Source organism: Tinamus guttatus, unplaced genomic scaffold (genome assembly GCF_059628265.1).
Source record: "Tinamus guttatus ecotype Peru unplaced genomic scaffold, ASM5962826v1 Tinamus_guttatus_pri_ptg000247l, whole genome shotgun sequence".
NCBI lineage: Eukaryota > Metazoa > Chordata > Aves > Tinamiformes > Tinamidae > Tinamus > Tinamus guttatus.
Window position 1 is genome coordinate 7,862,665 of NW_028288781.1, and position 60,948 is coordinate 7,923,612.

At 68.2% G+C, this 60,948-nt stretch overlaps 8 protein-coding genes across 10 annotated transcripts; 3 read left to right on the forward strand and 5 right to left on the reverse strand.

The window, feature by feature from the left end:
* Nucleotides 1–10,494: 10,494 nt before the first annotated feature.
* Nucleotides 10,495–26,830, reverse strand: LOC104575924 (transcription factor COE1). Of its 3 annotated transcripts, none has more exons than XM_088526610.1 (17): nt 26,576–26,830; nt 25,839–25,954; nt 20,847–21,003; nt 20,638–20,701; nt 20,493–20,548; nt 19,907–19,980; nt 19,609–19,677; nt 15,178–15,259; nt 13,826–13,943; nt 13,543–13,676; nt 13,338–13,464; nt 12,551–12,639; nt 12,410–12,475; nt 11,708–11,882; nt 11,442–11,624; nt 10,671–10,865; nt 10,495–10,599 (listed from the first exon to the last, which is right to left on the reverse strand). In XM_088526610.1, exons 1-17 carry the CDS (start codon nt 26,828–26,830, stop codon nt 10,529–10,531), a joined length of 2,031 nt encoding a protein of 676 aa, XP_088382736.1. In that variant the 3' UTR covers nt 10,495–10,528. The 3 variants fall into 3 exon arrangements, with proteins under 3 accessions (XP_088382736.1, XP_088382737.1, XP_088382738.1); XM_088526611.1 differs by having other exon boundaries at nt 25,839–25,951; nt 26,576–26,596; XM_088526612.1 differs by lacking the exon at nt 26,576–26,830 and having other exon boundaries at nt 13,543–13,673; nt 25,839–25,969.
* Nucleotides 26,831–30,720: 3,890 nt separating this feature from the next.
* LOC148594427 (RING finger protein 145-like) lies at nt 30,721–35,523 on the reverse strand. Its single transcript, XM_088526503.1, has 10 exons — nt 35,358–35,523; nt 34,848–34,956; nt 34,666–34,757; nt 34,306–34,541; nt 33,606–33,781; nt 33,294–33,434; nt 32,605–32,787; nt 31,999–32,146; nt 31,360–31,716; nt 30,721–31,170 (listed from the first exon to the last, which is right to left on the reverse strand). The coding sequence occupies exons 1-10, from the start codon at nt 35,521–35,523 to the stop codon at nt 30,721–30,723; spliced, it is 2,058 nt and encodes a 685-aa protein (XP_088382629.1).
* Nucleotides 35,524–41,154: 5,631 nt separating this feature from the next.
* LOC104575925 (C-type lectin domain family 4 member F-like) lies at nt 41,155–43,130 on the forward strand. Its single transcript, XM_088526629.1, has 6 exons — nt 41,155–41,356; nt 41,540–41,650; nt 41,755–41,844; nt 42,291–42,442; nt 42,725–42,837; nt 42,968–43,130. Exons 1-6 carry the CDS (start codon nt 41,239–41,241, stop codon nt 43,128–43,130), a joined length of 747 nt encoding a protein of 248 aa, XP_088382755.1. The 5' UTR covers nt 41,155–41,238.
* A 957-nt stretch (nt 43,131–44,087) lies between these two features.
* On the forward strand, nt 44,088–46,255 carry LOC148594428 (uncharacterized). Its single transcript, XM_088526504.1, has 7 exons — nt 44,088–44,145; nt 44,224–44,418; nt 44,523–44,612; nt 45,063–45,119; nt 45,526–45,677; nt 45,850–45,962; nt 46,099–46,255. Exons 1-7 carry the CDS (start codon nt 44,088–44,090, stop codon nt 46,253–46,255), a joined length of 822 nt encoding a protein of 273 aa, XP_088382630.1.
* A 785-nt stretch (nt 46,256–47,040) lies between these two features.
* LOC148594429 (C-type lectin domain family 4 member F-like) lies at nt 47,041–47,795 on the forward strand. Its single transcript, XM_088526505.1, has 3 exons — nt 47,041–47,211; nt 47,383–47,495; nt 47,633–47,795. Exons 1-3 carry the CDS (start codon nt 47,041–47,043, stop codon nt 47,793–47,795), a joined length of 447 nt encoding a protein of 148 aa, XP_088382631.1.
* Nucleotides 47,796–49,504: 1,709 nt separating this feature from the next.
* Nucleotides 49,505–51,672, reverse strand: LOC148594430 (hepatic lectin-like). Its single transcript, XM_088526507.1, has 7 exons — nt 51,574–51,672; nt 51,295–51,430; nt 51,101–51,190; nt 50,594–50,650; nt 50,036–50,187; nt 49,769–49,881; nt 49,505–49,667 (listed from the first exon to the last, which is right to left on the reverse strand). The coding sequence occupies exons 1-7, from the start codon at nt 51,670–51,672 to the stop codon at nt 49,505–49,507; spliced, it is 810 nt and encodes a 269-aa protein (XP_088382633.1).
* Nucleotides 51,673–52,568: 896 nt separating this feature from the next.
* On the reverse strand, nt 52,569–54,012 carry AP5S1 (adaptor related protein complex 5 subunit sigma 1). Its single transcript, XM_088526508.1, has 3 exons — nt 53,936–54,012; nt 53,789–53,857; nt 52,569–52,983 (listed from the first exon to the last, which is right to left on the reverse strand). Exons 1-3 carry the CDS (start codon nt 54,010–54,012, stop codon nt 52,569–52,571), a joined length of 561 nt encoding a protein of 186 aa, XP_088382634.1.
* A 940-nt stretch (nt 54,013–54,952) lies between these two features.
* On the reverse strand, nt 54,953–60,322 carry CDC25B (cell division cycle 25B). The gene is made up of 15 exons (XM_088526509.1): nt 60,297–60,322; nt 60,087–60,211; nt 59,694–59,745; nt 58,693–58,734; nt 58,547–58,583; nt 56,997–57,266; nt 56,796–56,918; nt 56,423–56,497; nt 56,142–56,318; nt 55,968–56,063; nt 55,811–55,873; nt 55,634–55,732; nt 55,421–55,554; nt 55,178–55,289; nt 54,953–55,110 (listed from the first exon to the last, which is right to left on the reverse strand). Exons 1-15 carry the CDS (start codon nt 60,320–60,322, stop codon nt 54,970–54,972), a joined length of 1,572 nt encoding a protein of 523 aa, XP_088382635.1. The 3' UTR covers nt 54,953–54,969.
* Nucleotides 60,323–60,948: the final 626 nt, after the last annotated feature.

Consider the following 60,948-nt stretch of genomic DNA (forward strand, 5'->3'; position numbering starts at 1 on the left):
GTGCAGACCCCGCCGCCACCGCTGCCCCCAGCCCCACCATGGTCCGCTACATCCGCTACCTGACCCCGGCCTGCCGCGTGCGGCCGCGGCGGCGCCGCCAGCCCTGCGCCTGCCGCCGCAGCCGCCCCCGGCCCCGCAGGCGCCGCCACTGCCCCCGAGGTGAGACCAGGGACACGGGGACGCGGGCGCTGCAAGGCCGTGTGCGGCCCTGCCCCGTGCCCGCTGCCCGCGGGCTCACGTGCAGCCTCTCTCCTAGACCGGCGCTGCTACTACTATCGCCGCAGCGTCATCTTCTAGCGTGGAGCCACCAAGCCAGTGCCGAGGGCCGCACACCTGGACCAATAAACCTGTCTGCACTGCGCGCCGGCTGCTCTCGCTGCGATGATGGGGACGGGGACAGGGGTGAGGGAGACGGAGGCACAGAGCAAGATTGGGCGGTGTTTAATGGACGAGCATGTGGCACCCGGCGGGTCTCCGAGCAGCAGTGCGACCGGGCGCCGCCACGTCACTTTTTTCGCCGGTAGTAGTAGACGGTGCGGACGCGGAAAGCTGCGGGCAGAGAGGAGACAGTGAGGACCCGCGCCCGGCACACGCTGCCCGTCCGTGCCCACCCCTCCCTGCTCCCGTCCCCGTCCGTCCCCGCTGTCACCTCTCCTGGGCGAGCTGCTGCAGCTGGGCTGGCGGCGGCGGCGGCGCCGGCAGGGGCAGTGGGCGCAGCTGCGGTTCCTGCGCGTGGGCGGCAGCTGGCAGGGACGGCGGCTCATGGTGGCGGCGCTGCGGGGCCGCCGTCTGCCGCGGATGGGGACGGGGTGGCCCGGGCTCAGTGTGCCCCCAGCCCAGTGTCACCGCGTAGCCATGGGGACGCCGCGGCGCTCTGTGAGGTCAGACGGGCCCCGCCGGTCGCCCCGCTCCCGCCTTGGTGCCCGCTTCCCCGGGGACCGGGCGATCCCTCCCCAGCCTGGGCAGCAGTGGAGACCTGGTGTTTCCAGGGCTTGGAAATGCTCCTGGGGGAGTTCTGTGGCACTTGGTGACACTTTAGTACATGTGGTTGCCCCACTGTCCTGGGATCCTGGCCATGGTTGTACAGCTTGCATAGTCTCTGCAGCCTGCACAGCTGATGCATCCCAAAAATCCTGTGCACCCTGCAGGGATCCTGCACCCCACATGAATCCTGCATCCCGCATGGACCCTGCACCCCACACAGGCCCTGCATCCCCAATGGATCCTGCACCCACATGAAACATGCATCCCACAGAGTCCCTGTATCCCACATGGACTCTGCATTCTGCACTGCTCAAGCATCCCAACTGGCACAGCTTAGAAAGGAGGTGGCAAACACGTGAGGGTGCAGGGACACAGTCGGGACATGATGGGGACACACTGGGGACACGGCAGAGACCAGCAGGGACACGGTGGTGCAGACCGGGGTGGGTGATGCCCAGCAGTGACCTACGCATGAGCTGTGCCCGCTCCAGCAGCACTTCCCTAGGGAAAAACACTTGGGAAGGGGGCCGCTCATACTGGAGTGAGCCTGGAGAGAGGCCAAAGCGACGCAGGGCAGCCTGCAGCAGGGGACATTGGACAGGGGACACACGTGGCCAGGACCGGGAGAGCCCACGGGTGAAGGGACCAGATTGGGCACAAATAAAGTGGCGCATTCACAACGCGTGCGACTTTGTGTTTGGAAACGGGAATTCCTGGCTCCTGGGAACCGCGGAATGGCGGGGGGTCCCCCCCTGTGGCGTCACAAAGGGCCCCACCCGCGGGCCCCCATAAAGGCGCCGCGGCGGCAGCGGCGGCAGCGACCGCCCCGGCAGGACAGCAGCCACCGCGGCCGCCCCGCGCCACCCGCTCGCCCGGCCCAGCATGGCCCGCGCCCGCCGCAGCCGCACGCGCAGCCGCAGCCGCCGCCGCCGCCACCACCGGCGAGGACACGGCCATCGGCACCGCCGGCACCGCCGGCACGGGCGCAGCCACCACCGCCGCCACCACCGCCACCACCACCACCACCACTCGCGGCGCCGGCGCGGCAGGCGCAGCCGCCACTGAGCCGCCCGTCCCGCCGGCGCCCGCCCGGAGCCGCCGCGACGCCCGCGCCACCAGCACCGCCTGCCAATAAAGCTGGAAACGTCCCAGTGTCTGCGTGTGGCTCCTGGGGCTGCGGGGCGGCGTGGGGACGGGGTGGGACAGCATGGGATGGGATGGAGATGGGATGGAGATGGGATGGGGAGGGGAATGGGGTGTGAATTGGATTGGGATGGCACGGGGATGTGGATGGGATTGTGCTGGGTGTCCTGGGATGGAGATGGGTGTCCTGGGATGGGGCTGGGTGTCCTGGGACACGGCTGCTTGTCCAGGGATGGGGCTGTGGCTGCACATCCAGTCTCAGGGCTGCCAGTTCAGGGATGGAGCCCCTGCCCAGGGATGTCCCTCTAGGCCTTGGCACTCGTGTCCAGGTCTCCCTGTGCCAGGACAGGGATGCCCCTCTAGGCCTGGGTCCATGTACAAGTCTCCGTGTTGGAGCCTCCATGTCCGAGTCTCCCTGTGCTGGGACAGGGTTCCTGCTCCCTTGGGGTCCCTCCCAGCCTTGCCCTGTGGCAGCCTCTGTCCCAGGGCCCCTCCGGGCTCCGTGGGCTCCATCCCCCAGCGCTGTGTGGGTGGTGGTGACAGAGACATCCCCGCTGGCCCTGTGCCTAGCGCGTCTCCGCGGCGGCACCACCGGGGCTGCCAGGCGGGAGTTCCGCACGTGTTGTCCCCATAGCACCACCTGGCAACCCCCGGTGTCCCCTCCCTGGCACTTCTGTGACATCACCGCGGTGGCAACGGTGACCAGGGGCAGGCACCCCCCCCGCCCTCAGCCTGGCTGGGGGGGCCATGGGGCTGCAGGGCTGAGCCGAGCACCGGGATGCCGGCGGCACCGGCGGGGGTGAGCGGAGCCCTGTCACCGTGGGGCCCAGCCGGGTCCCCCTCCGCTGCCCCCGGCTGCGGTGAGGCTGCAGCGCCGGTGCCGGCGGCTCCGCACTGTCACTGCGCCCCTCGTGCACCATCAGAGCACCATCGCGGCACCATGCCCGACACCGCGCCTGCCACCGCGCCTGCCACCGCGCCTGCCACCGTGCCTGCCACCGCGCCTGCCACCGTGCCCGCCACCGAGCCCGCCTTGTCCCAACGGCTGCTGCACAGTGCCCGCTGGCTGCTGTCCTTCCTCGCACTGCTGATCCACCTCACCCTCCTCACCCTCGCCGCCTACTACCTGCTGCTGCTGCTCGCCGTGCCCGCCGTGACCTTCACCGAGCTGCTGCTGCCGGCCCTGGCGCTCTTCGTGCGCGCCTTGCGCCCGGCTGCGCACGTCTTCCTGCACGAGGTGCTTTGGGCGCTGGGTGCCTTCCTGGGCACCCTGCTCCTGCCCGGCGCCCTCTACGCTGCCCTGCGCCTGCTGCTGCTGCCCCTGTACCATGAGTTGATCAGACAGGTCTTCTGAGCAGCGCCGGACGCCTGGGCCCACCCTGCATGCCGGTCCAGGTAGGGATCCAGCGGTCTCCAAGGGGCTCTTCCCGGGCAGACGGGCCTGGCTCCAGCAGCAGCTCCGAGCCTGGAGATCCAGTCCTGCTCCATCCCCATTCCCAGCCCTGCTCCATCCCCAGCCCATCTCTATTCCCAGCCCTCCTCTGTCCGCAGCCCATTTCTATTCCTAGTCCAGCACCATTCCCAGCCCATCTCCATGCCTGTGTCCCAGGCCAGAGCGGGATCCATGGGCAGCACTGCGCTGTGCTCGTGCCCATTTCCCCATGACTCTTCTGCACTTTTATTCACATTTCAGGTGGAGGTTTTTGCAGTGCCAGTGGCGGAGGCAGCTCCCGTGGCCAGACCCAGCTGCGGCTCCGGGCTCTGTGACTTCACAGGGGCCGTGTGGGCCGTGCGGCGGCCGCAGCAGCGAGGAGCCGGCCCGTCCGCAGCTGCGCCCGCGGCCGTGCACCGTGCCCGGTGCGCGCGGGCACGGGCGCCGCAGCATGCACGTCTCCCTGCGGCGCTCCCTGCGGGCGCTCGGCAAGCTCCTCTCCTTCGTGCTCACGCTCATCTTCTGCGACCTGCTCTTCCGCCTCCTCTTCCTCCTCCTCTTCTTCCTGCTGCTGCCGCTGTTCGTGGCCTACGACCACCTGCTGCCGGCCCTGCTGGACTTGGTGCTCTCCGCGGTGCCCCTGGCTGACAGTTTCTTCAACAAGCTGCTGCCGGCCGTGGCTGCCTTCCTGCTCGCCCTCTTCCTGCCCTTCCTCCTCTTCCTCGGCGTGACGCAGCTGCTGCTGCCGCTGGGGCGATACCTCCTGGTGCTCGCGTGGTGACGGCCCCCGAGCCTCAATACAGCTGCCAGGCACAACCTGCGTCCGCCTCTGCGTGTGCTGCGTGCGGATCCTGTCCTTCCCATCCTGAACCCCATCCCCATCTCCATCCTCGTCCTTCCATCTCCATCCCTATCTCCATCACCGTCCTGGGACTTGTCCTTCCTGTGAGCAGCTCTGCAAACTCCTTGCAGCCTCTCTAGCCCCAGGTTCCCATTTGCATCCCAGCACTGTGGGGCTGGTGCCACGAGGCTGCCCTGGCTGGTGCATCCCAGCCCTGCTCGGGGACAAGCCAGGTCCCTGGCCAGTGTGTCCCAGCCCTGCTCCAGCATGAGGATGGTGCCTGGCTAGTGCATCCTGGCCCTGCTCAAGGACTAGGCAGGTCCCAGGCCACTGCATCCCAGTCCTGCTCCAGGATGAGGATGGTCCCTGTCTGGTGCATCCCAGCCCTGCTCTGAGGCAGAGGGACACACACAGCCCCAGGTGCCAGAAGCACCGGCCATGCTGTCCCCCTCACCATCACCGTGCCGGGTCACAATGCCACCGTCACCCTCCGCCGTCACCGCTCCGGGGCGCCGGGGCTGCGTGGCAGCGCGGGGCCGAGGGGATGTGCGCGCCGGTGGCAGCCCCCACGGGGCAGGGCGCTCCGGCGGTGCCGGCGCTGGCGAGCAGCGGCGCCACGTGGGACCTGGTCATCGTGCCCCCCACGCACTGGGACACCGCGGGCAGCGCCACCGCCCCCCCGCCACCGGCCTGGCACCCGCCCCGCACCACGCGACGACCATGGGCCGCAGGGCAGGAGCGTCCCGGGATGGCCTCGGCACCTGTCCGCGACGCGTCCCGGCCGCGCTGCCCCGCAGACACCCCCGTGTCCACCAGCATCCACCTCTTGCTGAGCCTGTCCCTGTTCTTCTGCCTGGCCCCCGTTGCTCTTGTCCTGCTGCAGCTGCTGCCGCCTGTGCTGGCCTTCGTGCGCCTCATCCTGCTGCCCGACCCTGACGCACTGCGCGTGGTCGCGCTGGCTGCCTGCCTCTACTTCTACGTGCGCATGTGCCTCACACTCTCCAGCATCCTCCTGGACTGCCTGTGACCACGCCGCAGCTCCGCACACAGTGCACGGGATTCACCAGCTCCGTGAGCAACGCATGGGATTCACTAGCTCTGCGTGCAATACATGGGATTCACCAGCTCCGTGTGCAGTGCACGGGATTCACCAGCTCTGTGTGCAATGCATGGGATTCACACGCCAGTGTCATGGCTCTACTGCACAGGGGCAAGGGGTGGCCTGGCCACGGGGACCAGGGCAAAGTCACCGTGGGATGTGCTCGGTGCCAGGGACCGCAGGGACGTCCCTGTTGGGGTGGGCAGGGATGTGCTCCCAGGGGGATGCATTCAGTGCTGGTGTCGGGGGGATGCTGAGGGCTCCCAGTTGTGCACTGTGGCTCTGGGCTGCAGGGCAGCAGTGCAGGACGTTGCAGGGACACAGGCAGCAAAGGACCCCATAGGGACAAGTGGCTGTTGCTAATGGGACGCGAGTGAGAGCTGAGCTTCCAGCACTGCTCTGCATGTGCACACCTGTGCATACATGCTCACCCCCGGAGCATGCACCCACCCGCATGCGTGCATGCACACCTCATGTACGTGCAGATACTCATGCATGCACACACCTGTGCTGCTCCCAGAGGAGCTGGCTCCCATGATCCTGGGGCAGCGCAGGCACTGCTGTCCTGGCACAGCTTGTCAGTGCCCTGCGGGGCTGGAGTGAAGCTGCTCCCCAGGCGGATGCAATACCAGGGCACCTGACGGCTCTCGCTAATTTCAGCAGCTTCATTATGTGGGTGCCGGGCTGCTTTCCCCACACACAGGAGGAGCGCGCAGCCCCCGAGCCGGTTCGGGGCCGCGCGAGCCCAGGAGGAGCAGGGCCGAGCGCGCGCGACGCGGCTGCTCCTGGGGACGGGCCGAGGGCTGCTGTTCACGGGCAGGGGCTCCGCAGCCCGTGCCGAGCTCAGCGCGGTGCCGCTCGCAGCAGGGCCTCGATTAGGAAAGCCGGCGGTGGCAGGTGGGTTAATAACATCCTGGCTCCCCCGCGTGCCCGCCGCTGCACACGGTGATGAACACTTTCCATATGGGCGCCATAAAGGCAGCCAGTGCCACATGCTTCTCCCCTCTGCCCCAGCCATAAGCAAATAAATTAAAGCAATTACTGCCGCAGCTTGTCTGGCTGTTAATGAGCCGCGCGGAGCGGTTGAGAGCGCCTGGCGCATCCCGGCGGCGGGAAATGTCAGCGGCGCTCGGCACAGCGCTGCCAGGCACTGCAGCCTCCGGGCTGTGGGCCAGCTGCCGGGGGGGATCGGGATTGGGATGCTCTGGAGGGAGAGCAGGGCACTCCAGGGAAGCTGAATGGGATGTTCCAGAGGGAGAACAGAGCATCCCGGGGAGGCTGATCAGGATGTTCCAGAGGGGCATAGTGCAGTGCAGGGTGCGGTGCATGAGTGCAGCACCAGGCTGCAGTGCAGGGTACACTGCAGGGGTGCAGTGCATTCATGCAGCACAGAGGTGCAGCAGGGCAGCAGAGCAGGGCAGGCTGGGCACAGTCTGCGGCCAGGGCCTGGTACGGTCTGGGCAACAGGGCAGCAGGGTCTGACAGCCCTCAGCAGTCCCCGCACCACGGAGCCTGGGGCCGCCTCGACAGGGAGCTGCCACGTCCCTGCAGCCCCATGTCCCTGCGTCCTCATGTCCCTGCAGCCTTGTGTTCCTGTAGCCCCATGTCCCCATGTCCCTGCAACCCCACGTCCATGCGTCTCCACAGCCCTGCCGCAGGGCTCGGCTGCTCTCTCCTGGTGCAGGGGCAGGACACAGCTGCAGCCAAGTGTCCCCAGGTTGCTGCCTGTCTGCCCGGCCCGCGGCCACCGCGCCATCCCTGTCACCCGCTGCACCGGGAGCAGAAGCAGGGCGCGGGACCCCCCCCCGAGGGGCACGCTCCTGGACAGACGTGGCTGCGGCATCCCCACGGGTGTCGCGCAGTGCGTGGCCCCGATGCGGGCGCGACGTCCCCACGGGTGTCACCCTGTGCAGGGCCCCCCGCGGCCGGCAGGGGGCGCTGCTCGCTGCCGGAGCCGCCGCTCGACGGGGCGGGAGCGGCGGCACCAACCTGGCGGCCCCGCGACTCGGGGACACGGCGGGTCCCTGGGGTCCCCTCCCTCCCCCCTGCTCCGCCTGGGTCGGAGCCTCCGTGTCCGAGGAGCGGGGCCTGGACACGGAGCCCCTGCCCGCTGCTGCCGCCATCCAGCCCCCCCGCCACGGCAGCCCCGGAGCCTGGGACCGGAGGAGACCCCGTGGTGACAGGGGGACAGGGCTGCAGCACTGCAGGGAGCGCGGCCGACACGAAGGCTGCGGGACACAGGGGTCCTGGAGGGGCTGGGGCACCAGGAGGGGCTGAGGACCCAAAGGGACACAGGTGCTGAGGGGCTGGGGGACACGTAGATGCTGGGAGCCTGGAGGGGGTGTCAGGGCCTGGGGACATGGGGATGTAGTGAGGGATGGGGGTGGTGGCCCCCATGGGACGTGCACAGAGGCTGAGTCCCAGAGCCTAATGGCCCAGGGGGCCAAGCGCCCCAATGCCACACAAGGGACACGTGCCAGGCGCACACTGCTCCAGTGGAACGTGCTGCCCCCGCGCTGCCTCGCTGCCCGTGTGTGGTGAGGGAGACTGAAGAGCGGGGGGTGCCTGCAGCAAGGGATAGTTTGCAGCGGCGGAGGGGGCACTGCTGGAGGGTGCTGGGCACAGCGAGGACCCCTTTGCTGGCTCAGTGTCGGGGAACGGACTGTACTGCATGCTGAACGTGTTGTGCCATGCATGCATGTCATGCCACACGCACATGCCATGCTGTGGATGTTGTGCCATGCATGCATGCTGTGCCGCATGCGTGTGCTGTGCTGCGTGTGCATGCCTTGATGTGAATGCGTGCCATGCTGTGCATGCACGAGTGCCACGATGCACGTGTGAGCTGTGCCATGTGTGCACGGTCACATCAACACAGCCCTCCCCTTGGCCCCGCTGTGGCTGCTGCCCAGGGCGGGCTGCCAGCCCCAGCCTGGCAATGCTGCAGCACTTCCCACCTCCTCTGCATGTTGGCAAAATGCTGCCGGCAAAGTTGGGAAACAGAGCCAGCCCCGCGGGCCCATCTGCTGGCACGTGCAGCTGCTGTGCCAAGTGCGCAGTCAGGCACTAGCTGCTTTGACATGAAGTGCTGCCAGGGCATGCGATGGTGAGTGGTGCCACGGCGCTGGCCCCTCCATGCAGTGGGCTCATCCCCGTCCCTGTGCCACCCAGGCTGCATGCTCGAGGGATGGAGCCACAGCCGCAAGCACCACACACACACACACACACGCGTGTGCACCCCTGCCCGCAGCGCATCACCACATGCACACACGCATGTGCGCCCCTGCCCAGCACACGACCCCGCGCACACATGTGGATCCATTGCACTGGACAGCCACCCCACTCACCAGGCTCCTGCCCGCCGCCCATGCCGCTGCTGCCCTGCTCACGCTGCACACGTGGCTCCTATCTGCAGCTCGGCACGCTTACGTGCACATGTGGCTGGAGAGCGCGGCAGCCCTCCTGCATGGGCAGCCATTGCCAGAGGAAATGGCTTGCAGATTCCCTCTTTCCCCGCTCCATTCCTGGCTGATGGTGCTTTTCCCCAGAAGGTCAGGGTTGGCCGGAGCTGCTGGGAGCCTCCATGGGGCTGTGCTCTGGCCTCCTCACCCCAGTCTCTGCAGCTGTGGCCACCATGGTGGTTCCTGGGTGGTTGCAGGGGGCAACCAGGGGCTGGAGCTGGGACATGCTCTGTGTGAGGGGTGCATGTGTGCCTGCGCACGTGTGTGACTGTGTGAGCATGCTGGTGTGCATGCCTGCACATATATGGGCGCACGCATGCCTGTGCACATGCATGTCTGTGCATGGGCCTGCACACCCGTGCATGTGTTTGCACATGTGTGTGCATATGCGCGTGTGCATGCCCATGCAAGTGTGCACATGTGGGTGACACTGGGGGCATCGTGGGATGCTGCGCTGGGCCCCTGCCTGCCTGGGTGCCCATGTTTGCCATGGGGAGCTCCATGTGGGCCGGGGCTGGAACTGGAGCGGTGCCAGGCGCGGAGGAGGCTGCGTTCCGTCGGGGTCCCCAGAGCCCAGCGTGGGCAGGGACAGTCGCTCCCACCTTTCCGGGCCACCGGCAATGGGAACAAGATGTGGGTCTGGAGCCAGATCCAGAGCGCGGCTGCTGCCCCAGCCGGGGGGGCTGAGCGATTCCAGCTGCGGCTGGGCCGGGGCAGCTCAGCTCCTGGGACATCCTGGGACAGGGAGCACTGCATGGCAATGGGCAGCATGTCCCATCCATGGCGACATCCCCAGGACAGAGAGCATTGGGTGACTCTGGCAGGTCTGTCCCTTCTGTGACGACATCCCCAGGGTGGCCATGGGCTGCGTGTCCCCTTCATGGCAGGTCCCTGTCCCCATGGCGCTCATGGAGGGCACGGAGCCGGCGGCCTTTCTGCAAGTCCCTTTATTCCCCTCCCCAAAGTGCCCAGCTCGGAGCCCCCGGTCCCCCCAGGCTGTCTGCACTGAGCCGAGCGGAGCCGAGCTGGGCACAGGGCAGCCGGGGGGCCTGGCGACCAGGGCGGGCACACACGGGCTCGGAGCCCCCGCTGCGGCTGGGGGGCCGGGGGTGTCGAGGAGGCGGCTCCTGCCCGTGGTCGCCGTTTGCGTTGCGTGTGTCCCCCTTGCACGATGGCACCGCAGCACCGTGGGGGGCAGCCCGCTCGGGGGTGGTTTTTCCCTTTTTCCTTATTTACAAAAGTCGTGGTGCCCCCCCCAGGCTGGAAAGCAATGGAAAGAGAGGCGGGGGCGCCCCCACCGCGTCCCGCTCCTCCCACGCGATGAGGGTGGCCGTGGCGCTGCGGGGGGGCTCCGCGGTCCCCGGCGGCTCCCCCGGCGTGGGAGGGCGGGGGGGCGCGAGCGGGGGGGCTCCACATCTGGAGCGCCACATCTGGGAACGCAGCGCTGCATGGGGGGAGCGGTTCCCCCCCGCCCCCAGCCCCCCATCCCGCTCAGTGGCGGGCGGCGCGGAGGGGCCGGGCCGGGCCGGGGGCCGCGGGGCCGCCCCGGGCCGCGGCCCTCCCTGCGCTTAGGAGTAGGCGAGTCCTTGGAGCGGGCGCGCCGGGGCCGGGAACTTGTCCGGGTCCTCGAAGGGCTGCTCTGGGGGGGGGATGAGGGGCGTGAGGCGGCGGCGGGGGGTCCCGCGGGGCGGGGGGCGCGGGGGCGCTCACCTTGCAGGCTGCCGCCGCTGGGGCAGGCGGGCGGCGGGGAGCCGGGCGGCCGCAGCACGGGCGCGAAGGCGCTTTTCTGCTTCACGGCCGAGAGCACGTGCACGGGCGAGAAGGGGAAGCCGCCCGCGCCGGGCGGGCTGCTGCCCGGCGGCAGCGTGATGGACGAGGCGGCGAGCGGCGGGCTGGAAGGCATAACTGGGGGGGGACGGGTCGGCAGCGCTCTCGCACACCCCCGCGGGAGCGGCGCCGGGACGGGCATCGCCCCGCCACGCTCCGGCATCCGCAACCGGGCACTGCCCCCGTTACCCGCAACCGGGCACTGTCCCCACCGCCCCTCAGCACCTTCAACCGGGCACCGGCATCAGCTCCCCCCCTGAGACACCCATCAGGGCATCACCCCCACTGCCCCCCAGATCCCCAGCCGAGCATCAATCCCGGTTCTCCCTGGAACCCACAGTGGGAGCAGCCCGAGGCTGGGCATTGCTCCCCACTCCCCCCAGGACTCCCAACTGGACACCGCCCCTGCTCCCACCCAGACCCCCCAAAAGGACATTGCCCCTTGATCCACCTGGGACCTCCAGCAGGAGCAGCCCCAGGCTGGCATTGTCCCCAGCATCCCCGGCACATCCAACAGGGCATCACCTCAAGCCCCCTGGGCCCCCAGTGGGAGCAGCCTCGGGCCCTCCTGCCCCACATCACTGCAGCAGCTCTGGGACTCGCATGCACCCAGGATGCCGCCGGAGCCAGAGCCGGAGCCGCGCGGGGACTCACTGGCGTAGGGGGAGTTGGCAGTGGAGCCATTGAGGAAGCTGGGGGAGCCGGGCACCCCCAGGCTGGCCATGCTGCTGCTGCCGTAGCCATTGATGCCGGCGGCGCCGCTGTAGCTGCTCTGCTGTGGCGTGGAGCTGGGCACGTAGCCGCGTGGCGAGGCGCTGCTCGTGGTGCGCGAGTAGCCTGCGGGCGAGAGCAGCGGCCGCGCTGGCCCTGGCGCCGCGGGCAGTGCGAGCCCCGCACATCCCGCTCGCCCGCCGGCCCACCTTGCTCTGTGCCTGGTGCCGCCTCGCCGAGGCCGCCGGCCAGCTGGCCGCCACCGAATGAGTTGGTGCCCATGATGGGCGCATGGCCAGCGGCCAGCGAGGACAGCTGGCCTGGCGCACGGGGAACGCTGTAGAGCGCCTCGGCGATGTCGGCCGCGCGCTTCAGGATGAGGTCCTGGAGGGATAGGGATGGGGACAGGGATGGCATCAGGCAGGGCCACCCACAGTCCCTGGAATGGGGACTGGCTGTCCCGGGGGAGATGGCCAGGGCCAGCTGAGGCTGCTCCAGCTTGCACCACCTCCTGGGACATGCACAGCTTCCACCAGGAACAGGGATGGGAATGGGCTGTGATGGGAAGGGAAAGGGGCAGGGAAGACTGGTCAGACTCATGCCACCTCCTGGGACATGCACCATGCACAGCCCTGAACTGCCCTCAGGAACAGGAATGGGAACAGGCTGTGCTGGGAAGGGAAAGGAAGGGCAGGAACAGCTGAGGTTGCTGCAACTTGTGCCACATCCTGGGACATGCACTATGCACAGTTTCCCCTGGGAGCAGGGCCAGGAATGGGCTGTGCCAGGTGGGAAGGGCCGGGGCAGCGGGGGCTGCTCCTGCTGGATGTCCAGAGCAGGAGCAGAGGGTCCGGGGAGCCGTGCAGCCCTGCGCCGGCGGCTGGCGCGGTGCCCATCACGGCGGGCGGTACCTGGTTGCCGTGCGGCATCCCGTAGAGCGCTTCCACCAGGTCTGCCGCGCGCTTCAGCAGCACCTCCTGCGGGCAGCGGCACCATGGGGGCCGGCCCCCCGAGCACCCCCGGAGCCCACAGTCCCCCGGGCTCGGCCCTACCTTGGGTAGGCGCTCGGGGTCGCCAGGGTGCCGGGGAATGACCTTCTGCAGGCGCTGGAAGCCGTAGTCGATGGTGGGCTCGTTCAGCGCTGGGGGCACGTGGTGAGGGGGGCTGCGCCGGGGCCCCCAGCGCATTGCACGTGTGTGCACAGCCCCCCAGCACATTGCACACGTGTGCGCAGTCTCCCCCACCCCGACATTCCACATGTGTGTGCACGGCCTCTACTCACACTGCACACGTGTGCATGTGCACAGCCCCCGGCACACTGCGCATGTGTGCACAGCTCCTGCTCACACCGCACGCATGTGCATAGCCCCCAGCACATTGCACCCATGTGTATGCCCCCTGTTCACACCACATGTGTGCATGGCCGATGCTTATACTGCACGTGTGCGCCTGGTCTGTGGCATATTGCACGTGTGTGCATGGCCTTTGCTCACATGGCATGCATACGCACACTGCCACACTCACATGGCTTGCTGTATGCTGCTCTGCTCACACTGCATGCACACATGCCACCCTGCTCACCGCCCATGTGTGTGCGTGCTGCCACACTCGCATCACATGCAGGTGCACACTGCCCTGCTCACGCTGCACACATGTGCATGCAGCCATGCTTGCCCCACACACATGTTGCACCCTGGCATGCACACACATCTATGCACACGCATTCGCACACAGCATCTCACATATCCAGACTCCTCGTCACAGGCCCCCAAGTGCCCAGTGTGTCCTGTGCTGGCCGCAGTGCCCACGCATCACGGCGCGCTCCCCGTGCGCTCTCACCGGTGTAGACGAAGCGGCCCGGGGCGCCCTTGCAGAACTGCTTGGACTTGTAGGAGAGCGTCACCTCCACGACGCCGGGGATGTGGCGCGGCGGCGTCTGCACGCGGATGGCGTGCGGCGTGATGAGCTGCAGGGGCGCGCGGCGCTGAGGCAGGCCGGGGCTGGGGGGCCCCTGTCCGCCCCACACCCCCGCGCCATCCCCTACCTCGCTCCACACCAGCATGGTGCCAAAGACAACCTGGAGCCCGTCGAAGAAGTTGTCCCCGATGACGATGACGGTGGCGCCACCCGTGGTCCAGCCCTCGCTGGGGCTGATGGCTTTGATGCAGGGGGTGGCTGCTGCAGGGGACAGGGCAGCGGGTGCTGCACTCACCAGGAGCCACCCATGTGTCACGAGCATCCACACAGGGGCATTCAAGCACACAGCACATGCATATGCCTGCATGTGCACGCGCACACGTGCCCCGGGCCGGGCGGCCGGCACTCACCTTCGGAGGGGTCAAGGCGCCGTGCCCGGCGGCCGTGCTTGGAGTTGTTGTGCACGAACATGTTGTCGGACACGGCCAGGACGTGGCCATCCACGTTCACCGTCGTGGACACCACCACCTGCGGGAGCGCCCGTCAGGGCAGCGGGCACCGCTGCTCCCGGACCTCATTCCCTGGGCACGCACGGTCTGTCCCAACGGAGCCCCCTTGTCCCCAGCACTCCCCCACACCTTGTGACACCCTGGAGTGGCCTTGCCAGGCCCTCTGTGCTTGGACAGGACAGCCTTGGTGGTGGCAGGTGTATGCAAATAGACATTTGTGCATGCATGTGCATGCGGGTGCTTATGTGTGCATATATGGGCACCTGTGTACAGGCATGCATCTGTGCACACTTGTGCACATCGCTGTGTGCGTGTTTATGCATGTGGGTGCAGCCGCGTGCATGCATGCATCTGTGTACGCTCACACACCTGTACGTGGACACATGGGGAGGTGCATGCATGTGTATGTGGGTGCCCGTGTGCACACAAAAACCGCTGTGCGCATGCATGCATCCATGTGCACATCTGCATCTGTGCATGCACATGCCTGCGTGTGAATGCATGTGAAGGTGGGCACTTGTTTGTGTGTGTACATGCACAGTCACCAGTGTAAATGCGTGTATCTGTGCACACATGTATCCATGCATGCACACGTGTGTACGTGTGCACACACAAGCACCTGTATGCATGCATGCGCCCGCTTACGTCTGTGCAAGTTCATGCACACACAACTGCGCGCAACACAGTGCTGCAAGATCCCAGCTTTGCCCGGGACACCGCTGTGGTCACCCGCCTGTCCCCATGCCACCAGGCACACCAGGGGGGACACCCCAAGCCGCCTCCTGTGCCCCCTGCCTCCCCTCCGCCTCTCCCTCCGGCGTGGAGGTGGGTGGACTTGGCTCTTCTCCCGGAGCTGCTTGGTGCTATGCAAATTGGATAGGTCGTTAATCATGTAAAAATGTCACAATTATCATATCTTTACGAGAGGCCCTAATGAAGGCGCCCGTGCTGGGTGGAAGAGACGGGACAGACCCCCCCCCCCATCTCTCCGCTCTGCAAAAGGAAACTCCAGCTGCTGCGAGGAACGCTCGGCTTTGGGATGAGGGGGGGACATAGAGGAAGAGTTTGAAAAGGGGGTGCAAGAAGTTTGCAAATGGGAATTGCAACTGCAAAGAGTTTGAAAAGGGGTCTAGGGTTTGCAAAGGGGAATTCGGGGATCGATTCCCCCCAGACGAAGGGAATTGAGCCCCAAACTCCCCTAGACCCCTTTGGGAAAAATCTCTCTAGGCTCCACTGATAGACACAGAGCTCACCTGGAAGCGCCGCATGTCCCGGGGGTTCCCCGCATTCTTCAGGCAGTTTTGGTTGCATTTGAGGAAGAACTTGAGGAAAAACCTAAGGAATGGAAGGAGAGACCCCAGGGGTCGGCGCTGGCTCCCAGCCATTGCAGCATGTGCTCCTGGGTGCTCATCCCACTATCACATGCATGGTTGGGATCTCGGACACACTCCTGGGACCATGGATATGTTCCTGGGGTCACAGGCATATTTATGGGACCATGGACACGCTCCTGGGGTCATGGACGCGGCCCTGATGTCATGGATATGTTCCTGGGACCACAGGCACAGCCCTCTAGGACCCCAGACACATTCCTGGGACCACAGACACGTTCTGGGTGTCACAGACAGGCTCTGGGCTCCTGGCTCTGCTGGCACAGGGTGCACAAGCTGCACACACACCCTGATGCAGCCGCCCTGTGCACACATGGCCACAGCATGTGCCTGTGACCACAGGCACCTTGCATCCCTGTATGCACGTGCATGCACACATATGCATGTTCATGCACATCTGAGAGGCCTGTGGCTGCCCCTCTGCACACCCAGGACATGTCCCAGATCATGGGAACCGGGCAGCCTTGGTGCCAGGTCACCATGCTGTGCCAGGTCACTGCACCGTGCCAGGTCACCGTGCCATTCCAGCCCTGGTCACTGCGCCATGCCAGGGCTCCATGCTGTGCCAGGCCACTGTGCCATGCCAGGTCACTGCCCCATGCCAAGCCACCACGTCCCTCCCTGCCACCTCCTTCCTCTCTGTCCCCTCCCTGACGCTCCCAGCCTGTGTCCCCTGGACACCCAGGGGGACAGTGGGGGGGTGCAGGTGGGCACCTGGCAGCCCTGGGGACCCCATGCTACTAGACAGAGCCCACGAGGTCCCTGCATGAGGTCCCAAAGGGTGGCCGTGCCCAGAGTGGCAGTGTCCCTGGACAGGGGGCAGTGCCCTGGCTCCGCTCCCCAGGGGATTCCAGCCATGGAATTGCAGCCAGGAGACTGCCCTGCCTGCAGCCGCCCTGGCCCTTTTCCAAATTCTGCTTGTCCTCACTGTCCCGCGCCCAGTCCACAACCCACCTGACATCCAGATCCTGCATCCCAGCTTTACATCCCGCCCAGCATGCCAGCCCAGCATCCTGCCTACATCCTACCCTGGTATCCTGCCCCCACATGCCACGGGAGTGCACCCCACACTGCACACCTGCACCCCATACCTGTGTCCTGCCCAGCATCCCAGCCTGACATCCCACCCTGGTATCCCGCCCCCACATGCCACGGAGCATCTGGTCCCCTGCCCTGCATTGCATCCCATCCCAGCATCCTGCCCCGGTGTCCCACCTCTGCATCCCATCCCAGCATCCTGCCCCAGCGTCCCATAACACATCCCCCTGCAGCATCCTGTGCCAGGATCCCAGCCTGGCATCCTGGCTCCCCATCCCTCCACAACACCCTGGTCCCACATCCCACCCCAGCATCTCATTGCTTCATCCCCCTGCAGCATCCCACTACCGACCTACCCCAGTGCCCCCATTCCCCCCAACTCACCCCCATCCCTCCCTGCATCCCATTCCCCATCCTGCCCCCCGCAACTTCCCATCCCTCCCCTCCAACCCCTCATCCCATCACAGCTCCCGCCGGCTCCGTAGCCGTCCTGCTCAGATCCCCCCGCTCCGCGGCCGCCCCTCCGGCCGCCCCGAGGCCGCGGAGCCCCCGCGGGGCCGGCACTTCCCGGGTGGTAATCAGGAGAAGGAAGGAGCGGGACCGGGGAGGAAACCCCCTCCCCGCGCCCAGATTGGCAGAGCGGCGCGGGGCTGCGGGGCGACCCCCCCGGCCCCCCCGCGCCGCGCGCCGAGAGGGGAAATAATAATAAAAACACGTTGGACTCCTTCAGCTCCTTACGCGGCAGCCGCGCATATGGGCCCGCGAGTTAAAAATACAGACAATGTGCATACATTAGCATCCATAATGCACAAGGCTCCCCATTTAATATGCAAATTCCCGGCAACGCTGCCGAACACCTTCTGTTCCGAGCGCATAAATTTGAATTTGCAATTAGAATAATCTTGTATAATTAATGAAAAGCGTCAATTTTAGCTCCTAAGTAATTTGATTAACATGTTGATAGGGCACTTATCTGGCTCTCTAAACCAGTGGGGCCGGGCGTCGGGCCGGGGAGCGGGCGCCGGGGGGAGGCAGGGAGCAGGGCCGGGGGGAAGGGAGCGGAGCCGGGCTGGGAACGGCCAGAGCCGTGACCTGACGAGGGGAGACCCCGGGGAAGCCCCTGCGTGCTGGGATGGAGGAAGGGCTGGGATGTGGGACAGCACTGGGGTGCACTGGGATTGGGGTGCACTGGGATTGGGGTGCACTGGGGCAGGATGCACTGGGATTGGAGTACACTGGGATTGGGGTGCACTGGGATTGGGGTGCGCTGGAGTAGAACGCACTGGGATTGGGGTGCACTGGGTTCGGGGTGCACTGGGGCAGGATGCACTGGGATTGGGATGCACTGGGATTAGGGTGCAGTGGGACGGGATGCATCAGGACTGGGGTGCACTGGGGCAGGATGCCCTGGGACTGGGGGGTGCACTGGGATTAGGGTGCCCTGGGACTGCGGTGCACCAGCGCTGGGGTGCACCAGATCTAGGGTGCTGTGGGACTGGGATGCACCAGGGCTGGGGCGCACTGGGGACACACGAGCTGGACCCCTGGGGATAAGCAGGGGTGGGAGGGTCCCGGCGGATCCGGGGGGCCAGAGCTCTGCCTCGCGCTGGCTCCGGGGCCGGCTGCGGTGGCAGGAAGCGCCTGTGCACAGCTGGCGGCGCGGGCGGACGCACATCTGGCCAGCGGCCCGGGGCAGCAGCCAGCACATCTGGCTGGGCCGCGCGGGGCTGAGGCCGGAGGCGGCGGGAGCAGGGGGGCTGGCGGATCCGTGCGCACGGGGCCGGGGCCAGGGCAGCTCACGGTGCCCACGCGTGCCCAGCCCCATGCAGTGCTGCAACAGGGTGGGGGGACACGGCGGGCACGAGCCCCCGCTCTGGGTAGGGGGCTGCATCTCCCCAGCCCTGGGGTGAGGGGCCAGTGCAAACATGGGGACCCAGGAGTCCTGCTGAGCCCCAGGAACTCATCACATCACAGGCTCCTCGGGGGCAGCTCCAGTGCAGACCTGTCCCCAGGGGTTTCCAAGACCAGCCTGGAGGATGCAGGGATGGACAGAAGGATGGGCGGGTGGATGGAGAGCGGGATGGGCAGGGGGATGGCGAGCGGCCTGGATGCAGGAGGGACGGAGGGATGGGTGGCTAGCAGCCTGGATGGGGTAAGGGATTGAGGGAGGGATAGAGAGATGGATCGAGGACCAGCTGGGGGGAAGGAAGAATGGAGAGGGGACAGGATGGGGAAGGATGGAGGGAGGATTGCAGGGATGGGTGGCTATGGGGCTGGATGGACAGAGCGCTGGATGTTGGGAAGGATGGGGGGATGGGGGGATGAAGGGACAGAAGGAATGAAAGGAGGACCTGGATGGAGGAAGGCGCATCTGCACAGCAGGCGAGGGGAAGGGGACGGACAGACGCAGGGCTGTGGGGCCGGCCAGGCGGGACACGGGTGGCAGAGAGCAACCGCCTGTGCTGACCCCGGTGCTCGGTGTCCCCGGCCCCACGGTGCCCGGCCACGTGCCAGTCTGGCACCAGGACCCCACGATGCTCTGGGCTAGCGGCAGTGCCTGGAGCCGCCTCTATTATTTATTTGCTTGATGCGTGTCGGAAGCGGCGCACTGATGGCAAACGGCATGTCCCCATCTGTCACACGCGGCCACTGCCACTGCCTGGCACAGGGCACCCAGAGCCTGCAGCATGGCACAGCATGGCATTGCATGGCATGGCACCGCATGCATGGCAGTAGGCCATGCATGCAGCAAGTGCGTGGGGCCTCAGCCCACGTGCTGTCACTCTGAGCTGCCCCGAGGGCTGCGGCCGGCAGAGGCCACAGTGATTTATGACTGAAGGGCTGGGAAGAGGCACCGGAGCTGCTCTGTGCCCCAGTGGGTCTGTGGCAAGGACGGGGACCCTGTGCCTGCCCTGCTCATGGGTCAAGGGCGCTGGCCCAGTGGATGCGCCGCCTGCGGAGCAGATGGAGCGGGTGGCCAGGACCAGCGCTGGGGCTGCTGCACTCCTCGAGTCATTAGTGCTAACGAGGCAGCATCCTGATGACTCCCCCTGCCCTGGCACGGTCCCAGCCTGGGGGCTCCCTGCCATCTCACAAGGTACCATGGGATGCTCGGAGCTGCCAGCCCGGAGCGGCAGGGAGACAACGCTGGGGTCCCATGGGAAGCTTGGAGCCAGCAGCCTGGAGCGGCAGGGACACGATGCTGGGTTCCCATGGGATGCTCAGAGGCGCCAGCCCGGGGCCGTGGGCACCTACCTGTCGATGATGACGGGGTCGGACGGCGTCTCGTTGCGGTTCCCGCAGCTCTTCTTGTCGCAGCAGCGGCTGGGTGGGCGAGAGGGGCCGGGTGAGCATGGGCGCCCCAAGCCCCCTCCCCAGCACCAGCACCAGCCGGCGAGCCCAGCGCTGCGGGGAGCCCGGCAGCCCCGGCCTCGTTAGCGCGGCTCCCGCCGCAATTAGCGGAGCGCTAATTTGCACAAACATGGCACGCGAGCGCAGTAAACAAGAGCTGCTCTAATGGGGCACGGGGGAGCCCGGCCCGCGCAGCACCTACCTGCACATGATCTCGTGGGTGAGCAGCACGCGGCACATCTCGGGGTTCTTGTCCTGCCCCTCGTAGATGATGGCCTGGGAGGGAGAGAGCGCCCATGTGGGGACCGGCCTTGCAGGGTCCCTGCTGCCCATGGCACGCGGCTCCCTGCTGCCCCGCGCCCCCCTGGTGAGGGGGTTTTGGGGACGTGCCGCATGGCCACGTGCGGGTGCGAGCCATGCATGCCCATGCGCCCAGGTGTGAGCCAGGGACACCGCGGTGGCGGTGCCAGCCCTGCATGCCTGCGTGCGCACAGCTACAAATGTCCGTGCACATGTGTGTGTTTTGCACAGCCGTATGTGTGCACAGTTACAAGTGTGCATGTCCCTTTGTTTGCATGCATGTACAGATGTGCATACCATGCACATCTGCATGTGTGCACGTGTACAAGTTTGCAAGGGCTGTGCACCTGTATGCACATGCACATATGTGCAAACCATGCCTGTGTACAGATGTGCACACCAATGCATGCACACCAGGGTGTGCATACCTGTCCAGACACGCGTGCTCTGCACACCTGTACCTGCCCCTGTCCAGATGTGCCGCCTACCTGTTTGGACATGGAGTCGATGAGCCTCACGTAGAGATCCTGCTCCGTCCGGATCCCTGCAGGGAGACGGAAGGTGTGAGCCCTCCCTGTCACCAGCCCCACGCGCTGCAGCCCCGGCCCCAGGCAGCCCGGCCCCGGTCCGCACCGTTGCTGTAGAGCAGCTGCAGGCGGTAGTGGATGCCGTTGTTGGTTTTCTCACCGTTCTGCTCCTGCGGAGGGAGAGGGAGAAGCAGGAGGTCAGACGTGACAGCCAGGACCCGCTTCACCCCCGGCAGGGGGAGCACCGGTCCCTGCCACACGTGCCCCGAGTTCGGGTGAGGTCTCAGCCTCGGGGGCACCGCGGCGCTCGCTCACCCGGTCCTTCTCCACGAAGTCGATGAAGGAGGTGCGCTCGATCTCCACGGGCTGGCCCTGCCGGTCGTACATGGCCAGCACAAAGTGGAAGAAGTTGGATTTGCGCAGGTTGGAGGGCGGCTGCTTCTCGAAGTGGGCGCGGGCCAGGCCCACCCCGCTGCAGGCAGGAGGTGGCCATGAGCGGGGCCGCTGCTCGCAGCGCAGCAGCACCCGCCTGCCCCGCTGCATGTGCACCCTGGCACCCAGCGCGCTGCAGACACGTGGGTGCATCCGCACAGGGATGTGGGTGCGGGGGGCTGCAGATGCACGAGGCTATGGGTGTGGGGGGCTGCATTTCCATGGGGCTGCGGCTGCACAGGAATGTGTGTGCAGGGGGCTGCAGATGCATGGGGCTGTGGGTGTCCATGATGGTGGGTGCACAGAGATGCAGGCATGCAGTGCTGTGAGTGCAGAGATTGCAGGTATATGGGGCTGTGGGTGCAATGGGGCTATGGGTGCACAGCGTTGCAGGCATATGTTGCTGCAGGTGCACAGCATGGTGCGTATATGGGGCTATAGGTACAGTGGGACTATGGGTACACGGCATTGCAGGTGTGCAGTGCTGTGGGTGCACAGCGCGGTGCGTATATGGGGCTATGGGTGCAATGGGGCTACGGGCACACAGCATTGCAGGTGTGCAGTGCTGTGGGTGCACAGCGTGGTGGGTATATGGGGCTATGGGTGCAGTGGGGCTACGGGTACACAGCATTGCAGGTGTGCAGTGCTGCGGGTGCACAGCGTGGTGGGTATATGGGGCTATGGGTGCAGTGGGGCTATGCGTGCACAGCGTCGCAGGCATATGTTGCTGCAGGTGCACAGCATGGTGCGTATATGGGGCTATAGGTACAGTGGGGCTATGGGTACATGGCATTGCAGGTGTGCAGTGCTGTGGGTGCACAGCGCGGTGCGTATATGGGGCTATGGGTGCAATGGGGCTACGGGTACACAGCATTGCAGGTGTGCAGTGCTGTGGGTGCACAGCGTGGTGGGTATATGGGGCTATGGGTGCAATGGGGCTACGGGTACACAGCATTGCAGGTGTGCAGTGCTGTGGGTGCACAGCGTGGTGGGTATATGGGGCTATGGGTGCAGTGGGGCTATGCGTGCATGGGGCTGGATGCACAGGGTGCTGCGGGGGCTGACCCACTGCCCCGAGCCCTGCACCGGCCGGGGGGGCTGCCCTGCGCGTGGTGTCCCGTGGGGCCGGCGCTGCCCTCCGCCCCCGCCGCATCCGTCCGCGTGGGGGGCCGCGGGGGGGCAGCCCCTGCCCAGCTCCGCTCAGCCTCCGGCACGGCCCCATCCAAGGCAAACACGCGGGCGGGGAAAACCTCCCTCTTGGTGACCGAAAACCCATGGGGCGCGGGGGGCCGGGGGGGGCTGCGCTTGGCTGCCGCCTCTGCGCCCGTCCCCGTGTCCCCACACGAGCAGTGCTGCCCAGGGGGGCAGGTCCCCCAGGAGCTCGGGATGGGGAGGCTGGGGGGTCACAGTGCTTGGAGGGGTCGGGGTCCTGCAGCGCAGGGACACGGCCACCACCTGGGGCATCCCGGCACCTGCGGGGGGCCCAGCCAAAAGCTGACCCCCAGCCCGGCCCTGTAGCCCTGGGACAGGGACCTGCACCCCCTGCTCCCCACAGCCGTCCCTGCTGCCCCTGCCCTGGTGCCCGCAGCTCCGGGGCTGCCGGAGGGACCTCACCTGTGCCCCTCTCCTCCCACACCCTCCGTGCCTCAGTTTCCCCTCATGGGCACACGAGGCATCAGTGCTTGACGCTGCACACCCATCACGGCACACACCATGCACGTGCCACGCTGGGACACACGTGTGCAGATGCGGGGGCACACGCGTGTGCAAATGCCAGGCCACGCATGCACACACGTGCAAGCCTGGGGCACATCCGTCCCCTGCAACGTCCCACCACGCCGCCGGGCACACGCACAGGGACACGCGTGTCCTCGTGCCCCACCAACACAGGCACCCTGGCCCACCGTGTGCTCCGACACGAGACCCGCACACGCAGTCACACATGTGGCCGCACACACACTGCGTGCTGGCTGCACCGGGGCCCCGGGGCGCACCAGGACCCATGGGTGCTGGCCCAGCATAGACAGGGGTGGTGGGTCCCAGCGGGACGCCCCCCCACAGACCCCATCCCCAGGGTGCAGCGGGGGCAGCCTGCACCGCGCAGGGACTCGCTGCAGCTCCGCTCCGCGCCGCCGAGACCCCGCTCCAAGCGCCCGGCCCCGCTGCCATTAATTATTAACGGCAATCAGAGCATTTCCTAGCAGAGCAGCCCAGCGAGTGTCGGTTACAGGAAAGCAGCCGCTCCCGCGCGGGGATCCTGCAGGCGCGGAGGCACCACGGCCTGGGCTCCCCATGGCCAGGAGGGAGCAGGGACAGAGCGCCTGGACCGCAACGCGGAGACACCGTCTCGGCTGCCCTGCAGGCACCCCGGGCCCTCGCACTGCACAGCCAGGACCCTAAATCCTGTGTGCTGCACCCCGGGACTCTGCTCCTCTGCATCGCACCCATAGGACCCTGCTCCCCTACACTGCACTGCTGGGACAACAGGTGCTGTCACAGCACCCATGGGACCCTGGTCCCCCTGCATTGCACTGCCAGGACTCCGGCCACTGTGCATTGCATCACCGGGACCCCAGCCCCTCTGTGTTACACCGTCGGGACCACAACTGCTGTGCATTGCACCGCTTGCAGCCCAGCCCAGCTGTGCTATACTACCGGACCCCAATTGCTATGCATTGCACTGCCAGGACCCCTGTCCCTTGTGCATTGCACCCATGGGATCCTGGTCCCCCTGCATTACACTGCCAGGACCCCAGCCCCTGTGCGTTGCACCACCGGGACCCCAGCCCCTGGGCACAGCCCGGGGCTGCAGCTGCGGGCAGCGAGCAGGACATGACGCTGCGCGGCCGCGCGGGCTCTGCGGGCCTTGCTGGCAGCCACCAGGCACCCCGGGAGCAGCGAGGGCTGGACAGGGCGAGCAGAGCGCCCAGGCTGGGCCGGGACCGCACAGCGCGCCAGGACCCGCAATGCACACACTGCCCTGGCCGCAATGGGGACCCCGGCTCTGACCCCACTTCACCCCATCCTGCCCCATGCCTGCCATGGGGAGGTCCTGTGCGCAGCCCCCCTGCCCAGGCCCCATCTTCCCGCTGGGGAGAAGCTGTGGGAAGCGGGTTCTGGTGGGACAGGCCTGAAGGCACTTGGGGCAGCTGCCACCAGCTCCAGTGTCACCCATCCCCATCCCCAGATTCCTCCTGGGTCCGGGCTGGGCAGCCACAGGGACAGCGGCTGCGCTGCGACGGCGCTGGGGCGGGATGTGGGGTTGGCAGCGCCTTTCCTGCAGTCTTCCCTCATCCGGAGTTATTTTCTCATTATGGGACTCCCCTTCACGCCAGGGCTTGGCCACAAGCTGCTGCCCCGGTGCCATCGTGGTGCTGGGGACCCCGAGCGCGGGTGTGCGGCACCCCAGGGCATCTCAGGCTGGTGCCAGCGCCTGGGCGCTGCTGGCGTGGGATGCATCCCGCTCCCTGGGGCCGGCTGCGGGGGGAGGCAGGCGGTGTCCTCCCCCTGCACCAGGGGACCCCCCTGGTCCCCAGGGCACGGAGCAGCCTCCTGAGCAGGGCTTGGGCGCCAGGGGCTCGGGAGGGTGCCAGGGCTGTGCCTGGGCTGCTGCGTGCCACGAGGGCCAAGCCACAGTGTCCTCAGGAGTTCCCTAATTCCCCCCTTGCCAAAGAGTATGGCGGGACAGGAGGGGCTGGGGCCGTGCTGGGAGGTGGGCAGCTGCTGGGCACAGCTCAGGACCCCATGGCACAGGAGTGGGGACAGCAGGGATAGGGATGTGGCACATGTTGCTCCATGGGGACAGCAGGGATGACGATAGGGCATATGGAGCCCCATGAGGCTGCCATGGATGGGAATGGGCACAGGGGGCCCCAAGCCCCGTGGGGATGGCATGGATGGGAATGGGACTCAGGGAGCCCAACAGGATGGTAGGGACAGGGATAGGGCACATGGAACCCTAAACTGCATGGGGACAGCAGGGATAGCAATGGGGCACATGGAACCCCTAGTCCCATGGGACTAGGATGGAGATAGGGCATATAGATCCCAATGGGGACAGTAGGGACAGGGATGGGGCATAGGGAGCCCTGAACCTCATGGGACAGCAGGGATGGGGCACCAAAATCCTGATGGAGACAGCAGAGATGGGAACGGGGCACCTGGGGTCTCACGGAGATGGCACAGACGGGGATGGGGCACATGGAGCTCTGAGCTCCATGGGATGTCAGGGACAGGGATGGGGCACAGGAGGTCTGTGGGGAGGGCCAGGAGCAGCCCCCGGACAGTGGGACGCGCGGGGCTGTGTGGCTGGGCGGTGCAGGCTGCAGGAGGGTCTGTGCCCATCACTGCCCTCCCGGTCCTGATGTCAGAGCCTGCCCCAGAGCAGCTCCCCGCCGGCGGCTCTTCCCACCCGCCGTGGCACCGGCCCCGGTGGACACGCAGTACCCCACAGCATGGCACAATAAGCCCCTCACAGCTCGGCAGCAGCTCCAGCCCCACTGCCACCACCCACCGGCCCATCCAACATGTGGCAGAAGCTCCAGCATGTGCAGGGTGCCAGGATGCCCAGGGTACCTGGGGACATGGGGTGCCAAGGATGCCCCAGTGCCTGGGATACTCAGGGTACCCATCTGCACAGGGCACCAAGGATGCTCAGAGGTTCCTGAAATGCCTTCAGTGCGCAGGGTGCCCGAAGTGCGTGGAAATCCCTGGTGTACCCATGGGGTGCAGGGATACAGCATGCAGGAGCTGCCCGAGGAGCCCAGGGTACTTGTGCTGCCTGAAGTACCAGGCGTCCTGGGATATTCGGGATGCCTGGGAGGTGCAGGATGCTCAGGATGCGCACGGTGCCGGGATGCCCACGATGCCCCTTACCTCTGCGCGGCAGTGCTGGCGTCCAGGATGCTGGTGCTCTGCAGCCACCTCACGGAGGGCAGTCCGGCCGTCAGCGGCTCTTCCTTCATGGGCAGCCCCCCCCGGGGCAGCGCCTCCTGCACGGAGAACATGGCAATGGGGCTGGGGGGGGCCTGCCGTCCCAGCCCCACTGCAGCCCCTAACTTTGTGCCGGGGCCCGGGGCTCAGGGGCAGGCAGGTGCTGCGGGCCACCACGGTGGCCACCAGGCAAGCGGCATTTGCGGCTGCTGGGTGGGCAGGCTGGGAGGGAGGCCGGGCAGGAGCGGAGGCGGCGGAGGTTCGGCCGCAGAAGTTGGAGACAGAGGCGACCAACAGCCAAGTGCCGGGGACCGGGAGGGGAAGGGGCGGGGGGCAGGGGGAGAGGGGAGGGAGGAAGGGAGGGAGGAAGGCTCGGAGGAGGAGTGGAAGGAGGGATGGGGAGGCAGGGAGGAGGAGTGGAAGTAGGGATGGAGGAAGGCTTGGAGGAGGAGTGGAGGGAGGGAGGCTCAGAGGAGGAGTGGAAGGAGGGATGGAGGAAGGCTTGGAGGAGGAGTGGAGGGAGGAAGGCTCAGAGGAGGAGTGGAAGGAGGGAAGGAGGGAGGAAGGCTCGAAGGAGGAGTGGAGGGAGGGCAGGCTGCGGGCGGGCGGGGGCGGCCCGCGCGGCAGAGCGGCGTCGGGCCGGGCCGGGGCCGGGGGGGCGGCGGCGCAGGGCTCGTTACCGGGCGTGCGGCGGCGGCGGCGGCGGGCGCGGCGCTGGGGGGCGGCGGCGGCAGCGGCAGCGGCAGCAGCAGCAGCAGCGGGCGGCCGGGGGGGCCCCGCGGCGGCCGGGGGGGCTCGGCGGGCGGCGGGGGCGCGGCGGGGCCGCCGCCTCGCCGCCGCCCCGCGCCGCGGCCCCGCCGCGCCGCCGCCGCCACGAGCACCATGAGCACGAGCAGCCGCCGCCGCCGGCCCGCCGCCCCGCCGGCCCGGGCCATGCCGCCGCCGCCGCCTCCCCGGGGAGGCAGGGCCGGAGCGGCCGGGGGGAGGCGGGGGCCGCGGCCGGGCAGGCTGACATCATTCCGGGGAGGAGCGGTCCCTCCCCGCGCCGCGGAGGGGGTCCGCGGGCAGCGCCGGCACCGGCCCCCGCCGGGCCCCGCGCCCCGACGCCCCCCGGCAGCCCCGAGCCCGCGCCCGACACCAACCCCCCATCCGCGGCCCCGGGGCCGACGCGGGGCGGCCGCGCTGCCACCTCCGAGCCCCGCCGCGCAGACGCCGCCGTCCCCAGGGACATCCCCGAGAGACCCCAGAAGGGCCCCGAGCCGCCGCAGAGCCCCCGGGGACCTCCCAGGAGAGCTCACAGGGGCCCGGGGCCTCCCGGAGAGACCCCGAGTGGGCACAGAGAGTCCTGCGAGATCCCGCTGCATCCCCGGGGCAGCCCGGGGAGACCTCCGTGCATCCCCCGAGGCACCCAGAGAGACCCTGAGGGGCCTGTGAGGGAGGAGCCTGCTGCATCCCCTGGACTCTGCGGAGACTCCCAGTGGCTCTGCAGGGTCTCATGGGACACCCAGAGTGTCACTCACAAGGGCCCTGGGGACACCCCTGAGAGACCCTGCTTCGTCTCCTAGGACGTCCCAGGGAGACCTCACTGATTCCCTGGAGACAACCCAGAAACACTCCGGACAGGCCCAGAGATACCCCAAATTGACCCCTCTGCATCTCCTGGGTCACCCTGGAGAGTCCCCGCGTGGGCCCCAGAGACCTCCTGGATGTCCCCAGGTGGCCCCTGCATCCCTATGGAGACCCCACACAGACCCCCAAGTGACCACTGGGCTCCTGCCTTCCCCGAGTGCTCTGTAGTGACCTTGAAGGAGTCCCACATCCAAAGATGTCCTGGATTGATCTGAAAGGAGCCCCAGACTTGGACACCCCAGAGTGACCCCAAAGAGCCTCCAAGCCTCCCAGAGTGATGACCACCTGGGTCCTTGAGCTACCATTGCCTGCAGGGGACCCCTGCCCTCCTGGACACCCAAAGTGACCCCAAAGCTGGGGGCAGCCCCATCACCTGCACTGGCACCGTGGGTGACACCCAGCCCTGCCTCATGGATTGAGCATCCCCAGTGACACCAGACCCGTGGCTGCAGGGGTCTGATAGCCCTGTCCCCATCCCTCCCCCAGCATGGGGGCTGGAGGGACACCCTGCAGGTGAGCAGGGATGGGCGTTGCAGCGAGCAGGGCCAGCAGGGCCAGCAGCCACATTGTCCCCTGCAGCAGGTAGCCCTGAACGGGGTCTGCAGCAGTGCCATCACTGGCTGCGATGGGGACACACGGTGGCTGCGCCACTCTGGGCTCGTTAACACATTGAGGACAGTGAGGGTATCTGCTGGGACTAAGATGGGGTAGAAGAGTCGGGGATGTGGCAAGGGAGGAGGTGGTGTGACCAAAAAGGACAGAGCCTGGGTGCACCCTCAGCGCCGCACAGGTGGGAAGGCCCTGTAGCTCCTGCACCCCTGGGGCTCTGCAGCTCCCGCGATCCCTGGGGACACTGGGGACACTCTTCCCTGGGAGATCCCTGGGACCTGGCACAGCGCAGCCGTGTGTCGGCTCCAGCTGCCGAGAGCTGCTCCCGCTCCTGGCAGCAGCCGCCGGCACCGGAAGGTCGCGGTGCTGCCGGCGGCTGCTGATGCTGCAGCACTGGTTGTCCTTCGGGAGCGTCCTCGGGATATGGGGATGCACGAGGATGTGCAGGGACATGGGCTGGAGCGGCAAGGCTGGACAAGGAGAAGATGCTGCTGCTGGCAGGGATGGCTCCCAGGATGCAGGAGGAGTTGGGAGAGGAGAGAAGCTGGTGCTGGGATGTGGGCCAGGACAGTGCTGCTCTTGCTCTGGGTGCCAGCGACAGGCAGAGTCCCAGTGCCTCCCCCAACACCCATGGGTGCCGGGCAGGAAGCCGGTCCTGCCAGCAGTATCCCTGGCAGGAGGAATTGCATCCGTGTTGTTTCAGCGTTGAGCTGCAGCTGCTGCTGGAAAACAGCAGGGAAAAGCCTCTAAGAGGTGAAGCAGGAGAGCCCAGAGAAAGGAGGGGGCTCCCCAGGGAGCCGGCCCCGCGCCGGGTTGGCGAGCGCACATCTCGTTTCTCTCGCATACTGCTCTCTTGCTCGCGCGCCGGGTGGGTTCCCCTTCCCCGGGGACAGGGAGAGGCTGGAGGCAGCCGCAGGGATGCGGCTTGGCCAGGCCTGCCTCCCGCAGCACAGCTCCCGCCCGACACTGCTCCGGCAGCACCCGGCACCGCCACGAGAGCCTCCCGCGGGCTGCGGGTGCTGGGGTGCCCTGCGCTGCGTGGGACCGGGCACAGTCCCTCATGCTGCTCTGCATCCCGGCTCCTTGCTGGGGGTACACTGCTCCCGTGCACAACTGGCTATCCCACTTCAGCCCCAGCTTGCCTTTCCCATCCATCCATCCATCCATCCATCCATCCATCCATCCATCCATCCATCCATCCATCTACCCATCCACCCACCCCAGCACCCATCCAGCTGTGCTCCCATCCATCCAGCTGTGCTCCCATCCATCCAGCTGTGCATCCACCCTTCCATGCTGCCCCTGGCCCCGTGCCCAGGTGTCACTGGGGTCACCACCTCCTTGCCCAACGCCCCCTGCACTCGCCCGCTCCCTCCACGGCTGCGAGAGGGCAGCTGTGCCCAGGGGCCCCGTTCCCACACAGGGCCAGGGGCCTCCCGGGGGGCTCAGCTGGGTGACCCAGCGCAGGGCCTGGCCGTGCAGAGCCAGGAGGGGACCCGGGGACAGGGCCGCCCGCCGCCCAGAGCAGTGCCCGCCGCTCTGCCCTTCCCGGCAGCATCCACGGCGCGGAGGCCCCGGGGATGGCGCGTGCGGCCCCGGGGGAGCAGCGCTGCCCAGCCCAGCTCCGCGCCCGGCTAATGGGGCCTTAATGGATGGCGGGGGGGATGCGGGAGCTCAGCCCCACTGCAGCTCCGTGCCGGAGGAGCCGAGGGGCGGCCCTGCGGGCACGGAGCCCGGCTGGGCAGCACCCGGATGCAACAGCGCCAGGATCCAGAGCAGGGGGTTCCCGCGTCCCCCCCACCAGGCCGGCCTGTTCCCGGCCTCCCGCTAATGGCTCCGCAGCGCCCGCCGCCCCCGCGCGCCTGAGTGCCGGGTGGGGCGAGCGGAAGGGAGCGAGTCCATTACAGCCTCCCCGGGGCCGCCGTCCCCAGGGACCCCTCCTCTCCTTCCCTGCAGATACTGGGCAGCCAAGAGCTTTCCAGAAGCCCGGAGCCATCCCAGCGGGATGTGGCCCAGCAGCGTCAGCCTCGGCTCCCCGCCTCAAATCCCACTGGAGGAGGGGATTCCCAGCCGCAGCATGGGAAGCAGGGGGGATGTGCAGCCCAGGCTGGGGCAGGGGGCGAGTGCACGTGCTTGGCCCTCACGGTACGGCCCAGGATGGGAGAGCGGAGCGGGGACACGATCCTCACAGCAACAGTGCTGGGAAGAGCTGCGGCAGGCGGCTGGGGACACCCGGGTAGCCCACCTGGGATATCCTGGGGCAGGTGGCACGTGCCACCCGTGCCACCTAGTGGGAGAAGGCCAGAAGACAGGTGGGCACCCCCTGCCAGGGCACCCCACATCAGGGCACCGGCAGCCCAGCCAAGGGCGGCTGCAGCCCCAGCCCGGGGCGCAGGAGCAGCCGCCGGCCCCAGCGCAGAGCCCGCGTGCCCGCCCCACGGTGCAGCCTCTGCTGGAGCGCAGCCCGCGGCCACTGCAGTTCCTGCTTTATTGCCAAAAGAGTCCGTGGGGGGTGCGTGCCGGGCCGCAGCGCCAGGGTACCACCGTGGTCCTGGGCCCGCGCGCCCCGCAGGGCCGAAGCCGGGTGCTAGGAGGGGCTGTGGGCGTCCCCACTGTCCCCTGCGCCCAGCCCAGGGCTGGCTGCAGGGGTGGCGCTGGCAGCGGCGGGTGCTGGGTGCTGCGTGTCCCAACCGGAGCTCTGGGCCCTGCAGGGCTCTGGGCAGGCGCCCGCTCCTCCTTCGTGCCCAGCGGAGGTGTGCGGATGAGCAGCCGTGGGGTCTGGGGGAAGTCCTTGGTGCGCGGGCTGAGCCGCCTCCGGGGCGCTCTGCTCGGGCTGCCCGGGCTCTCCTTCCTCCTCCGGCACCTCATCCTCACGGTCCGGCTCCATCGCGGCCCTGGCACCTGCCTCGGCCTCGGTCGCCGCCGGCTGGACCCGCTGGTGACACATGGGGCAGGTGTCCTGCACGTAGAGCCACTTGCGGAGGCAGGTGCCATGGAAGAAGTGGTGGCAGGGGGTGATGACGGCCACCTGCATGTCCTGGGGGCAGAGAGGGGACGCTGGAGCACAAGCCCTGCTCCCAGGCTGCAGGAAAGCTGCGCTTAGAGCTGCGTCGGGGACATGGGGACTAGGCCCAAGAGCAAACAGAGCTCCTGCCCCATCCTCGGGGGGCACAGCAGGGTCTTCCTGCTCCGGGAGCCCTCCCGGTGCCCCGGTAGCCCAGCTCACCTGGAAGCAGATGGCGCACACGTCGTTGTGGTCCCGCAGCTGCCCGCGCGTGGCCCTGGGCAAGGAGTTGATCTTCTTGGCGGCCTCGCGGCGGAGCAGGAAGCTCTTCCAGCCCGACTGGGCGCGCAGCCAGACGTTGAAGTAGGAGTGGATGATGATGACGGAGGCGCCCATCCAGCTCCACTCGCCGAAGAGGGACTCCCACGTGCCGTAGCCCACGACGCACACGGCCACCAGGAACTCCAGCACGCGGCTCACCGCGTTCACGTAGTAGATGATCTCGTCCATGCGCTCCAGCGGCGTGTCCTGGAACAGCTCCACCATGAAGAGCGCGTAGATGAAGAGCGTGCCCATCACCTGCAGACAGCGGGGACAGCGCGTCGGCGCCGGCGCATGGAGCGCACCAGGACCCGGAGCCCCGGCCCCGCGGCGCGGCCCTGAGTGGGCTGCACACACCACGAGGAAGCAACGGAGCGGGGAGCTCCTGCGGACAGTGGTAGGGGACACAATCCAACACAGAGGGGACAAGGGGCAGGCTGGTGCTGCGGGACATAACGGGGGGGGAGCAAAACCATTCCAGGAGGCCAAGCAAGGGGCCTCCAGGACAGTGACATTCCCCGGGGCTGGGGCTCCCTGTACCTGCAGAGAGGTGAGCATGCAGCTGGAGACCAGGATCAGCAGCCAGAAATCCAGGTGGAAGAAGTGTGCGATCTTGTAGGCCATGAAGCAAGGGAAAACCAGCAAGAAGAGGCACATGCTGACACCGCGGAAATGCTTCCAAGGGCTCCTAGGGAAGGCGCAGGTCAGCGAGGCGCTGCCGAGAGGGGCAGCCCGTCCCCGGGACCTGCCCTCCAGCAATGCCCTGGAGCGGGCAGAGAGGATCCGGGAGGAGCTGCAGGGCAGGGAGCACGGATCCTGGCAAGCAGGACCCGCAGAGCAGGGGTGGACATGGAGAAAATCACGGGGAGCGCGGAGGCCTGGCCAGTTTGGACATGCCCCATTCTGGGGACACCACGGTGCCCAGGACAAGTCTGGGCAGGCAAAGGGAATGGGGCAGTGCTCCCAAGCCCAGAGAAACCTGGACCAGGGCACAGGGGCACCCTGGCTCTACCCAGGCCCCACGGTACCCGATTTGGTTCTTCCCGGAGGAAGGGAGGATAACTCCAAGCCTGCAGAGCAGCCACGGCCCGGCTGCCGATCCTCCTGCCCACTGCCGCCCCGCAAAGCGCCCAGCCCTGCAGGTACCTGTTGCGGGAGGCCCCCAGCGCCAGCACGATGGGGTCGGCGATCTCGATCATGGACTGCAGCGTGGAGGTCACCACGATGAAGAGGATGATGCTGAGGAGGAAGGTCCGCTGGAGGATCTGCAGGTCGAGCAGTCCCGTCTGCAGTGCCAGCAGCAGCAGCGTCACACCCTCGGTCACCCCCCTGCGGGCAGCGGGACGTCAGCACACGGGGCAGCGTGACCGGTGCAGGGCGCATGCCGCGCGCGTGCCAGGGCCATCCGGACGGGGCAGCCCTGCCACCTTCTGCACGGCCCACGAGCCCCTTCCCACCTTCGGGGCAGCGCTCTGCTCCGCCACGGCGGCTCGTCCAGTGGGGCAGACAGTACGACCCACACGTGGGAGGGAGCAGCCCCGCTGTGGGACACGCACCTCGGCCGCAGGCGGCACCGCGTGGCACAGCCCCGGCCTTGTCCAGCACCCAGGGCACACCTCGTCCCTACGGGACATTCCCCAAGCCCAGCTCTGCTCCTCAGGGAGCTCCCCTGGCCACGCTCTGCCGTGCAAACCGCCAGGAACGAGCCGTCTCCGGCTGCTCGGCACCACGGGGATGTGCAGCCACCTGCAGCTCTCGGAGCAGGAGAGGGCGGGAATGCCCTCCCGCCCACGGGGCTCGCTGCAGCGGGCACAGGGCTCGGTGGCAAGGCTCACCTGTGCATGACGTTGCCGTTCTGGAAGGCCCCGTAGCCCAGCAGGTAGAACTTGCAGAGGTTCAGCACGCCCAGCGCCACGTAGGAGACGGTGAAGGTGAGGCCCACGAGGGAGTAGGGTGTGCTGCAGCACTCGGCCACGCTGCGGCAGGGCGCGTGTGAGCGGTGGCCCCACAGCGCCCCGGCTGCCACCACGCACGCCGGCCCCACGCCGGGGCTGCGGCTCCCTGCAGCCCCACGCTGCTCCTGCTCCAAGGGGCAGCGAGGCCGAGCTCCTGTCAGCGGCCACGTCCCGCCCGGTGCCAGCTCCTACCTGCTGAGCAGGATGAAGAGCAGGCCCTGCTGGGCCACGGGGCTGCTGGAGGAGACCAGGTAGGAGACGAGCCGCAGCGAGAAGAGAACCAGCCAGAAGACGAGGAAGAGCAGCGGGACGGCCAGCTGGCTCCAGAGCGACATCCCCAGCGCCAGCAGCCTGTAGACCTCCAGCGCCTGCGGGTAGGGCAGTGTGCGGCTGAGACCCGGCGGCGCTCGGGACATGCCGGGCAGCATCTGAGTGCCCGCTCCCGCACCCCTCCGGCTGTTGCGCCGGAGCAAAGTGCCCTGGAGCAGGGAGCTCCTTGAGCCCTGGCACTGCCGCCTCCCCCCCAGCCGTGCCGGGAATGGCTCCCGGCTGGGCTCCAGGCCACCGCTGGCTCTGGAGAAGGCAGGAGGCCACAGCCTCCCCTTGCGCAAGGACAAGGACAGCGGAGGGCACAGAGAGCCCTGAGCCTGCCCGCGCCAGGGGACAACCCAGAGACAATTCTGCATGGAGCTGCTTTCTACAGAGCTGGGAGCACCCTCACCTTGTCCAGGGAGTTCTACCACAGCAGCCATCCCAGCCTACGCTATCCCATACCATGCCACCCCACTCCACGCCATCCCACCCCACCGCAGATCCAGGGGCTCCTGAGCCCCGGGAAGCAGCAGGATCCCCAGCAAGCCCGAGCGCCTGGTGCCCGCGCAGCCCCGCACACCTGCGCGAGCTCCCTGCAGGCCACCGCCACCAGCTGGAAGGGCACGAGGATGTGGGCGGCGAGGACGTAGAGCACCTCGAGCGCGGTGAGGACGGTGGCGAAGGTGTTCACCACGGGCAGCACGTGCAGCGGGAGGCCGCAGAGCCGCGCCAGCAAGGGCAGCAGCGGCGCCGAGAACAGCCACGCTTGGCGGGTCCTCATGAGCAGCGAGCAGAGGGCACACACGGAGAGCTGGCCTGCGCGGGACCGGCCCCGTCCTTAGGCAGCTCCCAGTGTCCTGCCCGCTGTCCCCTACCCATGGGGACAGACAGGGGCCTGGGATGGCCAGAGGAGGGGGGCAGAGGGCCCCTGCCCGCTCACCTGCGAGCGCAGTGACGAAGCGGCCGAGCGCGACGGGGTCATCGTACACGGCGCCCTGGAACTCGTACTCCAGCTCGTGGCGGATGTAGTCCCTGCACGGAGAGACCGTCACAGCAGTGCGGGGCCAGGCCCGGGGCGCCCAGAGCCGCTGCGAGGACAGGACGGCCCCGCCACGGGCTCACCTGGCCGTCTGGTGCCCCACGGAGAGCAGCAGCACAGTGAGCAGGTAGAGGTAGAGCTTGACCAGGGAGCGCACGGGCAGCGTCAGCAGCACCACGCACAGCACGTGGCCTGGAGGGCGAGAGCCGCCGCGTGAGACGGGGCCCCTCGCAGGGCCCTGCGCCGCCTTGCCGCAGCGGGGCTGCAGGGAGCAGCCGCGGAGCAGCTCGCAGCCACGGAGCAGCTCGCCGCAGGCTCCATGCGCCGGCACACCGCCTGGCCACGAGCACCCGCCGTGCCACAGGGAACGGCCAGGGGCAACGCTGGAAGCGCTGCCTCACATCCCAGCTGCAATTTCACCCGCAAAAGCGGCATTTAGCCCCAGATGGGCGCTCGGCAGGGCAGGAAAGGCCAAGGGAGCAGAGCAGCAGGCAGACAGCAGCGCTCGCCCTCGGGCTGCGCAGGCGGCGGGCGCAGGGGACGGGGCAGCCCGCGGTGCCGGTGGCCACGGTGCCGGTGGCGGTGCCGCTCACCCAGGCAGTAGGCGCCGCGCAGGGCGCGCGGCCGCAGCAGCAGGTGCCCGCGCGGCGCCCGCAGCAGCTCGCCCAGCGCCGCCGGCTCCCAGCGATAGAGCAGCTCCAGCAGCGCCAGGGCCGGCACGCGCAGCGCCACGTTGGCCACCGCCTCCAGGCGCGACATGGCCACAGGGTGTCCCCACTGCGGGGGGCGGTGCACGCAAGGCGCGACCCGTGTCCCCGAGGGCAGGGGACAAAGCGGCTCCCGAGGCCGCTCCCCAGGGGAGGCCTTGCCTTGCCCCCCCCCCGGTGCCACGTGCCGGGGGGCCCTCGTCGCGGTCCCCCGCGGGTGCCCTCCCTAGGGGGACACGGCGCGTGGCGCGGCCCGCGCCCCCCCCACACCGAGGCCAGGGGGCGCCAGCGCCGCCCCGCGCCCGCACGGGGTGGGGGGGGCGGCGGCGCCGCGCGGCCGCGTCGCCGCGCCGGGGCCTCCCGCACTCCCCGTGGCCCCGTTCCCGGGTCCGGGCCCGCTCCGCTCCCTCCGGCACTTTCGCTTTCTCCCGCTCCGCCCCTACGCCGAGCCACGTGCCCGCGGCGGCGCAGAGGGGCCCTGCGCCGTGGCGCGACCGGTCCTGACGCCGCGACCGCCATCTTTGAGCAGGCTATGGAGCCACTTCCGCCCCCCTCCTCCTCCCTGTTTGTGCCGCCATCTTGAATAAGGGCAGTGCTCAGGCGACAGGGAGGGAACGAAGGGCGGAGAGTGTTTTGAGAAGGGCGCGAATCTCTTGCCTGACGTCACGATAAATCGGCCATCTTGGGTGTGGGCAGGCTCTGTGGGGGAGGCCGCGGCCGCCATCTTGAGTAAGGGAAAGGGAGGGTTGAGGGGCGCTGTGGAGCCAGTGGCCGGTTGGGGACCCCTGCGGTCCCCTGTGGTCCCCTCGGGGTGTGGGCTGGGTTTGCCTCCCCCCTCTTGACTCTCAGGGATGGATATGCCAGAGATTGGCCCCAGGGCCTGCGTCGTCGAGGCCTGGCAGCAAGGGCTGCTCCTGGAGGGGCTGGGATCAGTCCAGATCCGCTGGGATCAGGAGAGGGGATCCCCTGGGCTTGAGTGAAATCCCGCTGGGATCAGCTGGGGTCCTTTGTGATCGGGTGAGATTAGCTGGGGTCCTCGGGAAGCGGATGGGGTTGGCTGGGGCTCTCAGGGATCATCTTGGATCCATTCAAATCACCTGGGCTGGGGTGAGAACCTTTGGGATCAGACAGCATCCTCTGGTATGAGCGGAGGGTCAGCCGGAGCCCTTAGGGATCAGCTGAATTGCCTCTGTGTCCTTTGGGATCAGGTGGGATTGTCCAGGGTCCTTAAGAATCACCTGGACTCCCTTGGGGATCACCTGAGTTCCTCCAGGATCCGACGGGCTCCTTTGGGACCACCTGCCTGTACATCTAAGCGCATTTAATTCGCAGCAATCCCTGCAAAACCGCGAGTATCTCCGCAAGGGCCAGGGCAGCGCAAGGGTTTTCCCAGCGCAACTCGGCGTTCGTCAGTGGAGATGGTCCTGGGCGAGTGACACAGGCGCAGGGTCCGTGAGGGGAGACCCTGCTGCCGCCGCGGGTCCTGCACCGTCCGCGGCACTCGAGCCCGCCGCGCACGGCTCCTGCGTGACCGGTCCCCTCGTGTCGCCTGGGCCGCGGGGCCCCGCTGGGCCGGGCTGGACCGGGCCGGGCCGCTCCGTGCTCGGCGGAGCGGCCAAGCGCCGTCGCCGGCAGCGCTCCCGCGCCGCCCGGTGGCTCCGTCCCGCAGCACCCTGGACAGCGGCGGCGGAGGGCGGGGAGACGGCGCGGCCGCGGGGCCCGGCCCGGGCGCCCCCCAGCCCTTCTCCGGTGCCTCCGGTCCGTTATCCCCCGACCCGCTCTCCGTGATCGCCGCTTTCTCCATGCCGCGCGCTCCACAATGTCTTCGATTCCTACATCCCGGTGCCACGTTCCTGGAGGTCTCATCCCGTGCGGTCTCTCGGTCCCGGTGCCGTCATGCCAGTCCAGCACCTCGGTCCCTGGGTGCGGGTGGCGGCATCCCGCGCGGTCCCGCGGGGACGGTGGCGGCATCCCGCGCCCCCTCGGAGCGCCTCGGTTGTTCCTCGCAGCCGCCGGAGCGGAGGACGGGGGGCGGCAGAGGGCACTGCTGCTCGGCCCCGGCCGCGGGGACGGGGATGGGGACACGCAGTTGCGCCCGTAGCTGGCCCGGTCGCCCCATGCTGCTCTCTGCCACCCAGCACCATGAGCCCCTGCTCTGCAAAGCAGCTTTTTCCGTCTCTACCTGCAGCGCAGCCCCTCCAGCTCTGCCGAGCTCGCCCAGCCTGGCCTTGTGTGGGGCAGCTCTGCGTCCCCTTAGAGCTGCCTGCGCCTTGATCCTTCCCTCGCTGCTTCCCAGGCCCCATCCTTTCCAGCAGACCCCATTGCCAGGAACAGGAGCTGGCCCCACCGCCTGCAGCTCTGGGATCCTGCTGGAATGGGGCAAGGGGCTGGGAGGAGCAGCCCTGGAGTCTCCCACCTGCTTTAGACACATTTAAAGACTTTCTTCTTCCAAATGCAGCATCTTCTGCACTCTCCTGCGTGCAGCGTTCCCTGGGACATCCCTGCTCCTCTGGGTATGCTCTTCCTCCCAGGACACAGTTCTATCCTCCCAAGGTCCCCCCCAATAGGACACTCCCCAGCTTGTCAAGGGGCAGTAACACGCGCTGCCTGTTTTGGGGCAGGAGTCTGGGGCAGGAGCCCCGTGGCCGCCAGCCTGTCCCCGTCCCTTCGGCCTCCTTTGCGCCATGCAGCTGAGCGGATGAGTTACTCATCGGAAGTGGTGGAGCCGCTTTGCGTGGGGCCCGCAGAGCAGCTCCTTGGGCAGCCCTGCCGGGGCCAGCCGGGCTGAGCAGCACGTACAAACACGCACACAGATCTGCACACACACGCAAGCGCGCACGCGAGCGCCCGTGTGCATGTGCAAGCACACAAACCAGCCCTGTGCACACACGCATGTACAAGCATGCACACAAGGCCCATGCACACATGCATGTGCAAGCACACGCCTGTCCGGAGCAGCAGCCTCATGGTGGGCAGCAGGCAGTAACAGGGAGACACTGAGGTCCACCCCCCCCGCCAAACATTGGCACGTGTAGAACAGGACAGAGCTGGCACAGGGCAGAGATGATGCGCAGAGGGGGCATTTCCAGCCAGGGCTGCCCAGGGGCAGATCTGAATCCACCCAGAGGGGCACAGGCAGACTGGGGGCAGCGCTATGGGGCTTTGTGGCAATGGTCCATTTTACACGGTGCAATTTCTGCATATTTGAGGGTATTTCCAGTATCAAACACAATGGCTTGGACTTAGAGGGGAAAAAAAAAGAAAGAAAAAAATAAAATAAAAAGATACAAAAAAAAGAAAACTACAAAAATCCCAAGAACCACAGAAATCCCAGACTAGCTCCTCTGTGTGTTCCCAGAACAAGGCTTAACACGCTGGGCCTTCCCACTGAGGATCAGAGTTCCACATGATGTTAAGGGGATCCTGCCACAGGCAAGTGGACGAAGACCCAGGTGTCCTGCTGCGCTGCCTCTGCATGTCCGGCCTCAGCCCTTCCCTTGGGAGAGCCAGACGGACACGCGTGTTCCCAGCCACACACGCGTGTTCCCAGCCACACACGTCTTCCAAGCCGGATACATTTGGGATATGACTTGGCATGTGAACAGCAGCAGCAGGGACCCTGCAACTTGTCACTGTGCTCCAAGAGGAGCCTGTCCTAGCGACTCACCTGTCCTTGCTCCAAGTGCCTTAGGCTGAGAATATTGCTATTCATTTTTCCTAAAGTAATAGCAATAACAATAACACTAGCAATAACAATAGCAATAGTAATAGTAGCTGTTGCTGTTTGGAATACTGCGTTTCAATCACTATTCTGAGCTTGCCTTCTCTTTTTGGCGCTAATAAAGCAGGGGCATTATGAGCAATATGTGGGACAAATTAGAGTAAGCTGAGTCTTGCCACTGCTGTTAGCAGGAAATATGTGGCAATTTCTCCTTTTAACTTTTTCTGTGGTTTCTGTGCACATTTTTAGGCCTGAGGGAAAAAAAATGGATCTGAGCTATATTTTGAATAAAAATGAAACTGAACTCAATCTTAGAAACAGTTTTCTCTCCTGTTTTTAGTCCTGGGGTAAAGCAAACACTTTTGAGTAAAAATAGATTTTGCTATAAAATAAATCTATAGTGCACTTCTGATTTGTTTCTGCTAGAGAAAGTCCCCAGATCCATGTTCAGAGTTGCCGTCATGCAGGGATAGGCCTGGCTGTGTCCTGCAAGGATAGCTCCTGGTCGTGTCCTACAGGAATTACCTCTGGCTGCGTGGATGGGACAGGACAGAGGGAATGAACGGTGAGCAGAGCCTGGGGAGGGCAGGGTCTGGATCAAGGGAGCCTGTTCCAGGCACTGCCTGCCCAGGCCTCACACAACTCCCAAACCCAGCGAGAGGAGACGTGCAGCCTTTGCAAACCACTCTCTTTTTGCAGAGTAACAAGTAAGGGGAAAAGCCAGTGCAAAAGTGGGGTCCAGCATGCTCCCCTCCCCACGGGTGTCCCCGTCACTGGCAGCAGGGCCTTCCCGAAGGATCCTGCCCAAAGCACGGCTGGGCTGCATGAGGCCTGGGCAGGCAGTGCCCACACTGCTCCAAAGACCCAGGCCAGCCCCAGCCCCAGGCAATAGGGTCCTGTGAGCTGGAGGGCTGGGAGGGTCCCAGGAGAGCAGCTCCGGCACTGACCATCCTGCCCAGCAGGGTTCCGTCTGCCCTCGCTGGCCCAGCCGGCTTCTCTAACGGGAACACGACACTGTGGGAGGCCCTGCGGGCAGAAATGGGGCTGTGAAAGCACCCGGAGGAAGCGCAGGGTGACAGGGTGATGGGAAGGGGCTGCCGGCTGCTGAGGCAGGGACCTTGCAGGGCACAAGGACCAGGATTCTGCTCTTAGTGGGAACAAGGACCCTGCTCACGTCAGGGATGGGGACCCTGCTTGCACGGAGGACAGGGACCCTACTGGCACTGGGACCTGGTGCACCTTGCATCCAGCCCTGGCTCTGCTCTCACAGAGCTCTGGCAGATTCTCAGACCATGCTGAGAAACCAGCCAGGAAATGCAGGGCTGGAGGCATTGGCCTTTCCCCTCCTGTGGCTAGTGGGGAGCCTGGCTGACATCCTGGCTTGAGAAACAGGTGGCAGCAGCAACTCAGCCTGAGGTTTACAGATGATGGAGGAGACGAGAGGCTACAAAAAACTCTCCCGGTGAACTGTTGACTCTGAAAGGGGCAGAAGGCCCATTTAAATGTCCTTTTTCTCTCAGTGGTCAAGTAGAAGTGCAGTGCCAGTGAGCACTAAGTGCCGACACCTGCCTGCTGTGTCACACCAGAGCCAGATGTGCAGAGGTGGAAGTGCCCATGAGGATGTGGGGACATGTGCCAGCAGAAGGACTCGGCGGGTGAAATAGCTTTTTCCTGCCCAAGCTTCATACTGAGTTTTGCTGCAATCATTTCCGGCAGCCACAGCACTGGCCCTGCAGCTGCCGGGGCCTGCGGTTGGGCCCCTGCACATCTCGTGTGGCATAACTGTGGTGTCAGAAATGATCCCAAGGAGCCAAGGAGTCATCCTCGCCTCACAGGCCAGGCACTGGGGATGAGGGAGAGGCTGGGGGACAGCAGGACAGGGTGCAGCCCGAGGGGTTTGCTCTTGCAACCCGTCTGAGGCTAGGGGAATTTGGGTGACTACATGAGACACCATCCCCGGGTCAATGAGTTGGCATCTCGGAGCCGACGACAGCCCTGGTGGCCAAGTTCCCATTCTTGGCCTTTCCGAGTGCTTTCCTGTGCCACATGCAAAGGGACAGAGGAGGAAGTAGACACGGGTCTCAGCAGCTCCCAAGGATGGCAGCGCAGGGACCTGATCTGTACGAGAGCCTGAAGATAAAATACCCCCACAGCTTCTCCCCAGGTGAGTCCCACTCAGAGGGGTGCTGGCAGCCAGACTCATCCTCGTGTCCTTCAGTGCCCCTCCTCCCTGGGCAGCCCCGGGAGACACGAGGACCCGGGGGTCCCTGCCCGTGGGAGCCTTCCCGGTTCGTCTGTGTTCGGGCTCCGCGGCCCCGCTCAGCCCGTGGCGCTTCTCTCCCCGCAGCGGCGGCTCCCGGCTCGACGGTGGCTCCGCGGCGCCGGTCGCTGCTCCCCGCGCTCGCCCTGGCCACCGTGGTCGCTCTGGCCGCGTCGCTCGTGGTCCTCGTTGTCCTCTGTAAGTGCAGGCGGCTCCGGCGGGCGGGAGGCGGCGGGTGGCGGCGGCGGCAGCCCCGGCCCGGGACGCGGGGCCGCTTCGAGCGCTGCGTCTGCCGCCCCCAGACGTGCGGGCAGAGCGGGAGCTGCGCGCGGCGAGAGCAGCGGCCGCCGGAGCCCCCGCGCCGCCCGGCTGCGCCCCCAACGCCTCGCTCGGTGAGTGGGGACCGAGCGGGACGGGGCCGGAGAGGTTTGGGAGCAGGGTCTGGGAATGGAATTGGATCAGGAGAGGGGCCGGAGCGGGGCTGGAGGGGGCCGGGATTGTGATCAGAGCAGGACGGGAGCGGATGGGAGCGGTGTGAGAACAGGGTCGATGGGGCAGCAGGGCCGGGACATGGACTGGGGAGGGAGCGGTGTGGGAGGGGGCCGGGATCGTGACCGAAGCCAGCGGTGAGGGTGCGGTATGAGGATGGGGTGCGAATGGGAGCCGAGTCCGTGCGGGAGCGGGGCGGGGAGACGGTGTGGGGTGGGGAGCAGGGCGCGAACGGGAGTCAGGGAGCAGTATCCGCGCTCGCCGGTGGCAGTAGGTTCCCAACGGCACACGAGGTCTGTCGCGCTGCGGGACCTGCCCGCTCTTTCGACGGCTCCGATGGTCTGTACAGGGCAATGGCTCCAGGGACTTTCCATCGGCTGGAAGTACCACGACGGGAAGATCTACTACTTCTCCAGTGACCGCAAGGCCTGGCAGGACGCTGAGGATTTCTGTGTGTCTAAGAAATCTCATCTGGTCTCGGTGACCAGTGCGGCCGAGCAGGTGGGAGCTGCGGTCGCAGCGCCGTCACTGTCTTCCATCGGGCCACCTCCCTGAACCGGGGCCGGGGACCTCGTCCTGCCTTCTGGCTTAGAGGGGACCCAACCCAGGCAGCTGACCGGGAAGCGCCGGTGCTGCCCTGGAACCCCTCCTGCCCGAGTGCCTGCCCGGGCATTGCCTGGGGCCGCCCCATTGCCCCGGGGGTCCCGAGCACGTCGTCCCGCTGCCTGGCGCTTCTGTTGCCCCCCTTCCCTGCCGCATGCCTTGCTCTCCCTCCTGCTGCAGGATTACCTGGCCCGGGAAACGGGGAAGGGGTTTTACTGGATTGGCCTCACCGACATCGAGAAGGAAGGGACCTGGCGCTGGGTGGACGGTACCGAGTACCGCCAGGACGCAAGGTGAACGAGCATGGGGGAGCGCAGGGCTGGAGGGAGTAACCGGAGCGGCCAGGAGGGACAAGGCTCCCCGAGCCCGGCGCCGCCGGGTCCAGGCGGTCCCCGCGAGCCACAACTGGTCCCTCCACTCCAGCTTCTGGGCTCCGGGACAGCCGGACAACACGGACTACGGGCCCAGTGGGCGAGAGGAGTGCGCGCAGATTCACCCGGTGGGAAACGGCCTCTGGAATGACCATAATTGCAACATCTCCTTCCCCTGGATCTGCAAGAGGCGCCTGGATGCGAACGGGATCTGACAGGGTGACCCTGGCCCCCATCCCGCTCCACGCCGAGTCCCGCCCGACCCGTAGCAGCCGCCCCGCACGCGGCTGAGCCCGGGCGACCCCGAGGGCCGCAGAGCCCCTCCGCGACGGGACAGGATGGGACGGGACGGGCCGGCAGCGCTCTCGCCTCGGCTGCGGCAACCCGAGCCCGGGCAGTCACTGCCGTCGCCACCAGATGGAGAAGCGGCCACAGCGGCGGCTCTGGCAGCGCCCAGGCCCTCGGGCAGTTCCTCAGGAACAGGACTCGGGCCGCACAGCTCTGCCGCCTCCCGCCGCTGCGGGAGCCCTGCCGGCCTCCTCGAGCCCAATACAGACCCTGTGAATCTCCGCGGCGCTGCTGCGAGTGATTTTCAACCGTGCGCGGGGCGGCACGGGACCCTGCTCACACCGGGGGCAGGGACCCGGCTCACATGGGGACAAGGATCATTTTTACAGCGGAGACAGGGACACTGCTAGCACGGGGACAAGGATCCTGCTCGCACGGGGTACAGGGATACTGCTCACACAAGGACAGGACCTGCTGACACAGGGACAAGTATCCTACTCACATGGGGAAAGGGACCCCGCTCACACCGCGGACCTCCGAGCCGCTGCTCGCTCGCGGCTCCTCGATCCCGCCGGGTTATCGCGAACCTCGCGCCGCCTCCCGGCCCCCTTTCGGCCGCTTTTGGGGACCCCGGAGCGGGACGTCGCAGTACGGCCGCGGCCTCCGCTGCAGGCGGCTCCGCAGCCCCCGCACAAAAAGACACCCGGCGGCAGCGCGATAGGGAAGGTGGTGGTAGGGGGGGCTTCCGGTGCAGGCTCCGAGTCGCTTTGGAGGGGTTTCCTTATCTAGGATCTCGGAAAAAAAAAAAGATCGAATCATTCTGTGCAGCGGCTGCTGGGAGGGAGAAACAGCTGACGGGTCTCAGCGCGGAGCCTGGGGCCGAAATGGGCGACGAGGAGCTATACGAGAACGTGGAGATGAAGCGGTTTTCCTCGCAGGACGGTGAGCGCTTCCACCGGCGGCGCCTTGGCGGCTGTGCTCGGGGTAGCTGTGACACGGGGTAGCTGTGACACGGGGTAGCTGTGACACGGGGAAGCCTTCCCGGCTCGTCTGTGCTCGAGCTCCGCGGCCCCGCTCAGCCCGTGGCGCTTCTCTCTCCTCCAGCGGCAGCTCCCGGCTTGACGGTGGCTCCGCGGCGCCGGGCGCTGCTCCCCGCGCTCGCCCTGGCCACCGTGCTGGCTCTGGCCGCGTCGCTCGCGGTCCTCGGCGTCCTCTGTAAGTGCAGGCGGCCCCGGCGGGCCGAGGGTGGCGGGCGACGGCGACGGCAGCCCCGGCCCGGGACGCGGGGCCGCTGCGACTGCCGCGACTGCCGCCCCTAGACGTGCGGGCAGAGCGGGAGCTGCGCGCGGCGAGAGCAGCGGCCGCCGGAGCCCCCGCGCCGCCCGGCTGCGCCCCCAACGCCTCGCTCGGTGAGCGGGGACCGAGCGGGGCCGGAGCGGGGAAGGAGCAGAACGGAAGCGATGTTGCAACGGGGCGCGAACAGGAGCAAGGTCAGTGCGGGAGCAGGGCCGGGACATGGAGCGGGAGAGGTAGCGTAAGGGATCTGGAGAGGGATCGGGAACGGGGTCGGGACCAACAGATGAGGGGGGATGAGTTCAAGTCCGGGAGCGGAGTCGGTGACGGGGCCGGCACGGGAGCGGGGACGTGGTGGGAGGAGGGGGGAATGGAGCGAGGACAGGAGCGGTGTCGGGAGCGGGACATGAATGGGGGTCGGGAGATGGAGCGTGGGAGGTGTCGAGATCCGGGAGCGGAACGCGGAGATGAACCCGGGCCTGGAGAGGGATCGAGGTGGCCGGGGCCGCTCCAGGGCGCGTCCCGCGCGGAGCTGCGCGACCTGAGCGCGGCCCCTGTGCGCGCAGGGCCGCGGAGCGGCTGCCCCACGCCGGGCGGAGCGCCGAGCTGCCGGGAGCCGCTGGGTAAGGGCTGCGGCGGGGCAGCGCCGCCGCTGCGGAGCCACCGGCGAAACCCGCCTCTACCGGCGCCTGCGGTGGCCTCCGGTGTCCGTGCCGCGGTGTCCGCGGAACGGACCGGAGCGGACCGTCCGGGCTCGGAAAGGCCGGAAGGGGAAGGTCAGAGCGGCCCCACACAGTGGCCACGGGATCGGGTCGGACCCAGCCGTGCCCGGAGAGGAGGGGAAGAGGGGACGGACAGCGGCCGGATCCGGTCGGGAAGGGCAGGATCCTGAGGGTGGGACGGCAGGGGGTCGGTGGGGAGGGGACGGTGCGGGGCAACCTGAACCCGAAGGCGGCAGCAGAGACCCGGGACCCGGGTCCACTGCTCTGCGGGGCCTGCCCGTGCCTCCGATGGCGCTTCCCTGCTCAGAGGACTTGCTGTGGCGGCTTTCCATGGGCTGGAAGTACCACGACGGGAAGATCTACTACTTCTCCAGTGACCGCAAGGTCTGGCAGGACGCCGAGAATTTCTGTTTGTCGAAAAAATCCCACCTGGTCTCGGTGACCAGTGCGGCCGAGCAGGTGGGAGCTGCGGCCGCGGCACCAAGGTCTCCACAGCACCCCTGGGCTCCCGGTGGGACCGGCTCTCCCGCCCGGCGGAGGCACCCCAAGACAAGTCCCACCCCTTTTGACTTCTCCTGCACCCCCCCCGCCCGCCCCCAAACGGCGAGCCCCTCGTTCCCTCCTTCTGCAGGAATATCTGGCCGAGCAGGCGGGGAAAGAGTTTTATTGGATCGGTCTCACGGAGGCGGGCACCGAGGGCGCGTGGCGCTGGGTGGACGGTACCGAGTATCGGCAGGACGTGAGGTGAGAGGGCCCGGGCAGGACGGGGTCGGGGTAGCACCGGGGCCGACGGGGCAGCCGGTTGGGACGGGACGGTCTGAACCCGGCTCCTGGGAGTCCGGGCAGTCCTCGTGAGCTGTGGACGGTCCCCCCACTCCAGCTTCTGGGCTCCGGGACAGCCGGACAACACAGACTACGGTCGGAAGGGCAGGGAAGATTGTGCTCAGATCCATCCGGTGGGACAGGGCCTCTGGAATGATCATAACTGCAAATTGACCTTCCGCTGGATCTGCAAGAAGAACGTGGATGCGATCTGATGGGGTGGTCCCGGCCCCGAGGATAGACGCGACCCTCTGGGGCCACCGCCGCCCCTCGGGGCGCCGCGCTCGGTTCACCGACAGCACGGAGTCCAATACAAACGCTGCGCAACTACACGTCGCCGCTGCGTGTGATTTTCAACTGTGCGCGGGGCGGTACGGGACCCTCACCCGGGGACAGGGATCCTGCTCACACAGCGAACGCGGATCATTCTTAAACCGGAGACAGGGAACCTGCTCGCGCAGCGGACAGGGATGCTCCTCATACAGGGGATAGGGGCCCTGTTCACGCGGGGGGACTCGCGTGAATCCGGCCCAGCGAGCTCCGCGTTCCCGCGCCTTTCTCACCCCCCCTCCTCATCGTCCCCCCACCCAAGTGGACACGAGACGGCACCGCGATAAGGGAGGTGGTGTCAGGGGCAGCATCTGAGACGCTCCAGGGCAGTTTCCTTATCTGAGATCTCAGAAAAAAAAGCCCGAATCACTCTGTGCAGAGTCAGCGGGGAGGGAGCGGCCGTCGGAGCCCGCTGCTACCGGCGCCAGTGGCGGCCCCCGGTGTCCGTGCTGCGGCGCCCGCCGAGCGGGTCGGGCCGGACCGGGAGAGGAGGGGAGGGAAGCGAGGGGCGGTGAGGGGCCGGGTCTGGTAGGGAGGGGACAGGACTGGGCGGGTGGTGACGGGACAGGGTCGATGAGGAGGGGACGCTACAGGGCACTCTGAGCTCGAGGGTGGCAGCGCGGTCCTGGGCCCAGTGTCCGCTTCGCTCCGGGACCTGCTCGCTGCTCCGATGGCACTTCTCTGCCCAGAGGAATTGCTTCAGCGGCTTTCCTACGGCTGGAAGTACCACGACGGGAAGGTCTACTACTTCTCCGAGGATAGCAAGCCCTGGCAGGACTCCGGGGATTTCTGTGTGTCAAATCGGTCCCACCTGGTGTCGGTGACTAGTGCGGCCGAGCAGGTGGGAGCTGCGGTCGCGGCACTGAGGCCACCTCAGCACCGCCGGGGTCCCGGTGGAGTCGGTGCCGCTGCCGGTGCTTCTCTCCCCTACCGCGACCCAACCCTCGCGGCTTCTCCGCCCGGCGTTTTCCGTCATCCCCACCGCAGTCCCACGCGCTCCCTCCTTTGGCAGGAGTACCTGACTCGGGAAGCGGGGACAGGGTATTACTGGATCGGCCTCACCGACATCGAGCAAGAAGGGACCTGGCGCTGGGTGAATGGCACCGAGTACCGGCAAAACTCAAGGCCAGCGGGCCTGCACAGGACGGAGAGGAGTGGTGTCACTGGGGCGGGCACAGTGTCCAGGGGAACGGGGCTCCACGAGCCTGGCAGCTCTGAGTCCAGGCAGCCCCTGTCAGCCATAACCAGTCCCTCTCTGCCAGCTTCTGGGCTCCGGGACAGCGGGACAACACGGACTACGGGCCCGTGGTGGGTGAGAATTGTGCTCAGATCCACCCCGTGGTAAAGGGCCTCTGGAATGACCATAACTGCTACATCTCTTTCCCCTGGATCTGCAAGAGTGACCTGGATGCGAGTGGGATCTGACAGGGCGGCCCCATCCCGCTTCTCGCCGAATCCCTCCATCCCGCACGCAGTGTGGCCCGGGTTAGATGCGACCCTCGAGGCGCCGCGCTCGCTCCCCCGGCAGCACCGAATCCAGTACAAACCCTACGCATCTCTTTGCCGTTGCTGCGTGTGACGATTTTCAAGAGTGCGTGTTTCCCCCCATCCCTCTGTCCCGCAGAGGCCTCAGAACCCCGGGGGCTGCTTGCTTGGGACATCTTCCTCCCACCGCCGCCTCCCCGCATCGTCGGGAAGGTTTATGGGGGTATCGGGACAGGAAGAAGCGGAAGCGAGTGGTGGGGAGGCGAAGCCGCAGCTATCCGTGCTGAGCACAGATGTCGGGGCTGAGGCGGAGGCAGGGAACACCGATACACCGTGCGGTCCAGTTAATGGCACTTATTTGTTTTCGCTGTGCCACTTCCCACAGCACCGACCTCCTTCCCCACAGGCGGAAAGGTAGGAAAATTCCCCCCGCCCCCAAGGAATGGAGAGAAGGTCCGTTTTTTTTTTTTGTTTGTTTGTTTTTTTGTTTTTTTTTGTTTTTTTTTTTGTTTTTTTTTTTTTCCCGCGATCCCAGGGAAAGGAAACTTCTCCAAAGCGATTCGCAGCCTGCACCGGATGCCGCCCCTGTCACCGCCCCCCCTATCTCGCTGCCACCGGGTGTCTTCTTGCTCCGGAGAGCCCAGAGCTCGCCGGGCCGGACGCACTCCCAGAACCCGCCCCTCATCGCGTCCCCCCGGTAGCGCGGCCGCCCCGCGCCCTCCTCGCTCGGCCCCGCAGCGAATCCATTTACCAGAGCTGCTCCGCGTCTCCCGTTTCCCTCCGACAACCCCACAGCGCAGCAGGACGCCTCGGGCAGCCGGCGCATCCCGGGTCGAGCAAAGCTTCCCTTGCCCGGAGTGCAGGGAGGGCGCGAAGTTGCAGGGAGCGGCAGCATTTCCTACGCGTCTCCCTCTGCGGAGCGGCTTTCCCTTGAGGCCGCTGGGCAGGACCAGGCGGCCGAGCACGCCCGGGCGGGCCTGTCGGGGCGACCCTCCTGCCCTCGACAGAGGCCACGGGACCTTCGTCGAGCCACAGAGTGTCCCTTCCGCGGAGTCGCCCTCAGCGGAGGCCGCGACCGTATTGCGTCGACCCCACGTCCACTCCGGCGTCCCGATAAAGTGGCCCGACGGGGCCGGGAGGCTGCTCGGGGGTCGCGATAACCCGGCGGGATCGAGGAGCCGCGAGTGAGAAGCGCCTCCTTGTCCCTGTCCTCGTGTAAGCTGTTCCCGCTGTGAGCAGGGTCCCGTGCCGCCCCGCGCACGGTTGAAAATGACTCGCAGCAGAGGCGCGGACACGTGCAGGGTTTGTATTGGGCTCGAGGCGGCCAGGGCTGTTCCCGAGGCGGCGGGAGGCGGCAGAGCGGGGCAGCTCCGAGCGTCCTGTTCCCGAGGAGCCGCCCGAGGGCCTGGGCGCTGCCGGCGCCGCCGCTGCGGCCGCTTCTCCCTCTGACGGTGACGGCAGTGACTGCCCGGGCTCGAGTCGCCGCGGCCGAGGTGAGCGCACCGCGGGCGGTGCCGGCCCGTCCCGTCCCATCCCGTCCCGTCGCGGAGCGGCTCTGCGGCCCTCGGGCTCAGTGGGGCTCAGCCGCCTGCGGGGAGGTTGCGATGGGGCGGGCGGGACTAGGCGAGGAGCGGAATGGAGCCACCTCGTCAGAGCCCAACGGCATCCAGCTCCTTGGCACAGATCCAGCGCAGCGAGGCCGAGCAGGGCTTGTCATTCCACAGGTTGGAGTCCTCGGGCTGCAGGTGGCCACAGTCCTCGCCGGCTGCCGTCCCGGCACTCCAGTTGTCCGGCTGTCCCGGAGCCCAGAAGCTGCTGGGGCAGAGACCCCTCACAGCTCACGGGAGCTGCACTGGCCTCCCCGGCGCGGCCGAGGCCAAGAAACGCCGCCCGCGTTGCCCGGCCCCGCTCACGTCGTGTCCTGCCGGTACTCGGTGCCGCCAACCCAGCGCCACGTGCCTTCGGTGCCCGCGTCCGTGAGGCCGATCCAGTGTCCCTCGTCCATCGCCTCCCGGGCCAGGAATTCCTGCACGAGAAGGGAACGAGGGGCGTCCCGGTTGCGGGAGGGGGTGCAGGAGAAATCAAAGAGGGGTGGGACTTGTCTTGGGGTGCAGGAGAGCCGGTCCCACCGGGACCCCAGCGGTGCTGTGGAGACCGTGCTGTGCGGCCACTGCTCCCACCTGCTCGGCCGCACTGTTCACCGAGACCAGGTGGGATTTTTTCGACAAACAGAAATTCTCGGCATCCTGCCAGACCTTGCGGTCGCTGGAGAAGTAGTAGATCTTCCCGTCGTGGTACTTCCAGCCCATGGAAAGCCGCCACAGCAAGTCCTCTGAGCAGGGAAGTGCCATCGGAGGCACGGGCAGGTCCCGCAGAGCAGTGGACACGGGTCCCGGGTCTCTGCTGCCGCCTTCGGGTTCAGGTTGCCCCGCACCGTCCCTTCCCCACCGACCCCCTGCCGTCCCACCCTCAGGATCCTGCCCTTCCCGACCGGATCCGGCCGCTGTCCATCCCCTCTTCCCCTCCTCTCCGGGCACGGCTGGGTCCCACCCGATCCCGTGGCCACTGTGTGGGGCCGCTCTGACCTTCCCCTTCCGGCCTTTCCGAGCCTGGACGGTCCGCTCCGGTCCGTTCCGCGGACACCGCGGCACGGACACCGGAGGCCACCGCAGGCGCCGGTAGAGGCGGGTTTCGCCGGTGGCTCCGCAGCGGCGGCGCTGCCCCGCCGCAGCCCTTACCCAGCGGCTCCCGGCAGCTCGGCGCTCCGCCCGGCGTGGGGCAGCCGCTCCGCGGCCCTGCGCGCACAGGGGCCGCGCTCAGGTCGCGCAGCTCCGCGCGGGACGCGCCCTGGAGCGGCCCCGGCCACCTCGATCCCTCTCCAGGCCCGGGTTCATCTCCGCGTTCCGCTCCCGGATCTCGACACCTCCCACGCTCCATCTCCCGACCCCCATTCATGTCCCGCTCCCGACACCGCTCCTGTCCTCGCTCCATTCCCCCCTCCTCCCACCACGCCCCCGCTCCCGTGCCGGCCCCGTCACCGACTCCGCTCCCGGACTTGAACTCATCCCCCCTCATCTGCTGGTCCCGACCCCGTTCCCGATCCCTCTCCAGATCCCTTACGCTACCTCTCCCGCTCCATGTCCCGGCCCTGCTCCCGCACTGACCTTGCTCCTGTTCGCGCCCCGTTGCAACATCGCTTCCGTTCTGCCCCTTCCCTGCTCCGGCCCCACTCGGTCCCCACTCACCGAGCGAGGCGTTGGGGGCGCAGCCGGGCGGCGCGGGGGCTCCGGCGGCCGCTGCTCTCGCCGCGCGCAGCTCCCGCTCTGCCCGCACGTCTGGCGGCGGCAGTCGCGGCAGTCGCAGCGGCCCCGCGTCCCGGGCCGGGGCTGCCGCCGCCGTCGCCCGCCACCCTCGGCCCGCCGGGGCCGCCTGCACTTACAGAGGACGCCGAGGGCCGCGAGCGACGCGGCCAGAGCCAGCACGGTGGCCAGGGCGAGCGCGGGGAGCAGCGCCCGGCGCCGCGGAGCCACCGTCAAGCCGGGAGCTGCCGCTGGAGGAGAGAGAAGCGCCACGGGCTGAGCGGGGCCGCGGAGCTCGAGCACAGACGAGCCGGGAAGGCTTCCCCGTGTCACAGCTACCCCGTGTCACAGCTACCCCGTGTCACAGCTTCCCCGTGTCACAGCTACCCCGTGTCACAGCTACCCCGTGTCACAGCTACCCGGGCACAGCCGCCAAGGCGCCGCCGGTGGAAGCGCTCACCGTCCTGCGAGGAAAACCGCTTCATCTGCACGTTCTCGTATAGCTCCTCGTCGCCCATCTCGGCCCCAGGCTCCGCGCTGAGACCCGTCAGCTGTTTCTCCCTCCCCGCAGCCCTTGCACGTGCCGAAATCCCAGGAAAGGAAATTGCTCGGGAGAGTAGCCCTGGGGGTATCCCTGCCCACCGCCTCGCCTCGGTATCACCGCCTGCAGACGCAGGGGGCCCTTACACCCAGCCGAGCTCTCTGCGGTCGGACGAAGCCGTTGCCGCCTGCCCGGGCTCCCGTTACCGGCCTGGTTCGGCCCGAGCACCTGCCCGCCGCAGCTGCGCCCCCCCCTTCCCCCCCGTGCCCCCGGCGCTGCAGTTACCGGCACAGGGGACTGCGATCCGCGCCAGGGCAGCTAGAAAGAGGAACCAGCGGCTAAAGCAGAAATGGGCCGCGGTACCGGCGTGGGAATGTGGTTCCCAGGGGCAAAGCCATGGAGCCCGGGTGCAGGACGCGGCCGTGCCCGGCCCTGCGTGGCCCCCGCTACGGCCACCAACCCGCGAGGCCCCTTCTGCGTCCCCCAGCTCCGTCCAAAGCTGCTCCCTCGCCCGGTCCTGCCTGATCCTGCCCCGCTGCCAGGGGAGCCACAGAGTGACAGCGCCCATGGCCACAAGCAGCAAAGGGACACGGAGCTCGGACGAGCGCACGCAGTGACGGGACCTTTCCCATCGCAGCCTCATTTTTATTGTGTCGGAGCAGACAGGGAGCATTTACGCGCGCAGCCCCTTCGCCGTCCGCAGCGTCGCTCCCCCGTCCTGCGGAGAAGGCGACCGGGGCCGAGCGACACCGCAGCGGCGGCTCCCCAGCCCGTGCGCCCCTCGTGCCGCCGCTGCCGCCCTCGTGGGCCGTTCCTCGCAGTCCTCCGTTCCTCGCAGTCCTCGCGCTCGGCAGCCGCGGGTGCCGGCGGCTCCTAGGGGCTGTCGCGCTCGAGCTGCCGCGCGAAGCGCTCGTTGAGGAAGAGCAGCTGCCCGTGGGGCAGGAAGCGCTGGAGCAGCGCGTGGGCGTCGGGGCTGGCGGCGGGGCCGGTGCCGGTGCCGGTGCCGGCGGCGGGGCGCAGCGCGGGCAGCAGCCGGGGCGCCAGGCGCCGCAGCGCGCCCTGCGCCAGCGCCGCGTTCTCGCCCGCCTCGCACACGAGCGCCAGCCCCACGGCCGGCGCCGCCAGCCACGCCACGGTGGCCGCCGCCGCGAAGGGCTCGCCGGGCGCCAGGCGGAACAGCCCCCCCGGCGCCGCCGGTAGCCACGGCGCGTCCGCGGCGGCGGCGGGGGTCGGTGGCGGCGGCGGCGCGCGGGCCGCCTGCTGCAGCTGCCAGTGGGTCTCCACCTGCCTGCGGGCACCGGGAGCGCGTGAGCCCCGCCGGGACCCCGCGCATGGGGCCGGGGAGCCCGCCCGGAGCGGGGCCCGCATCCCGCCCCGGCCCTGGCAATAACGGCTGGGGATCAGCGCCGGTTTAGGGCCTGGGGGGGCCAAGGGGTGCGGAGATGGGGAGGGCGATGGGCAGGTCCCGGAGGGGAATGGGGGGACGGATGTGGCCCCGGGGAGGGATTGGGGAGGGGGTATATGGGATACGGCCCGTGGGGATGGATAAGATCCTGATGGGGACATATGGGATAAGATCCTGGCGGGAGCGGGGAGAGATAGGACGGGATCCGGAGGGGTTCAATGGGAAAAGACCCTCGGAGAGGGTTATGGATAAGGCCCTGGAGTGTGGGGGGATATGGGATGAGGCACCAGGATGCAATGGCAGGGGAGGAAGGGGAGATATAGGATAAAGCCCCGGGAGGAGGGGGAGGCAAGAGACAAGACACTCGGTGCGGAGGGGGCATAGGACGAGGTCCCAGTGGGGACGGGATAGACAAAACCCTCTGGATGGGGGGATACGGGATGAGGCTCGGGAACAGGGAAGGGGGGGCTATGCGATAGGACCCCCGCGGTGGGATATGGGCTAAGACCGGGGGGAGGGATGGGGGGTAACGCCCCGGGGGTCCCCGCCCCGCCCCCCGGGGGTCCCCGACCCGCCCCTCCGGGCTCCAGGCCCCGCCCCCAGGGGCCCCGCCCCGCCCCTCCGGGCTCCAGGCCCCGCCCCCGAGGGTCCCCGCCCCGCCCCCGAGGGTCCCCGCCCCCCCCCGCACCTGGCCACCGCCAGCAGCTGCTCCTTGCTGCGCAGGCGCTGCCGCGCGGGCGGGCCGGGCCCGGGGGCGCTGAAGTCGCGCGCGAGGAGCACGCGGCAGCGCGGGGGGGCGCCGGGGGGGGCGCCGGGGGGCGCGGGGCCGCCCAGCGTGTGCACCACGATGGCGCGCACCATGGCAACCGCCGACCCGCCCGCGGCGCGCGCGCGCGCCCGCGCGGCGCCCATTGGCCCAGCGCGCGGCATGGGCGGGGCTCATACCGGCGGCGGCGGCCGCTATTGGCCGGTGCCGCGCGGAGCGGAAGGGACCCGCGGCGGCGCCGCCGGACGCCAAAGCGCCGGGCCGCCATTGGCCAGCGGCACGGGAAGGGAGCGAGGCGGCGCTCTGATTGGCGGGGAGCGGCGCGGGGGGGCGGGGCGGGGAAGCCCTCCACGCCGTTTCCCGCCTCCCTCCCCGCTCCCACCGTGGGAGCCCCCCGGGGCTGCAGGGAGCGCGCGGGGGCTCCGCTCTGCCGGGCTGGGGGCAGCGGCGCCCCGGGCAGCCCCGTGGCGCCAGGGAAGGCCGTGCAGGGCGCCGTGGGAAAGGGAACGGGCAACACGGGAACGAAACCGAAACCGAGGCAAAAGGGAAGGAAATGGTGCTAACTTAAAGGGGAAAAGAAGCAACAAGAGGCCGCAGTGCACTCCAAAAACGTTGCTATTGGAGAGGGGCGGCAGGCGCAGCGCTCCCGGCCCCGCTCGCTGCAGCGCTGCCCGCGCGCAGGGCTGCGGCGGGTAAGTGCTTGTGCGCAGGGCGGCCGTCCCGCATCCCGGCTGCAGGGAGCGCGGGGGCCCGCGGCCCGGCCAGCCCACCCTGGGCTCGGGGCCCAGGGAAGCTGCTGGCCCCGCTGCCGCTGGCCCCTGTGTCCCCAGCCCCGCATGGGCGCTCCGGGATGCAGGAGTGGCAGGAGGGGGGAGGTAGGAAAGGAGACCCCCCTTTCCCGCCCCGTTCCAGGCCTTGTCCCTCCTCTGGGGGACACTGCCCTGGGCACAAGAGGGAAGGAGGTGGCAGCGAGTGCCCGGCCCCCTGCAGGGGCCAAATGCGACCCGCAGAGCCTGGGGCGGGGAGGAAACAAACAAACAAAAAAACACCCTAAAAATAACGCCAAGGGCTGCAGGTGCGGAGGCGCAGCGGGGGCGGCGCCGTCAGCAGTTCTTGAGGCGGCTGTAGAGCTCGCGCTTGCTGCGCTCGCCGGCCCACGTGCGGCTCTTGAGGCGGAAGCGCCGCAGGTCCTCCTTGAAGTCGGCGTGGTGCATGGGCCGGTAGTCCTGCGGCTCGCAGTGCGCCTGCGGCGGGGCGCGCTCAGCGCCGGGCCGGCCCGCGCGCCCGGGAGCCCCGGAGCCCCCCGCTCACCTGGTACTGCGGGAAGAACTCGCGGTAGCCGCCCTTGAGCACGTAGAGCTCGGGGTAGTGCAGCCGCGGGTACTCGTTGCACGCGCGGTCCTTCTCCCGCACAAAGCGGCACCTGCGGCACGGGCAGCCCCTGGCACCCCCTCCCCAAGGCCGGGGACAGCCCTGTCCCCTGCAGCGGGGGCAGCGCACGGAGGCGGCTCCCACGCACGCACTGTGCCCCCGGGGCCATCCTGTGACACTCACATGCGCGGTCCCCTCTCGGAGGAGAACTCGCAGTGGAAGATGACGATGACCCTCTTGGCGGCGTCGAAGGGCACGATGGGCTTCTTGAGCAGGAACTCCTCCACGTCCTGCTCCAGGGGCAGGTTCACGGCGCCCTGCAGGGGATGGAGCCAGCGCGCCGCTGCCACCGGGGCCGCCCGCGCCGCGGCCTCCCGTGGGGCCGGCTGCACCCACCTTGATGTGGCCGCCCTCGTACTCGTAGGGGTAGCGGCAGTCCACGATGACGCAGCTCTCGATGAGGCTGCTGAACTGCCCCGTGAGCACCGCCACCATCTGCGGAGCAGCGGGGAGCCCGTCACCGTGGCACCAGGGCTATGTGGGGCCCGGCCTCCCCATGCCCTAGCCCCTCACCATCTCCGGTGAGATGTACTTGAGGTCCTGGTGCTTCCCTTCCACCGTCTGCAGCAGGTAGGACTGCGTGGGGCATTACGGGGCCGTGAGGGACCGGCGCGGTGCCCAGCCCCACGGAGGGGCTCGGACCCGGGGCCCCTCGCGCCGCGGCTCCCACCTTGGAGAAGTCCCCGATGAGCTCGCGGTGGTCGCTGGCCAGCAGGTTCTCGATGTCCTCGTGGCAGCAGGAGCGGGAGCGCAGGAGGCGGGCGCGCTGCGGAGCGGAGCCGTGAGCCGGAGCGGCCCCGGCGCGGGACGCGGTGCCCGCGCGGCGCCCGGCCGCGGCACCCACCGGCTCCGCCGCGCGCTCCTCGCCGGGGGTGCCGGCCACGCTGCGCCGCCGCTTGCTCTTCACGGGGGTGTCGCGCTCCGGCGGCCGCTCCAGCCGCTTGAGGATGGGCCGGATGACGCTGCTGGGCATCGAGGGCGAGCGGAAGAGCTGGCGGCCCTTGGCGCGCCGGGGCGGCCGCTGCGGGGACGGCCCGTTAGCCCGGGCGGCTGCAGCCCCTCTGCGCGGCCGGGGGGACCCGAGCTGCCCCCTGCAGACGGGACGGGTGCGGGGGTGCCACGTACCGGCTCGGCCTCGTCCTGGCGCACGAGCGGGGCGCTGAGCAGGCTCTCCATGCCCTGCGGCACGGCCGTGGCGCCCTGCGGACACAGACATGGGAGCACCGAGTGGCACTGGGCCCACAGCCCCGCCAAGCGCCCCCCACGATGGAGGGGACGGGTGCCCCGTGCAGAGCCCCCATCCCGCTATGCGGAGCAGCCCTGTGTCCCAGGGTGCGCACAGAGGCCCTGCCCCACAGAGCACCTGCAGCGTCCCCAAGTCACCCCACGGGCGGCCCAGGGAAGCTCCCGTCCCACATGGAGATGGACGGTCGTGCGGATGCTGGAGCCGCAGCCCCTCGGGATGCCGGGACTGTCCCAGGGCGGAGGAGCCGCCTACCTGGGTGTCCTCCTCGTCCAGGACGTCCATGAATCCGTCGTCCTCATCCTCGCAGGACGCCAGCGAGCAGCGGCGCAGCAGCACGGGGCTCTCGCCCGCGTTCTCCTTCTCGGGGGTGGCGAGCTGGGGCAGGGGGCACAGCTCAGCACAGGCCACAGCACCCCCGCGCCCCCGGCCGCCCCCCGGCCGCCCCGCGCTCACCAGCAGGTCCGGAGCGGAGCTGCGTCTGGGCACACAGGGCCCCGTCGCGCCGGCGCCGTGGGGCGCCCCGCGGCAGCCCGGCCGCGGCGGCTTCTTGAACACGCTGCCCTCCTGCGCGGGACGGGACGGGGGCGCGGGGTGAGCGCTGCCCCCGGCCGGTCCCCCCCTCCCTGTGCCCGCACTCACATGGCCGCGCGGCGCGGGGCTCCCGTTGAACGCGCGCGCGTTGGACACGTCCTTGAGGGCCGGGCTGGCGCCCAGCAGCCGCGGCTGCGGGAGCAGGGGGGTCGGGGGCTGCACGGCCCCCCTACGAGCCCCGGGGCAGGCGCCCCTGGAGGGGCCCTGCAGCTCCCCCCACACTGCACTCCATTCCCCCCACAGCCCCGTCCTCTTCTGCAGCCCATGCAGCCCCCTCCATCCTCCTCCTCCTCTTCTCCTCCCCCACAGCCCCCTCCATCCTCCTCCTCCTCTCCCCCCCCAGCCCCCTCCATCCTCCTCCTCCTCTCCCCCCCAGCCCCCGCCATCCTCCTCTCCCCCCCAGCCCCCTCCATCCTCCTCCTCCTCCTCCTCTCCCCCCAGCCCCCTCCATCCTCCTCCTTTCCCCCCCAGCCCCCTCCATCCTCCTCCTCTCCTCCCCCCAACAGCCCCCTCCCCATCCTCCTCCTCTTCTCCCCCCAACAGCCCCCTCCCCATCCTCCTCCTCTTCTCCCCCCCCCACAGCCCCCTCCCCATCCTCCTCCTCCTCTCCCCCCCCACAGCCCCCTCCCCATCCTCCTCCTCTTCTCCCCCCCCCACAGCCCCCTCCCCATCCTCCTCCTCTTCTCCCCCCCCACAGCCCCCTCCCCATCCTCCTCCTCTCCCCCCCCCACAGCCCCCTCCCCATCCTCCTCCTCCTCTCCCCCCCCCACAGCCCCCTCCCCATCCTCCTCCTCTTCTCCCCCCCCCACAGCCCCCTCCCCATCCTCCTCCTCTCCCCCCCCCCACAGCCCCCTCCCCATCCTCCTCCTCTTCTCCCCCCCCCACAGCCCCCTCCCCATCCTCCTCCTCTTCTCCCCCCCCCACAGCCCCCTCCCCATCCTCCTCCTCCTCTCCCCCCCCCCACAGCCCCCTCCATCCTCCTCCTCTTCTCCCCCCCCCCACAGCCCCCTCATATTCCTTCTGCCCCCAGCTCCCTCATATTCCTCCTCCCCCTGCAGCCTGGCTCTGTGCTACCCTGCTCCATCATCATCCAGTCCCTCCACTCCATCTTCTTCCTCCTCCCCCATGACCCAGCTCTGCAGGGTCCCACTCCAGCTTCATCCTCCCCACAGCCCCCCTCCGTCATTATCCCCTCCCCACAATCCAGCTCCGCGCTCCCTGCCGCATCCTCCTCCTCCTCCCCACAGCTCTGCGTGCCCCAGCTCCATCCTCCTCCTGCCCTGACCCCTCATCCAGGGGGCACCAGCAGGGCAGGATCCGGCACTCCCGCAGCCCTGGCTCCCAGCAGCAGGTTGGAGCCCTCATCCCGCTCCACCCTCCTCCTCCCTGCTCCACAAGGCCCTGCGACTCACGGGCAGGGAGTGGATCCTCCGGAAAAGCAGCTTATTGCTGCAAAGAGGGAGAACAGGGCTGGGATCAGAGGCGAGAGGGGTCCTAGGGGCCCTGACCCCCGTACTGGGGCAGGCCTCTGCCCCAATCCACAGCCCAGCCCACTCACTCCGTGAGGGCTCTCCCGGACTCCAGGATGGCTCTCTCGAAGCTGCAGGAGGAGAGGAGCCCCTATTACGGGCGGGTTTGCACCCGGGGGGCAGGGACACACTGCAGGGGGTGCAGCCGGTCCCTCGGCTTGACCCGGGAGCGGGGGGCTCACGGCCCCGTGCTTTGCACCCTTGCAAGCTCTGCAACACTGGGGCAGGGGCTGGCCCCCCACACCCGGCATGCGCAGGGGGGCCGCGCGCCCCACAGCGTCCCCTGCGCCAGCCCCACGGGCAGGGACAAAGGCAGCGCGGGCCCTGGGTGGCCCTGCTGCACCTGTATGTAAATGTGCCGTGCAGGGGGGCCGCGGGCGCCATATGGCCCCGGAGCGGCGGGACGCGCTGCATCCCCCAGCAGCGGGAGCACAGGAATGCCGCCACCATCTGCCCCTATTTACTCATTCTCCCAGGAACATCTGGCAGGACAAGGCTCAGCAACGGCCGCGGCAGGTGCGGGGGGAGGCCGGCCCGGCGCCTGGACACCATGAGCCCCCCAAGCGCTGGGCTCTGCCCCACAGAACTGCCCCTGTTCTCCCCACACCGAGATGTCCAGCTCATGTTGCCCCATTCCACAAGGCGCCAGCACGGAGAGTTTCAGACGCAGGGTTTAAGACAGCTCCTGCCCCAGGGTGATGAAACCCTAGACTGCTTCTTGCTGGGCTCTGCTGCAGCCTCAGCCCCTGCCTGGCCCGTGGCCCCTGGTCCCTAATGATTCCCAGCTGTCCTCCAGCGAGCCGCATGGCGCTGGGAGCTGCCAAAACCTGCCCGAGAGCCCCCAAACCGCCGGCGCCCACGCAGGGAGGCGGCCCGGGCGCCCGGAGCAGCGGGGAGACGCGGGCGCCCGGGCTGGGGCGATGGGCGCAGCAGCGGGGCCGGCAGCGCGGAGGGGAGGGGTGGCAGGAAGCCCCAGGGCGGGAGCCGCCTCGGGCCGGGTTGGCCCGTGGGCGCCCGCGATGGCACTTACACTTCCTCGAGCGCCTCGGGGTCCTCCTGCGAGGGGGAATCCAGCCCCAGGCCTGCAGGGAGAGGGAAGGGGGAAGCTGGGCTGTGTCTCCAGGCTTCGGATGGGGCCCTGCACCCCCTGGGTGCTGCTCCCAGCTCCGTGGGGGCAGGAGAAGCAAAGGCTGCGGGTGCAGCAGGATGGGACCAGTCCCCGGCATCACCCCATGATTTGCCTGCCCCCCTATCCCATCCAGGGCCCTGACACCCCCCGGATTCATCTGCCCAGCAGAGGCTTCCGCAGAGGAGCCGCCCGGAAAGGGAGCGGGAGCCCAGGCGGCGGCGGGAAGCTGCCCCCGGACCGGGCCGGCAGCCGGTGCCGGCCCGGCCTCCACGTGCGCCCCGGGCCGGCTCTCACCCCCCTCGGCGAAGGCGGAGTCCTGCGACGACAGCGAGTCCTGCGACGACTCGGACGACAGCGAGTCCTGCGAGAGCCGCGCGGCGCCGCGCAGGGACACGCTCCTCCGGGGGGTGTCGCAGGGGCTGCGGGCCGGGGGACACGCGCCAGCGGGGCGTGCGTGGGGGGTTCACGGCCCCGCTCGCCCCCCTGCACCGCCCCCAGCCTCACCTGCCCAGCCCCGTGAGGTTGTCCATGTCCAGGGCCAGCGTGGTGACCGGCGACCAGCCGGGGGGCGGCGGGGCCCGCAGCGCCGCCAGCGCGGGCCGCGCGCGGGGGCGCCGGGGGCTGCGCGCAGACATGCGGGAGAGGCGGCGGTGGGGGGGGGGAAGCCAAAAATAAAAGAGAAAAAAGGCAAAATAAGAAAAAAAAAATAAGGAAAAAGCTAAACTACAAAGCGGCGGAGCGGGGGGCGCAGCGGGGCCGGGGCGGGCGGCGCGCGGGGCCGCGGCGCTGCCGGGCGGAGCAGCGGGGCCGCCACCGCCGCCGCCGCCCCTATTTATATTCGAAAAATAACAGGCGGGAGCCAATGGCGCCCGCGCCGCAAGGCCGGCCCTGACGGGGCGGGCCCGGGGCGCCGGCCGCGGGGCGGGAACGGGGCGGCGGGAACGGGGCGGCCGGGGGGTGCAGGGGTGCGCGGGGCTGGGGGGCACGGGGCGCAGGGTAGGGGGTCATGGGGTGCAGGGATGGAGGGCACGGGGTGCAGGGATGGAGGGCACAGGGATGCGGCGTAGGAGGGTTGGGGGCGCGAGGGGGGGCAGGGACGGGGGCATGGGGGGCGGCCGGGGGGTGCAGGGCTCAGGGATGCATGAGAGGGGGACAT

Excerpts from the sequence above, each read along its gene's own strand:
- LOC148594427 (XM_088526503.1), bottom strand. The coding sequence starts at position 35,523 with ATGTCGCGCCTGGAGGCGGTGGCCAACGTGGCGCTGCGCGTGCCGGCC. Across the intron at positions 33,782-34,305 it reads CCTGCAGGGAGCTCGCGCAG|GCGCTGGAGGTCTACAGGCT; the intron begins GTGTGCGGGGCT and ends CCCTACCCGCAG. Across the intron at positions 33,435-33,605 it reads CTCTTCATCCTGCTCAGCAG|CGTGGCCGAGTGCTGCAGCA; the intron begins GTAGGAGCTGGC and ends GCCCTGCCGCAG.
- LOC104575924 (XM_088526610.1), bottom strand. The coding sequence starts at position 26,830 with ATGGCCCGGGCCGGCGGGGCGGCGGGCCGGCGGCGGCGGCTGCTCGTG. Across the intron at positions 13,465-13,542 it reads CCATGCTGGTGTGGAGCGAG|CTCATCACGCCGCACGCCAT; the intron begins GTAGGGGATGGC and ends GCGCCCCTGCAG. Across the intron at positions 12,476-12,550 it reads ACCCCGAGCGCCTACCCAAG|GAGGTGCTGCTGAAGCGCGC; the intron begins GTAGGGCCGAGC and ends CGCTGCCCGCAG.
- CDC25B (XM_088526509.1), bottom strand. The coding sequence starts at position 60,322 with ATGGACAACCTCACGGGGCTGGGCAG. Across the intron at positions 56,064-56,141 it reads AGGAGCGCGCGGCGGAGCCG|CGCGCCCGCCTCCTGCGCTC; the intron begins GTGGGTGCCGCG and ends TCCGCTCCGCAG. Across the intron at positions 55,555-55,633 it reads ACGAGGGCGGCCACATCAAG|GGCGCCGTGAACCTGCCCCT; the intron begins GTGGGTGCAGCC and ends CATCCCCTGCAG.
- LOC148594429 (XM_088526505.1), top strand. The coding sequence starts at position 47,041 with ATGGCACTTCTCTGCCCAGAGGAATTGCTTCAGCGGCTTTCCTACGGC. Across the intron at positions 47,212-47,382 it reads TGACTAGTGCGGCCGAGCAG|GAGTACCTGACTCGGGAAGC; the intron begins GTGGGAGCTGCG and ends CTCCTTTGGCAG. Across the intron at positions 47,496-47,632 it reads GAGTACCGGCAAAACTCAAG|CTTCTGGGCTCCGGGACAGC; the intron begins GCCAGCGGGCCT and ends CCTCTCTGCCAG.
- AP5S1 (XM_088526508.1), bottom strand. The coding sequence starts at position 54,012 with ATGGGCGCCGCGCGGGCGCGCGCGCGCGCCGCGGGCGGGTCGGCGGTT. Across the intron at positions 53,858-53,935 it reads CGCGCCATCGTGGTGCACAC|CGCCCCCGGGCCCGGCCCGC; the intron begins GCTGGGCGGCCC and ends GCGCGACTTCAG. Across the intron at positions 52,984-53,788 it reads CAGCTGCTGGCGGTGGCCAG|GCAGGTGGAGACCCACTGGC; the intron begins GTGCGGGGGGGG and ends CGGTGCCCGCAG.
- LOC148594430 (XM_088526507.1), bottom strand. The coding sequence starts at position 51,672 with ATGGGCGACGAGGAGCTATACGAGAACGTGCAGATGAAGCGGTTTTCC. Across the intron at positions 51,431-51,573 it reads GCCTTGGCGGCTGTGCCCGG|CCCGTGGCGCTTCTCTCTCC; the intron begins GTAGCTGTGACA and ends GGCCCCGCTCAG. Across the intron at positions 50,188-50,593 it reads GAGCTGCCGGGAGCCGCTGG|AGGACTTGCTGTGGCGGCTT; the intron begins GTAAGGGCTGCG and ends TTCCCTGCTCAG.
- LOC104575925 (XM_088526629.1), top strand. The coding sequence starts at position 41,239 with ATGCAAAGGGACAGAGGAGGAAGTAGACACGGGTCTCAGCAGCTCCCA. Across the intron at positions 42,443-42,724 it reads TGACCAGTGCGGCCGAGCAG|GATTACCTGGCCCGGGAAAC; the intron begins GTGGGAGCTGCG and ends CTCCTGCTGCAG. Across the intron at positions 42,838-42,967 it reads GAGTACCGCCAGGACGCAAG|CTTCTGGGCTCCGGGACAGC; the intron begins GTGAACGAGCAT and ends CCTCCACTCCAG.
- LOC148594428 (XM_088526504.1), top strand. The coding sequence starts at position 44,088 with ATGGGCGACGAGGAGCTATACGAGAACGTGGAGATGAAGCGGTTTTCC. Across the intron at positions 44,613-45,062 it reads CGCCCCCAACGCCTCGCTCG|GGCCGCGGAGCGGCTGCCCC; the intron begins GTGAGCGGGGAC and ends CTGTGCGCGCAG. Across the intron at positions 45,678-45,849 it reads TGACCAGTGCGGCCGAGCAG|GAATATCTGGCCGAGCAGGC; the intron begins GTGGGAGCTGCG and ends CTCCTTCTGCAG.